General features: G+C 36.4%; 3 long non-coding RNA genes across 3 annotated transcripts in view; all 3 read left to right on the forward strand.

The window, feature by feature from the left end:
- LOC123531207 (uncharacterized) overlaps positions 1 to 8,449 on the forward strand; it is a 23,629-nt gene extending 15,180 nt beyond the window's left edge. The window contains exons 3-4 of the long non-coding RNA XR_008366935.1: positions 3,235 to 3,341; positions 7,680 to 8,449. This is a non-coding gene — a long non-coding RNA (uncharacterized LOC123531207). The remainder of the gene's footprint in view (positions 1 to 3,234; positions 3,342 to 7,679) is intronic.
- Positions 8,450 to 15,010: 6,561 nt separating this feature from the next.
- On the forward strand, positions 15,011 to 35,448 carry LOC123531209 (uncharacterized). Its single transcript, XR_008366936.1, has 6 exons — positions 15,011 to 15,154; positions 19,322 to 19,461; positions 20,366 to 20,459; positions 31,162 to 31,283; positions 34,568 to 34,695; positions 35,145 to 35,448. It is a non-coding gene; the product is annotated as an uncharacterized LOC123531209 (long non-coding RNA).
- Positions 35,449 to 35,855: 407 nt separating this feature from the next.
- On the forward strand, positions 35,856 to 54,547 carry LOC128548314 (uncharacterized). The gene is made up of 7 exons (XR_008366937.1): positions 35,856 to 35,960; positions 36,752 to 37,099; positions 37,626 to 37,808; positions 40,852 to 40,983; positions 42,995 to 43,105; positions 46,673 to 46,809; positions 53,158 to 54,547. It is a non-coding gene; the product is annotated as an uncharacterized LOC128548314 (long non-coding RNA).
- The last annotated feature ends 17,542 nt before the right edge of the window (positions 54,548 to 72,089 follow it).

The raw sequence follows: 72,089 nt of genomic DNA on the forward strand, positions 1-72,089 counted from the left end.
TAACTTTGGTACTGTATAAGATAATGACTTGAAACTCAAAATATATCTTTACCATCATCATCTGCATTTGTTGTAACAATCCTAATAACTCTAATTTGTATTTGATGGAATTATGCCCCTTGGTGTATCTTACTTTTATAGTAGTGGTCTCTTATTCAGACATATATTCATTTTACTGTCAAATCTCCGAATAGAGGAGCGCGCTGTCTTAACGGACAGATCTTGTTGTCATGCCCACTTGCAGTCGGCTCAATATAGTCACCACTTTCGGTGTATGTGCGTGTTTGTCCATGTTTCCGTCCAATTTTGTCTGGACCATAGCGTGGACATGCATGGACAAATCTTGTTTATATTTGGCATGAATGTTTACCTCAATGAGAAGGTGTGTCATGCGCAAACCCCATGTTCCTATCTAAAAGGTCATGGTTACAGTTGGAGGTCAAAAGTCAAATTGAAGTTTGTCTGGAGCTCTTCTTTTTCTTGCATGGGGGAATTTTGATGTAACTTGGCAAGAATGTTAACCATTATGAGATGGAGAGTCATGTGCATGAAACAGGTCCCTAGGTCTAAGGTCAAGGTTACACCTGACAGCCAGCAGGCTCGACATTCTGCCCATGGGCATACTTGTAGAAATTTAGCAGGGTAAATGTTAAGCACAGTATCAAAATGTAAGAGTAGAATCTTGAAGCATTGAGGATAGCTAACACAACCAGAACCTCACACAGTAAAACAGTTCATTTGCAAGTTAGGCAGGGTAACAAGAAACCTCAGACAAATATTCATTTCGTAGTGTTAGATCCTTATTAGAAATGTATGTTTCATAACATTTTTAGCTTGACTATTCTACTCACCATGGCATCGGCGTCGGCGTCACACCTTGGTTAAGTTTTTGCATGCAAGTACATACAGCTATCATTTAAAGGCATATAGCTTTGAAACTTATTTATTCTTTTTCTAGGTCAATTACCAACCTCACTGGGTCAAGTTCCATAACTCTGACATGTATTTTGAGCAAATTATGCCCCCTTTTGGACTTCGAAAATTCTGGTTAAAGTTTTACATGCAAGTTATTATCTCCAAAACTAATGCAGATATTGAATTGAAACTTCACATGTGTCTTTGAGGTTATAAAACTACTTGATAGCACCAAGTCCCATATCTCTGACCTTCATTTTGGCCAAATTATGCCCCCTTTTGGACTTAGAAAATTCTGGTTAAAGTTTTGCGTGCAAGTTCATACAGCTATTAATAAAAGGCATATAGATTTGAAACTTATTTTTACTTTTTCTAGATAAATTATCTACCTCACTGGGTCAAGTCCCATAACTCTGAGATGTATTTTTGGCAAATTATGCCCCCTTTTGGACTTAGAAAATCCTGGTTAAAGTTTTACATGCAAGTTACTATCTCCAAAACTAATGCAGATATTGAATTGAAACTTCACATGTTTCTTCGGGGTTATAAAACTAGTTGATAGCATCAAGTTCCATAACTCTGACATGTATTTTGAGCAAATTATGCCCCCTTTGGACTAGTAGAAAATCCTGGTTAAAGTTTTGCATGCAAGTACATACAGCTATTACTTCAAGGCATATAGATTTCAAACTTATTTTTAGCTCACCAGAGCACAAAGTGCTCAGGGTGAGCTATTGTGATCGCTCACCGTCCGGCGTCCGTCGTCCGTCCGTCCGTCCACACTTTCCTTTAAACAACATCTCCTCCTAAACCAACAGGCCAATTTTGATGAAACTTCACAGGGATGTTCCTTGGATGGTCTTCTCTAAAAATTGTTCAAAGAATTGAATTCCATGAAGAACTCTGGTTGCCATGGCAACCGAAAGGAAAAACTTTAAAAATCTTCTTCTCAAAAACCAGAAGCCCTAGAGCTTAGATATTTGGTGTGAAGCATTGCCTAGTGGACCTCTACCAAGTTTGTTCAAATCATGACCCCTGGGTCAAAATTGACCCCGCCCCAGGGGTCACTTGATTTTACATAGAAAAATCTTAAAAAATCTTCTTCTCGAAAACCAGAAGCCCTAGACCTTAGATATTTGACATGTAGCATTGCCTAATGGACCTCTACTAAAGTTGTTCAAATCATGACCCCGGGGTCAAAATTGACCCCGCCCCAGGGATCACTTGATTTTACATAGGAAAATCTTCAAAAAATTTCTAAAAATAAAGCAGAAGGCCTAGGTCTTAGATATTTCACACGTAGCATTGCCTAGTGGACCTCTACAAAATTTGTTCAAATCAGACCCCGGGGTCAAAATTGACCCCGCCCCAGGGGTCACTTGATTTTACATAGGAAAACCTTAAAAATCTTCTTCTCAAAAAGCAGAAGCCCTAGAGCTTAGATATTTGACATGTAGCATTGCCTAGTGGACCTCTACTAAAGTTGTTCAAATCATGACCCCCGGGGTCAAAATTGACCCCGCCCTAGGGGTCGCTTGATTTTACATATGAAAATCTTCAAAAATTTTCTTAAAATAAACCAGAAGGCCTAGAGCTTAGATATTTCACATGTAGCATTGCCTAGTGGACCTCTACAACATTTATTCAAATCATGACCCCAGGGTCAAAATTGACCCCGCCCCAGGGGTCACTTGATTTTACATAGGAAAATCTTCAAAAAATTTCTAAAAATAAACCAGAAGGCCTAGGTCTTAGATATTTGACATGTAGCATTGCCTAGTAGACCTCTACAAAGTTTCTTCAAATCATGACCCCCGGGGTCAAATTGGCCCCGCCCCATGGGGTTACTTGATTGTACATAGAAAAATCTTCAATATTTTCTAAAAATAAACCAGAAGGCCTAGAGCTTAGATATTCGACATGTAGCATTGCCTAGTGGACCTCTACAACATTTATTCAAATCTTGACCCCCTCAGGGTCAAATTGACCCAGCCCCAGGGGTTACTTTATTGTACATAGGGAAATCTTCATAAATTTGCTTAAAATAAACCAGAAGGCCTAGATCTTAGATATTCGATGTGTAACATTGCCTAGTCGACTTCTACAAACTTTGTTCAAATCATGACCCCCGGGGTAAAATTGGCCCCGCCCCAGGGGTTACTTGATTGTACATCGGAAAATTTTCCAAAAAATTTCTAAAAATCATCAGTTTGACATTTGAAACATATTACTCTGGTGAGCGATCCAGGGTCATCATGACCCTCTTGTTTAACTTTTGACCAAATCCATTACCTGATCAGAATCTGATGAAAATTACAGCTCCTGAAAATCCCCATGGTTGTGGATGGTGCAGACAGAATGTGAGCCAGGAAGTACATCTGTAAATGCCCAGACATTCCATCTTCAGGAGTATCTTCATTCTTCAAGTGAGTATAATTATGTATATGAGGAAATTGTTTCAAGAGCTAAAGCTATTCATGTGGAGTCAGCTTCATGTTTAGACTGTGAACAACTCCAAGCAAGCTCAGGTCTCGTTTATTACTCTTCACAAAGGAATGAAAGCTGAAACCGTTTTGTCCTCCACCTCTAATATATGTGGGGAAGTTGGCAGTTACTTGTGGAGAAAAGGTTTATACTGGTACAGAATCTAGGAACACTGGTTAAATTCATTGCCTGCTACTATATAACTGAAATACTGTTGAAAAATTGCGTTAAACCCAAAACAAATAAATAGAATAAATAAAGTTTGCTAGTTACATCCCCACAAAACAAAGTTTGGGTATATAGGAGTGAGCTTGATGGTTGGTCAGTCCATTGGTTTTTAGCTCACCAGAGCACAAAGTGCTCAGGGTGAGCTATTGTGATCGCTCACCGTCCGGCGTCCGTCCGTCCGTCCGTCCGTCCGTCCGTCGTCCGTCCGTCGTCCGTCCGTCCGTCCGTCCACACTTTCCTTTAAACAACATCTCCTCCTAAACCAACAGGCCAATTTTGATGAAACTTCACAGGGATGTTCCTTGGATGGTCTTCTCTAAAAATTATTCAAAGAATTGAATTCCATGCAGAACTCTGGTTGCCATGGCAACCGAAAGGAAAAACTTTAAAAATCTTCTTCTCAAAAACCAGAAGCCCTAGAGCTTAGATATTTGGTGTGAAGCATTGCCTAGTGGACCTCTACCAAGTTTGTTCAAATCATGACCCCGGGGTCAAAATTGACTCCGCCCCAGGGGTCACTTGATTTTACATAGAAAAATCTTAAAAAATCTTCTTCTCGAAAACCAGAAGCCCTAGACCTTAGATATTTGACATGTAGCATTGCCTAATGGACCTCTACTAAAATTGTTCAAATCATGACCCCGGGGTCAAAATTGACCCCGCCCCATGGGTCACTTGATTTTACATAGGAAAATCTTCAAAAAAATTCTAAAAATAAAGCAGAAGGCCTAGGTCTTAGATATTTCACGTGTAGCATTGCCTAGTGGACCTCTACAAAATTTATTCAAATCAGACCCCCGGGGTCAAAATTGACCCCGTCCCAGGGGTCACTTGATTTTACATAGGAAAACCTTAAAAAATCTTCTTCTCAAAAAGCAGAAGCCCTAGAGCTTAGATATTTGACATGTAGCATTGCCTAGTGGACCTCTACTAAAGTTGTTCAAATCATGACCCCCGGGGTCAAAATTGACCCCGCCCTAGGGGTCGCTTGATTTTACATATGAAAATCTTCAAAAAATTTCTTAAAATAAACCAGAAGGCCTAGAGCTTAGATATTTCATGTGTAGCATTGCATAGTGGACCTCTACAACATTTGTTCAAATCATGACCCCAGGGTCAAAATTGACCCCGCCCCAGGGGTCACTTGATTTTACATAGGAAAATCTTCAAAAAATTTCTAAAAATAAACCAGAAGGCCTAGGTCTTAGATATTTGACATGTAGTATTGCCTAGTAGACCTCTACAAAATTTCTTCAAATCATGACCCGGGGTCAAATTGGCCCTGCCCCATGGGGTTACTTGATTGTACATAGAAAAATCTTCAATATTTTCTAAAAATAAACCAGAAGGCCTAGAGCTTAGATATTCGACATGTAGCATTGCTTAGTGGACCTCTACAAAATTTGTTCAAATCTTGACCCCCTCAGGGTCAAATTGACCCTGCCCCAGGGGTTACTTTATTGTACATAGGGAAATCTTCATAAATTTGCTTAAAATAAACCAGAAGGCCTAGATCTTAGATATTCGATATGTAACATTGCCTAGTCGACTTCTACAAACTTTGTTCAAATCATGACCCCCGGGGTAAAATTGGCCCCGCCCCAGTGGTTACTTGATTGTACATCGGAAAATTTTCCAAAAAATTTCTAAAAATCATCAATTTGACATTTGAAACATATTACTCTGGTGAGCGATCCAGGGTCATCATGACCCTCTTGTCATGGTTTCCGGATGATAACTCTTGAAAGGCTCGACTGATTTAAGAAATATTTTGTACACAGGTCTGGTGTAACATCAGAAAATACAGGTCAAGTTTGAATTTGGGATCAGTAGGTCAAAGGTTAAGGTCACAGTGACCCTGAACAGTTAAACGGTTTCTTGGTGATAACTCATGATAGATTTGACCGATTTAAATAATTTTTGGTACACAGGTGTAACATCATAAAATACAGGTGAAGTTTGACTTTGAGGTCTTTAGGTCAAAGCCAAGGTCACAGAGACTTGGAACATTTAAATGGTTTCTGGATGATAACTTGAGGACGCTTGGGCCTAGGATCATAAATTTTGGTACACAGGTATAACATTATAAAATACAGGTCAGGTTTAACTTTGAGGTCTGTAGGTCAAAGGTCAAGGTCACAGAATCTCGGAACAGTTAAATGGTTTCCGAATGATAACTTGAGAATGCTTGGGCCTAGGATCATAAATTTTGGTACACGGGTGTAACATCATGAAAAACAGGTCATGTCTTACTTTGAGGTCAGTAGGTCAAAGGTCAAGGTCACAGAATCTCGGAACAGTTAAATAGTTTCCGGTTGATAACTTGAGAACGCTTTGGTCTAGGATCATATATTTTTGTACACAGGTGTAACATGCTTGACTACAGGTCAATTTTGACTTTGAGGCTAATAGGTCAAAGGTCAAGGTCACAATAACAGGAAACAGTTAAATGGTTTCCGGATGGTAACTCGAGAACGCTTGAGCCTAGGATCATGAAAATTGATAGGGAGGTTAGTTATGATCAGCAGATGACACCTAATGCTTTTGAGGTCAGTAGGTCAAGGTAAAGGTCAGTGACCAGGAACATTTAAACTGTTTTCAGACAATAACTTCAGAATGCTTGGGACTAGGATCACGAAACTTAATAGTGAGGTTGATCATGACCAGCAGATGACCTGTATTGATTTTGAGTTCCAAAGGTGAAAGGTCAGAGTGAACCGGAACATTTAAACCTTTTTTGGACAATAACTTGAGAACGCTTGGGCCAAGGATCTTGAAACTTTATAGGGAGGTTGATCATGACCAGCAGATGACCTTTAGAGATTTTGAGGTCAGTAGGTCTAAGATCAGTCAAGTTTAGCTTTGACTTTGGCTTAGTTCTGTGACCAGGCCATATTGTGGGGGTATAATTCGTCACTCCTATGACAACTCTAGTTTTTGCTATAAAGCTAAAGGGTTTAATGTACGGAAATGCTGGTATACATATCTGTACCTCAAAAGATAGGCCCGTCCGCTTAGCTTAGTAGGGAAAGTGGAGATCTACGGGTCGCGGGGAATGTCAGTTTGGTCCTCGGGCAAGGCCCTTGTTCTGTGACAAGTTGATAAAAAACATAGTGTCTGAAATCATTTGTCCTCCACCTCTGATTCATGTTGGGAAATTGGTAGTTACTTGTGGAGGTTAGGTTTGTACTGGTAAAGAATCCAGGAACACTGGTTAGGTTAAATGCCCACAGCTACATAACTGAAATAATGTTGAAAAATAGCTTAAACCCAAAACAAACAAATCCTCCAACAATCTGCCACCTGCCCACTTCCAAACCTCCATTCACCCGGAAGCAAATAATTTCCTCCTTTATTCCTTTAGGTCTAGAAACTGTTCTGGGATCCAATCATAGCAATCCCCTCTCCAGATCCATGTCTTCCTAACCACTTAGAAGATTTTCACAAAACTAACATCAGTTTTTTACCTCATTAAGACAAAGTGCAGAGTACATAACCCATTTCACATGTCAAAGATCAAGGTCACAGTTTAAGGTAAAAGGTCAAGTTGGTTAAAACTCATGTCTGCTCCTTATCTTCTGAACTGTTGGCAAGATTTTCATAAAAGTGGTATGAGTTTCTTGCCTCATCAAGATATCTTGCAGAGCACACAACAAAGGTTACTTGTTCCAAGGTCAAGGTCACATAGCTCAAAAGATCATATATCTTAAACTTGTGTCCAGTCGGTTTTTTCAAACCACTAGAATAAGCATCAGTTGTTTACATCATGCAAATGCTTAGCCTTAGGCCATAATCCAGGTTACTAGGTGGAGATCTCATTTGAAGGTCAAAGGTCATGATTTCACCTTCTCTGTATCTGTGTCTGAGTGTTTAAAATTCCTTTAGTGATAGCTCCAGTTTGAAATCTACTTGTCAGTATAGAAACTTTACACTGATTTTGGGTGTATTGCTTATTTCATTGATAGCTCTAGTGTCCTATACGTACGTATTATTCACTCTAGAGCTAAGAGCTGTTGTTTCTCTTACTGATTAATATTGTTGCATTATTTCAGTTGCATCTTAGCTAAGAAGTTAACTTGGATCTGCTTCACAGGGAGTCATTGATGATCAACTAAGTAGTAGGATACAGTTTTCTGATCAGATGAAATCGCTTTATCTTATCTGGCTGGAATTTAAAGAGCTGAGACTACCATCAGAAAATCTACCATGTAATAACACTAACCTGGAACATTGCTACCGAGTCTACCACACAGTAACACTGACCCAGAATGTTGCTACTGTGTCTACCACACAGTAATCTGGACTAGGACATTGCTTTTATGAGTTTCCATGCAGTAACACCGACTTGAGTAGTCCACACAGGAATAACACACAGTAACATTGACTTAGGATGTTGCTACAGTATATTCCACACTGTAATACTGGCCAAAGTGTAGCTTTTGTATGGAAAATTCAGACAGATAACTGAAGTTACCTGTCAATAGGTGCAATAAAATCTTTATTATCCGTTTATGTTTACACTCCTGATACTGAAGGCTGGACTCTGCTGAACACTGGGAAAAAAGCAGAGATAAACATGCAACTCACTGTGTGTGACATAAGTGCAAAAAACTTTTAAATGTGACCGTGATATATAGACATTAAAATTAAGTAAAATTCAAGTAATGGTCAAAGGTGGTAGTGAAAACTCAATGAATGTGATGACTGAAAAAGAAAGACAGTTATACCTACTAGTAAAAATCTATAAGATTAAATATTAAAATAATGTTTAAAAGTGACAGTAGGTACAGTAAAATGTGAATATGTGTTTTGATTGATAATTTCAAATAATAAAGGGTAACTCATTTTTCCAGTGTATTTGTATCATTTCGTTGTAACCATTATCTAAAGAAACAAACTGGACCAACTGTTTTGATCATTTTGGATTGGTTAGTAGTTGCTTAATTTTCCCACAAGAGACCAAAAAATCTCTGCAATCTCCCTGAGTCACATTCACATGTATGCTGGCATTCATACTGTACAATATGCTCCATCTACAGAATGTTTAAGCTTGAATAAGAAGAGTTATCCTACTCACCACAGCGTTGGCGTCACACTTTGATCAAGTTTTTCATACCACATTGAAGATTTGTGTTTTTTAACTATTTTCTACCTCCGAATTTAATGAGTTAACCTCCGAATTTAGTGAGTTAAGGTAAAATCAAACGGTTTTTGAGCTTTTGTGATCACCCTTCGTCCGTCGTCAGTCCGTCCGTGTGTCCGTCCATCAACAATTTCTTGTCTGCAGGATAGAGGTTTCATTTATGATTTTATTTCAACCAAACTTGCACACAACTTGTATCACCATAAGATCTTGGTCCCTTTCTCGAACTGGCCAGATCCCATTATGGGTTCCAGAGTTATGGCCCCTGAAAGGGCCAAAATTAGCTATTTTGACCTTGTCTGCACAATAGCAGCTTTATTTATGATTTTATTTGCTCGACTTTTCGAAGAAAATGTAGAGCTATTGCACTCGCCCCGGCATCGGCATAGTTGTTGGTTAAAGTTTTTGATAAAGTCAAATATTTGTTACTATCAAAGCTATTGACTTGAAACTTAAAATAGTTATTTACTATCAAAGTCTACACCAGGAGAAACAATCCCTATAACACTGAATTGAATTTTGACAGAATTATGCCCCTTTATAACTTAGAAATTTTGTTAAAATTTTTGATTAAGTCAAATATCTCTGTTACAATTAAAGCTTTTGACTTGAAACTCAAAATAGTTATTTACTATCAAAGTTTACACCAGGAGACACAATTCTCATAACTATAATTTGAATTTTAACAGAGTTATGCCCCTTTTAAACTTGGACTTTTTTTTACTGGCAAAGCTCAAATTCAGAGTCAAGCACTGAGAAAAGTCGAGCGCGCTGTCTTACAGACAGCTCTTGTTTTAACCAAACTGGCACACAACTTGTATCACCATAAGATCTTGGGTCCTTTCTTGAACTGGCCAGATTCCATTATGGGTTCCAGAGTGATGGCCTCTGAAAGGGCCAGAATTAGCTAGTTTGACCTTGTCTGCACAATAGCAGTTTCATTTATGATTTGAATTTAATCAGACTTGCACAAAACTTGTGTCACCATAAGATCATGGTTCCTTTCTTGAAACGGCCAGATCCCATAATGGGTTCCAGAGTTATGGCCCCTGAAAGGGCCAAAATTAACTTTTTTGGCACTGTCTGCACAATAGCAGCTTCATTTATGATTTGATTTTAACCAAACTTGTACACAACTTGTGTCACCACAAGATCTTGGTTCCTTACTTGAACTGGCCAGATTCCATAGTGGGTTCCTGAGTTATGGCCCCTGATAGGGCCAGAATTAGCTATTTTGACCGTCTGCACAAAAGCAGCTTCATTTATGATTTGAATTTAATCAAACTTGCACAAAATTTGTGTCACCATACGATCTCAGTTCCTTTCATGAACCAGCCAGATTCCTTAATGGGTTCCAGAGTTATGGCCCCTGAAACCTGTATCACCATAATATCTCGATTCCTTTCAATACGCCCCAAAGGGACGTATTATGTTATCACCTCGGTGTCCGTCTGTCTGTTGGTTAGCAATTTCCCTTCCGCTCTGTAACTCTTGAACCCCTTGAAGGATTTCAAAGAAACCTGACACAAATGTTCACCTCATCGAAACAACATGTAGAGCGCATGTTTTGGATGGCTCACTTCAAGGCCAAGGTCACAGAGGTCAAATATCATATGACTTTGTTTTGTGTTTATATTGCTCTGCATTTGCGTTGCATTGCAGTGCTCTTGTTTTTATTTGGCAGCTCCTTCTTTTATTCACTTACAATATTTTTTTTTAATTACTTCCCTTTTATGTTACTATTAATAGCTTATTTAGTAACTTTTTTATTATTGGCCGTAGGGAAAAACTGAGACCACTTTTCTGTGGTACAACATGAATGGTACCTCCAATGTTTAGGTGTATTTTGACATATCTGTACCTTGTAAAAAAAAAATTCTTTTTGGTTAAATTTCTTCCCTTTGATTTTCCTTTCCTTTGGACTTAGATATTTTTTTCTGAGGATTTATTTTTAATTTCTCCCCTTTTTTGTTTCTGTCCTTTGGGCTTCATCAGTCAAAATTTTGCTTCGTACTCAGGTGAGCTATATAGGGCCATCATGGCCCTCTTGTTTATTTGATGGAACAATGTTTTCAACAGTCAACATTCTGAAGTCACTAGCGGACCAAAACGGGCCCTAAATTTTGTACAAGAATATAAGAAAAAAAACACCCAGAAGGTACTGTGCAAGATACGTTATTTTGAATGATACACATTTCCCCAAGGTCAAAATTTTGTTTTTCGTGTTTTTCAAAAGTAAGTTCTATAAGAAATGGCATGATTAACAATTCTATAAAAAAATGTGATAAAAGTAAAATATTTCATATTTGACAGATCTGTTTGATGGAAAAATTTTAAAACTTCTTACTTCCAATTTCTAAAAGTTTTAATGTTTTTAAGAAATAAAAAAAAAACATCAATGCAATGATTTATATCAAAATCAATTAAGACTGTGAATCCATTTATTGCAATGCATATCTTGAAAGTAAATTTTTTAACTCCCCTTGCAAATCTGATATGACTGTCCCTAGCATAACATATCTTATGCTTTATGCAATATGTTTCTGAAAATGTTTAAAGATAATTATTAATGTCTAATATAAAAAAAAAAACATAGTCCAAAACCATTTATATAAAGTCAAATATTACTGGTTACAGGTTTTCTTGCATTTGTTTAACATATTTAGACATCTATCACCTTCAGTGACACACACAAAAGCAAGAAAAAACGTGAACAATTTATTCAGAATTAGATACTACATGTTCAGCGATTATACTTTTAAAACGATACGTAGGTAATGTTTTCCAACTATTTTAAAAAAATACATCATAACCCAGCAAACAAAAGACGTCGTATAGACGTTGAACCGATGTTGGATCGGCGTTGGATTATAGTTGGATTTGAAGGTTTTTTAGACGTCATAATCCGAAGTCAATACAATGTCGAAAATCTATAATGCAACCTTAATCCAACCAAAATCCAATCATAACACGACATGTTAACGACTGCATACTACCCATAATTTAACTATATTAGGTAATGAATTTCTGCTATTTAAATATGGGAATTTTACTTGTGACCCAGGATCTAATCAACACAATTGTATGTATTTTCAAATCTTTATTTCCTCTTGTGACAACATAAATAAGTCCATAAGATAAGATAAAGTCAAATTATGCATGCCTCTTCAACACAGCTAAAACATCCACCTGAAATGTATAAAATACAGTTTTCATGTCCACTAAATCAAAATAAAAAAGCGAAAATGTTACTTCGTAAGAGCTAGAATAATAATCACTTCATGCAAAACAAATATATCCCTGACCTCGCAAAAAGTGCACAAACTATATGTTTTACATGCTGTTTAATTTTCATGTCAAACAATTCTTTCTATTATTTGGTGTTGTTTGACTTTTGTTACTCAAGGCCTACTTCGAAACCTTAATGTAATCGTATCCAGATTTTAAGTATAAGTCATATAGAGAATATATCCAGATGTATATCACAAAGTTTGATCTTAGTATACTAAGTCAAGTCATTCTTTCTGGTGTTTGTGTCTTTGATATTGCCAAGCTTTTATACAGAAGATGTATCTTGAAAGTAGTCTGGTCATAATAAAAATGTCATAAAATAATATTTCAAATGTCAATCAGACAATTAACTCAATAGCATCCTAATTTGTTTGGTAGACTGTCTGGACATTGGCTTTATTCTTAGGCCCAGACAGTTTTTATGATTTGTCCAGTTTGTTTTACATTGTGACAAGGGGATGACTTTTATTTGACCAGCAGGCTTAATTTGCTTTGGGTATACATGTGAATTTCTCAATGTGGACATTGCACAATATATGATACAATAAATATAATCTATTTACTAATCAGAGAGTTAAATTAAGGTTGTTCAATAATAAACATTAAGGTAAAACTATAGAGTTTAAACAACAATGTCTGAAAAACCAGATGTTCAAAATTTACAGTGTAATATGTTTATTAATGTGTCTTTAAAGAGTACATAAAGACATCTTATTCTCGATGTCAAAAACTGTCCAAGTATGTGCATCTTTCGTGCCCTTTTGTTGATTTCTGTGTAACATCATGGATCTGAAATCTGACGTCATTTCCGTAAAGAGTGGAAGTAGAGAATATTCAACGTTGGTGTACTCATAAAGTACTATCAACATGTAAAATTTGAAGGTCCTGGGTGAAGTGGTTTGCGAGTAAAGTGTCTTCATGCAAAAAGTTAACATTGTGACCTTGATCTTTGACCTGGTGACCCCAAAGTCAGTAGGAGTGGTGTACTCAATAAGTACTATCAGCATGTGAAGTTTGAAGGTCCTGGATGCAGTTGTTCGCGAGTAAAGTGCCTTCATGCAAAAAGTTAACATTGGCCCCTGTGACCTTGACCTTTGACCTGGTGACCCCAAAGTCAGTAGGGGTGGTATACTCAATAAGTACTATCAGCATGTGAAGTTTGAAGGTCCTGGGTGCAGTGGTTCGTGAGTAAAGTGCCTTCATGCAAAAAGTTAACGTTGTGACGAACGAACGAACTAACTAACGAACTAACGGACGGACCTTGCCCTTTGACCTGGTGACCCCAAAGTCAGTAGGGGTGGTGTACTCAATAAGTACTATCAGCATGTGAAGTTTGAAGGTCCTGGGTGCAGTGGTTCGCGAGTAAAGTGCCTTCATGCAAAAAGTTAATGTTGGCTGCTGTGACCTTGACCCTTGACCTAGTGACCCCAAAGTCAGTAGGGGTGGGGTACTCAATAAGTACTATCAGCACGTGAAGTTTGAAGGTCCTGGGTGCAGTGGTTCTTAAGTAAAGTGCCTTCATGCAAAAAGTTAACATTGTGATGAACGAACGAACGAACTAACTAATGAACTAACAGACAGACAGTTGAAAACTAATATGCCTCCCTTTGGGGGCATAATAAACTTGAGAGGTTTATGCTACAGACTAGGTTTGGTGTAAGTCTGATCAGTTCAGTATAACCTATGCAGAGCAACATCTGATGGAGACAGATATTTTGGTTGCTCTGAAGAGGTGTTATTGCCGGGAGGTTGTTGTCCTGAGGCTGTTGGTCAGAGGTACTATGTCAGTTGTTGTAATATATATGCAACAAATAGAAAAAACAATATGTTTGCAGTTAATTCCTCAATTAAGTTAAATTTTTTAAAATTTATTTTACTTTATCAGTTATTTACCCCATAAATCATTAAAGCTTTCCAAGACAGAAATGACAGCAGACAATGTATACAGTTTTTCATGAGTAAACAAACTTCTCTGCACTTGTTTACAAACTTACCTTAAAGGGACTGGCCTCCAGAAAAAAAGAAGAAAAAATCTGGAAATAAATGCTCTTTTTCTTAAGAAAGCTTTAAAACTTTATTACTGACAAACTATAATTTTACAGAAACACATGAGAATTTGCTGTTTTTCCTACTTTTTATGATGAAAGTCTCGATTATAAAAATTAATATCTATATTTCGCTACTTTATTGCCGCCACTGTCTGGGTTTGATTCCTGACGCAGTCATCTTTTTTTCTTGATTTGGAACATTTAAAACATTTTAGAAACAAAAACTCATAATTATATATTCTAATATTGTTCATAATATGACCAGACTTCAAGTTCAAAGAAAGGTAAGACAAAAATGTATTGGCTGAAGGTTGGCAGGGGCGGATTCGGAGGGGGTGGGGGTGCTGATCCCCAAGTGTCTGTGCGTTTTATCAACAATTATAGGACGAAAGCTGGTAAAAAATTATTTATCTGGAAAGATAAAGTATTTCTTGATATGATACAATCGTTTACATACCGCCTTAGCATTGCAACAAGTTGTTTATAATTATTTAGAAATCTTAATTGTTATTTCATTTTTACCAGATTTGAACTGTAACCCTTAATCTCTAGAAAAACGGAGGTCCGTACCTCTAGAAAACCCCAAACAGGTTTGTCTAGATGTACGGGTCCGTACCCTAGACACTTCCAAAACAATTGGTGGTCTCTAACCTAAATCTGTATTAGACCTTCCTGCATAAATTAAGTCATCCAACGTTATTTTCAGCAGAATTTATTTGAGGGACTACGGTAATTTACAATATACATTTGAAGTTCTTTCTGAAAAAAAAAAGGTGATTTGATGTATACTACACTAAAACACAACAAAAACATTTAGTCAATTTGTCACATGATAGGTTCAGAATTAATTCGCTCAAAGTTACTTCCCTTAGATTGAACTTTGCCATTTGTAAGGAAAAAAACAACGTGGATTTTCAATTTTTATCAGTTTTGTATGGTACCAGTTAAAAAGAACAGTGAATGACCAATATGGTTAAATGCTTGATGACAAGTCATTTTACTATCCGACCAGTTCAGTGCAGAGGATGAAATTGTTGACGATATGGTAATAATTTTTCAACCGAGTCGGAGATAAAAAAAAACAAACTACTGGTACTGATGATAAACCCGAACAGAAAATGAGGTTTTTTACCTGTAACTTTTTTATTTCTCAAATTTGTAATCAATGGTTGGTATCAAAATAAAGCTTAACATTTGCTGATAACCTTGCATAATTCAAATTTATATTTAGTTAGCAAACTCACACGAAGTGAGGCCCTGAAAGGGGTTAGTAAAATGGGGACTGTAAGCAGGTTGACTGATGATAAATTCGAACACTTTGTCATCTACAAAATTTTCTTCGTAGTATTTTATTGAAACTTTCCCCAAAAAGCTGCAACAGTCATTTCTGATCAAGTAATGAAAAGTTACCCAATGTCAGGCCTTCAAGTGGCGACAGTGAGCATGCGCAAAAAAACGCCCTCTTCCCCAGTAATTTTGGATAAATATTTTTTATACAGATCAATGTAAGTCATTTATTTATACAGAATATTTACCAATTTTGTTTTTATTTACACCAGTTGGTGTTGTAAATGGAAACTATTAGATGGTGTGTTCAATTTTATAAATAACCGATTGCAATAAAATATTTCCAAGGTGGTCGACTTTATCATCTGTCCGGGTTTATCATCAGTACCAGTACATCTGTTTTGACGCTCATGAGCCTGATGAGGTTGACGCACATTTTTTATTTTGCTGTCAAATAGTTACCAGTGACCTTTTGTGATGCTAAATTACAATAGTTTGCAAAGCAGGCAGTCTTACAAAGGGAAACAACTCGGCTAGAAAGTTAGCTACAGCTTTTTGAATTTTTTGTTGTGCCTAGCTCCAAAAGTATTTGACATAGAGTCACAAAACTTTACATGAATGTTGGTCAGTATGAGTAGTTGTGCACCTGGGGTGTCGCGTCTGGATTCATTTAGTTATGTAGGAGTTATGGCCCCTGACTTAGTAAAAAATTGGTCATTTTAATGTTGTGTCGCACGTAGCTCCAAAAGTATTTGACCTAGTCACCAAAGTTTACAGGAATGTTTGTCAGCATGTGCAGTTGTGCACCTGGGGTTTCATGTCCAGATTCATTCAGTCATGTAGGAGTTATGGCCCCTGATTTATTTTGTTTTTGAAGTTTTTTCATTACACAAGACCAGACTTCTTGGCCAGATTTACTCAAAAAAAAAAAAGTTTGTGAAACATGTTTGTTAAAATGTACTTGACCTAGAATCATAAAACATTTAGAAGATTGTTGTGCTCCCCCACCCCCCTTTTGAGTGGTGGGGCATATAAATTTGCTCTTGTCCGTGCGTCCGTCCGAAGTTCATGACGCGCCTAGCTCAAAAAATATTTGATATAAATTGATGAAACCTTGCAGGAGTCTTTATCATTATATGAACTTGCGCACCTTCTCTTTTTCGTCTGGGTTCGCCTCCTAATTTTAGAGTAATGGCCCCTGAAATAGTCAAAAATGCACATTTTCACCTTGTGACATGCCTAGCTCAGAAAGTATTTGATATAGATTCATGAAACCATGCACGATTCTTAATCATGATATGAACTTGCACATCTTCTATTTTTCATCTGGCTCTGTCCCCTATTTCTAGAGTCATGGCCCCTGAAATAGTAAAAAATGCACATTTTCACCTTGTGACAGACATAGCTCAAAAAGTATTTGATATAAATTGTTGAAACCTTGCATGAGTCTTAATCATGATATGAATTTAAGCACCTTCTATTTTTCGTCTGGCTCCGCCCCCTATTTTTAGCTCACATGTCACAAAGTGACAGTGTGAGCTTTTGTGATCGCGCAGCGTCCGTCGTCCTGCGTCCGTGCGTAAACTTTTGCTTGTGACCTCTCTAGAGGTCACATTTTTCATGGGATCTTTATGAAAGTTGGTCAGAATGTTCATCTTGATGATATCTAGGTCAAGTTCGAAACTGGGTCACGTGCGGTCAAAAACTAGGTCAGTAGGTCTAAAAATAGAAAAACCTTGTGATCTCTCTAGAGGCCACATTTTTCACAAGATCTTCATGAAAATTAGTCAGAATGTTCATCTTGATGATATCTAGGTCAAGTTCGAAACTGGGTCACGTGACATCAAAAACTAGGTCAGTAGGTCAAATAATGAAAAAACCTTGTGACCTCTCTAGAGGCCATATTTTTCATGGGATCTGTATGAAAGTTGGTGTGAATGTTCATCTTGATGATATCTAGGTCAAGTTCGAAACTGGGTCAGCTGCGGTCAAAAACTAGGTCATTAGGTCTAAAAATAGAAAAACCTTGTGACCTCTCTAGAGGTCATACTTTTGAATGGATCTTCATGAAAATTGGTCAGAATGTTCACCTTGATGATATCTAGGTCAAGTTTGAAACTGGGTCACGTGCCATCAATAACTAGGTCAGTAGGTCAAATAATAAAAAAACCTTGTGACCTCTCTAGAAGCCATATTTTTCATGGGAACTGTATGAAGGTTGGTCTGAATGTTCATCTTGATGATATCTAGGCCAAGTTCGAAACTGGGTCAACTGTGATTAAAAACTAGGTCAGTAGGTCTAAAAATAGAAAAACCTTGTGACCTCTCTAGAGGCCATATTTTTCACAAGATCTTCATGAAAATTGGTCAGAATGTTCACCTTGATGATATCTAGGTCAAGTTTGAAACTGGGTCATGTGCCGTCAAAAACTAGGTCAGTAGGTCAAATAATAGAAAAACCTTGTGACCTCTCTAGAGGCCATATTTTTCATGGGATCTGTATGAAAGTTGGTCTGAATGTTCATCTTGATGGTATCTAGATCAATTTCGAATCTGGGTCAGCTGCGGTCAAAAACTAGGTCATTAGGTCTTAAAATAGAAAAACCTTATGACCTCTCTAGAGGCCATACTTTTGAATGGATCTTCATGAAAATTGGTCAGAATGTTCATCTTGATGATATCTAGGTCAAGTTTGAAACTGGGTCACGTGCCATCAATAACTAGGTCAATAGGTCAAATAATGAAAAAACCTTGTGACCTCTCTAGAGGCCATATTTTTCATGGGATCTGTATGAAAGTTGGTCTGAATGTTCATCTTGATGATATCTAGGTCAGGTTCAAAACTGGGTCACATGAGCTCAAAAACTGGGTCACTATGTCAAATAATAGAAAAAAAACGACGTCATACTCAGTTCAAAACTGGGTCATGTTGGGACAGGTGAGCGATTCAGGACCATCATGGTCCTCTTGTTAGAGTTAAGGCCCCTGAAATAGTAAAAAAATGCACATTTTCACCTTGTGACACGCCTAGCTCAAAAAGTATTGGATATAAATTGATGAAACCTTGCATGAGTCTTTATCATGATATGAACTTGCCCTGCTCCTAGTTTTCATCTTGGTCCGCCTCCTATTTCCAGAGTTATGGCCCCTGAAATAGTCAAAAAATGCATATTTTCACCTAATTATGTGCCTCACTCAGAAAGTATTTAATGTAAATTCATGAAACCTTGCTTGAGTCTTTATCATAATGTGACCTTGCACACTTGGCATTCTTCTTGAGAATTTTAGCGTTTATTACAGAGTTATAGCCCTTGAAATAGCCAGAATAATGGATTTTTTGTTTGTGATGCTCATAGCTCAAAAAGGATATGTTATAGAATAATGAATCCTTTTCATAATTTTTTTAGGCTATACCCCATTAAGACTGCAAACATTTAAATTATTTCCCCTTATTTGTGACAAATGTACCAGTCGGGGGCACACCCTGTGTCCTACAGACGCATTCTAGTTTTATAGCCTGTGAAGTGTTCTCTTTAGGATTTTACTCAGCTAGGCCAAAGTTATGGCTAACTAAGTGAAAAATACACATAAGGTTCTTAAAAGTTTGTGTTGCAAACATCTTAGAAATTGTTTAACCTGAGTCATAAAACCATGTTACAGTGGCAGGAGTGGGGGCACCTGTGTCCTATAGACACACATCTAGTTTCTTTTTATTGTGTCCATTTTTTAGTCTTGTTAATAATACGTTATTCCTAATATTGGGACAATTTAAAAGCACATGCATCGGGGAGCATCATTCAGTTTTACCAGTTCCTTGTTAAGAGATGGGGTTATATAATCAGAGTTGAAATTCAATATTTACATTGTAACCTTAATTTCTATCTGTTATAATGTATATCACCTAGTGTAAACTTTGCCTTTGCAGTGTTTTTCCATCGCAAAGAGGTATTCGTGTACCCAGACAATGACAACAAACATGAAGTTGGTGAAGGTCTCGATAAGAAAGCTGAGATCACTTTGAACTGTGTTTGGCCAAGAGATAAATCTGTTTGAACTCTGGTTAAGGTATTGAATTTTTTTGCAGATTAAATTTTCTGTATAGCAGATTGTTATAAGAGCTGAAATTTGAATTATGTGCTCCATTGCTGTTACTTCAAGCCTCTTTGGAAATATGAGAGTGTCACTAGCTAGCTCTACATCTTTGCCTAACACTCGTGGGTGGAGATGTTTTGGTCTTGTCCCCTGCTTGTAAATCTGTAGAGAAATGTTAGTAGGTTTTTAAGAGGCATTGTAAGAAGTGCTGCAATATTTATCTGTGACTGCTCAGTTTTATACAAGTATAGCATATTTGAATCTCCTTTCATTTTTATCTTGTTAATATAGAACACGAAATGTCCCCTTTGATATATTCAATAACTCTGCACATTGAACAGAAATTATTTGGTCACTGTGCATTGGATGTTTGATGTACTGACCGCAAACAATAATTATGGGTCATTTTTGAGCTCTGTATCAAAATCTTAGACCAAAGCAGTCTCTAATTATTTGGCAAGAAAAAGTCATTGTGACCTTGACCTACTGATCTCAAAAAAGGGTTCATCTGCTGGTCATGGTCCACCTCCATATTAAGTTTTGTGATCCTAGGCTTAAGCATTCTCAAGTTGTTATCCAGAAAGGGTTTCATTGTTCTAGGTCACTGTTACCTTCACCTTTCACCTTCTGATCTCAAAGTAAATAGGGGTCAACTGCTGGTCATGATCAACCATCCTATTTAGCATTCGCATGTTATTGGCCAGGAACTCTTTAACTGTTCTAGGTCACTGTGACCTTGACCTTTGACCTACTGATATCAGAATCAATAGGGGTCATCTGCTGGTCATGACCAACCTCCCTTTTTAGCTTTCATGATCCTAGGGTGGAGGGGACATAAAAATACTGTAATGTAAATCTTACTATTGATATTTTACAGAGTCCTGAGAAGTTGAAGGCAATGAGATGACAAGACAAGATAAGAAGAGATTTTTCTTAAAGTCAGTGCCATGTTTATTAACTACAGACCTGAGGTATATTGCTGTACTATTTTGAAGATGTGTTTATTAGTCCCCTCCTAGTTGAAAACCAGTTTCGGGGACTACAGGAATTTGCTTTTCCATCATTCCGTTATTCCTTCCATCCATCGGTCCGTCTATGTGAAATTTCTTGTCCAGTCCATAACTCTTGTCATCCATGAAGGGATTTTAATAGCAATTGGCACAAATGTTCCCCATGATGAGACATGTCATGCACAAAACCCAGACCCCTAGCTCAAAAGTCAAGGTCACAATTGGGAGTTAAAGGTCAACAGAGCTTTTTTCCTGTCTGGTCCATAACTCTGCCGTCCAAGAAGGGGTTTTAATATTACTTAGCACAAATGTACCTCATAATAAGAGGATGTGTCTTGCACCACTTTGAGACCCCTAGCTCAAATGTCACACTTGGCAGTCAGATGTAAACATGGCATGATGCCATGAACTTGTCCGGTCCATAACTCTGTCATTTATAAAGGGATTTTAATATCGCTTGGCACAAATGTTCCCCATGATGAAATGACGTGTCATGCGCAAAACCCGGACCCCTGGCTCAAAAGTCAAGGTCACAATTGGGAGTCAAAGGTCAACAGGGCTTTTTTCTATTCTGGTCCAGGGGTCACTTGATTTTACATAGGAAAATCTTCAAAAATTTTCTATAAAAAAACCAGAAGCCCTAGGACTTAGATATTTTACATGTAGCATTGCCTAGTAGACTTCTACAAAATTTGTTCAAATCATGACCCCTGGGGTCAAATTTACCCCGCCTCATGGGGTTACTTGATTGTACATAGAAAAATCTTCAAAATTTTCTAAGAATAGACCAGAAGGCCTAGAGCTTTATTTGACCTGTAGCATTGCCTAGTGGATCTCTACAAAATTTGTTCAAATCTTGACCCCACCAGGGTCAAGTTGACCCAGCCCCAGGGGTTACTTGATTGTGCATAGGGAAATCTTCATAAATTTGCTGAAAATAAATCAGAAGGCCTAGATCTTAGATATTTAATATGTAACATTGACTGGTAGACTTCTATAAACTTTGTTCAAATCATGATCATGATGGTAAAATTGGCCCCGCCCCAGGGGTTACTTGATTGTACATTGGAAAATCTTCCAAAAAATTTCTAAAAATCATCAGTTTGACATTTGAAACATGTAGCTCATGTTACTCAGGTGAGTGTTCCAGGGTCATCATGACCCTCTTGTTTAAGATACAGCCTTTAAATGTGAATGACATATAGTTTTGCACACAAATCTTAAAACTGACTTTCAGTGACCATGAATGTGACCTATTGACCTACTTTCTTAATATTTTAGCATCAGTTTGTCATTTGAAACATGTAGCTCATGTTACTCAGATGAGTGATCCAGGGTCATAATGACCCTCTTACTAGTATTATAATTAGAGCATATTGTTACTTCTTCATTACTGGCCATAGTGAAAAATCAACACTACTTTTCTGTGATACAACATGCATGTTACATCTAATTTTAGGTGTATTTTGTCCTCTACCTGGAAAGAGTTTTGTGTGGACTTCTAATAGAATTTTTTTAATCCCCCACCACAAATGGTGGGGTTATAGGAATGGTCTCCATCTGTCCGTCCTTCCATAGGTCCTTCTGTCTGTCCGTCTAACACTTTCATGTCCACTCTATATCACTTAAACCCCTTGAAGGATTTTCATGAAACTTTGGTTAAATGATCACTTCATCAAGACGATGTGCAGAACTCATGAGTCAGCCATGCCGACTAAAGGTCAAGGTCACAACTTGGGGTTAAAGGTTTAAGGCTTCCATTGTGTGTCCGCTATGTATCTCCTAAACATCTTGAAGGATTTTCATGAAACTTGGGTTAAATGATGACTTCATCAAAACGATATGCAGAACTCATGAGTCAGCCATGTTGGCTCAAGGTCAAGGTCACAACTCAAGGACAAAGGTTTGAGCCTTCCATTTGGTGTTGCTCTGCATCTCTCAATCCTCTTGAAGGATTCATATGGAACTTGGGTCAAATGATCAGCTCAAAGTAAAGGTCACAACTCAACTTCAAGGTCAAAGGTTTGAGCCTTCCATTTCGTGTCTGCTCTGTATCTCTTAATCCTCTTGAAGGATTCATATACAACCTGGTTTAAATTATCACCTCACCAAGAAGATGTGCAGAACTCATGAGTCAGCTATGCCGGCTTAAGGTCAAGGTCACAGGGGTTTGAGCCTTCCATTTTGTGTCCACTCTGTATCTCCTAAACCCCTTAAAGAAGTTTCATTAAACTTGGGTCAAATGATCACCTCATCAAGAACTCATGATTCAGGTATGTCAACTCAAGGTTAAGGTCACAACTCAAGGTCAAATGTTTGAGCTCTGTATCTCCTAAACCCCTTGAAGGATTTTCATGAAACTTGGGTCAAATGATCGCCTGATCAAGTTGATGTGCAGGATTTATGTGTCAGTCATGTCAGTTCAAGGTCAAGGTCACAGCTCAAGGTCAAAGGTTTACCCTTTCACTATCCATAACAGTGACAGGGGATTTAGCTGTCTTTCAGACTGCCCTGTTTTGTTTTTTATGCCCCCGGCATCTACTGATCTGGAAGGCATATAGTGATTGTCCTGTCTGTCCATTCGTCTGTCCATACAAGGTTAACTAAATGTGACTGTTTCATCTAGCATCAATACACCTAACTAGAATGACTTGTTACTAATGCAGATGTAACCTGTGACCATTCCTCATCTTCAGACTTCACCTAACATCAGTTTGACCTTGACCTTGAACTTGACCTCGTTTCGGACTTAGATTGTTTTGTATCGACAAGGAGATCACAAGGGGCATTAAGCATTTATTTAACGAAGCTTCTTGTTTTTTAGCTCACCAGAGCACGAAGTGCTCAAGGTGAGCTATTGTGACCCGTCTTTGTCCGGCGTCTGGCGTTGACTGGCGGTGTGCGGCGTCCATCAACATTTGCCTTGTGAACACTCAAGAGGCCACATTTGTGACCCAATCTTTATGAAACTTGGTTAGTCTTGATGATCTCTAGGTCAAGTTCGAAACTGGGTCATGTGGGGTCAAAAACTAGGTCAGTAGGTCAGATCAAAGGAAAAGCTGAACACTCTAGAAACCACATTTATGACCCAATCTTTATGAAACTTGGTCAGAATGTAAGTCTTAATGATTTCTAGGTCAAGTTTGAAACTGGGTCATGTAGGGTCAAAACTAGGTCACCTGGTCAAATCAAAGGAAAAGCTTGTGAACACTCTAGAGGCCACATTTTGTGACCCAGTATTTATGAAACTTAGTCAGAAAGTTTGGCTTGATGATTTCTAGGTCAAGTTTGAATCTAGGTCATGTGTGGTCAAAAACTAGGTTAGTAGGTCAAATCAAAGGAAAAGCTTGTGAACACTTTAGAGGTCACATTTGTGACTCAGTCTTTATGAAACTGGGTCAGAATGTTTATCCTAATAATTTCTAGGTAAAGGTTGAATCTGGGTCATGTGGGGTCAAAAACTAGGTCACTTGGCCAGATCAAAGGAAAATTTTTTCAACACTTTAATTTAAGTTTGAAACTCATGAGAATTAGTCAGAATGTTTGATTTGATAATCTTTAGGTAAAGTTCAAATCTGGGTCAGGTAGGGTCAAAAACTAGGTCGCTAGGCCAGATCAAAGGAAAATCTTTTCAACACCACAATTTAAGTTTGAAACTCATGAAAATTAGTCAGAATGTTTGTTTTGATAATCTATAGGTCAAGTTCAAATCTGGTTCAGGTAGGGTCAAAAACTAGGTCACCGGTCAGATCAAAGGAAAAGCTTGTGAACACACTTCAACAGGCCACAGTTGTAACTAAATCTTTATGAAATTTAGTCAGAATGTTTGTCTTGATAATATTTAGGTCAAGTTCAACCCATGGTCATGTGGGGTCAAAAACTAGGTCAGTAGGCCAGATCAACTCTGATGAGCGATACATAGGGCTATCATGGCCCTCTTGTTTAGGATTAATTTCACTTTGTTTTTACTATAAATGACTTTTTAGCTCACGAGAGCACAAAGTGCTCAAGGTGACTTATTGTGACTGGTCACTGTCCAGCGCATGTCAGCGTATGTCATGCGTTGTGTGTAGTCCGTCAACATTTGTCTTGTGAACACTCTAGAGGCCACATTTGTGACCCAATCTTTATGAATCTTGGTCAGAATGTTAGTCTTGATGATCTCTAGGTCAAGTTCGAAACTGGGACATGTGGGGTCAGAAACTAGGTCAGTAGGCCAGATCAAAGGAAAAACTTGTGAACACTTTAGAGGCCACAATTTTGACTCAGTATGAAACTTGGTCAGAATGTTTGTCTTGATAATTTCCAGGTCAAGTTTGAAACTGGGTCATGTGGTGTTAAATACAAGGTCACAATGCCAGATCAGAGGAAAATCTTTACAGCACTCCAGAGACCACAATTCAAGTTTAACCTCATGAGAATTAATCAGAATGTTTGTCTTGGTAACCTATAGGTCATAGTCGAATCTGGGTCATGTGGGGTCACAAACTAGGTCACCCGGTCAGATCAAAGGAAAATCTTGTGAACACTAGAGGTCACAGTTGTGACCCAATCTTTATAAAACTTGGCCAGAATGTTTATCTTGATGATTTCTAGGTCATGTTTGAAACTGGGTCATATGAGGTCAAAACCTAGGTCAGTAGGCCAGATCAAAGGAAAAGCTTGTGAACATTCAAGAGGCCACAGTTGTGACTCAATCTTTATGAAATATGGTCAGAATGATAGTCTTGATGATCTGAGGTCAAGTTCGAAACTGGGTCATATGAGGATCAAAAACTAGGTCAGTAGGCCAAATCAAAGGAAAAGCTTGTGAATACTCTAGAGGCAACAGTTGTGACACAATCTTCATGAAATTTTATCAGAAAGTTTGTCTTGATGAGCTCTGTCAAGTTTGAAACTGGGTCTTGTAGGGTCAAAAAGTAGGTCAGTAGGCCAGATCAAAGGAAAAGCTTGTGAACACTCTAGAGGCCACAGTTGTGACCCAATATTTATGAAACTTTGTCAGAATGTTTGTCTTGATGATTTCTAGGTCAGATTTGAAACTGGGTCATGAGGGGTCAAAACTAGGTCAGCAGGTCAGATCAAAGGAAAAGCTTGCGAACACTCTAAGAGACCACAATTATGACTCAGTCTTTATGAAACTTGGTCAGAATGTTTGTCTTGATGATCTCTAGGTCTAGTTTTTGGGCGCAATGCCCCCAGATTTAACAAACCGTCTTTCAATTTTCTTGTTAAGCTTATGACCAAACTGACAACACACAGAAAACAAGTTCCAAAATATTTACCAAACATAACTTTCATATTGCATTTTGCAATTATATTTTCGATCCAGATATGATGAAATAGATCTACACATTTTATATCAACAACAGTATGTGAAGAAAACTAAACTGCATGATTATAAATATAAATTATAATAGATCTTCTTAAGCGTAAGAATAATAAAGACGCTTGATTTGATCACATGATCGATTCTGAAACCGACACTTGTTTTGATCATGTGACCTATTCTGAAATCCAATAACTAGTTTCAATACGCTCAAAAAAATGTGTTCATGATTCTGCGTGAAAATAGCAACTACTAAGGAATTGCAACGCACTGATAAGCCGATAGATTATTGATTTTTTCATCACCGTGCCTCGACACTGTTGTGGATGTGTATTATGGAGAAACTTTTATCAGTTTGCGGCGATCAGTACCGTCGTTTATCAGTAGGCGAATCTATAAATATGCGGCAACAACCTATAGATCCCGATTCGTAATCTGTTAAAATATCTTTTCTGTGCAGGTGTTTTTTCTAGGAACATATTATTTCAGAAAATACAGTGCTGAAATGAAATACTTTTCGCATGTCTAAGAAAATATTTTCAAGAAATATGTTATTTATAAAATTAATACTATATAAAAGATAATAATAATAAAAATAAAATAAAAAACAGTGTTTTACTTGAAATAGAATAGGTAGAAAAAATTTATTACTTATTCGTCAGTTTGAATTTATGACTTATTTGGTTGTGGGGTGGGGAGGGGGGCGATTAATTTGACAGTTTGATTTTTTGTAATTATTATCTAATCTAATAATCGTCAGTAGATTTTTTCCTTCATTGTTCGAATTCGTAAAATCAACTATGAACAGATAACTTCTGTTTTACACCAACTATTAAGGACATTTTAAAGCTTAAAGACATTTTTATGTACATGGCCGGACCGTCCTTATTCGTGATTGTTTATTATGTATAATTATATATTTTGATCTCGAAATCAGCTGTAAATCGTTAATCAAAATGTCTTGTCCACAGAAGTTGCATAAAAATGAATTGAATTTCAAATACCGTATTTACCCTAAGTCTTGGGACACCCTAAATCTTGGGACACCCTTAAAATCTGGAAAAATAATTATTTTTCTTGTCCCTAATTTTTCGGACATGTATTTTCTCAGCATATTTTTCGTCCCTAAGTGTTGGGACTATGGTTGTTACTGATTCATGATGTAAGTCAAATACCGTTATTATACATTGTATGGTTTTTGTATCGATCAAAATGTCAAATAATTATAAGAACCAAAGATTACTTTTTTAACATTTTCGTGTCGTGTTTTTACTTGATATTCTTTTGACAGTAAAGTGTTTTTTTACCATACCAGTTAAGTGTTGTATATTTTTTTTTACTGCAGCCAGGAAGTCCGTTTTCCGTTAGTTAGTTATTTTTATTTACCACTGACTGGAATTTACCCGCAAATCGTACAGCTATCAAAACGCCATGCCGGTAATTTTCCATTCCACGAGCATGTGCGACCTATCGTAATGTCTAACTTACAACGCCGTTACTTTTGTTTAACACGCGTCACACATTCATTTTTTGATTTTATCGCTTCAGATTTTCAACGTAGATTGAGAAGTAATATAATTTGATTTCTATAACGATTTTAAAAAGGTATCGACAGAAATGTAGGCAAAATTCTATAAAAACGGTCGAATTTTCATAAAATTACTTGCAAAATTTCAAAGAGCGCGATCCTAAATACTTATTTCTTTCTAAAAGTAAATAAATGATGCGAACTATAGGCATAAAATTCAGACTTTTGACCACAAAGTGCAAAAAACAGAATAGAAAAATCTTAAATAATGAAAAAGCGGCAGCAATTTAAAAATATGAAGTAAAACGATTTTTGGCAAACAGATTTCTGTTACGTGACCTCGTGAACGTAAATAGAAAATCGGGACGCGGTTTAAAGAAACAAAAACAATGATGTTGTTGCGTTTTTTTTAATAAGTTTTGAATGAATCTTTGTGCATGTACATGTATTTTTTGACACGACACTTTATAATAAGATATTCTTCTCAAACCGTTTTGAAATTTCCTTGAGGGCAAATAGGTCACAGAGGTAAGATATCCGCTATTATAGTTTGACACGTTTACCTGTCAGTTTATACGGGATATTGCACATTCCTTTAACAAATTAAAAAGAAGGTTTTTTCATTGATTTTCACAACACTAGATCTACTTCTCAGCTCTTTAAAGAACTGAGGCGGTACGATCAAACAGTGATGTACAACTTGGCGCGAAAACATGACGTAATGCCATGAAAATCTCGGGGAAACTATACCGCTTTGATCTCCACTTCTAATGTCATGATACCGACACACTTTTAGCTCTTTGAGGGGGTGTTAATTGATGATGAAAACAAGGCCAATTACTTTGTTTATCAACAGAATAATTACCGATAATCGTTAAACGTTTATTTTTTCGCTTTCAACACGGGTGGGTGGGGGATGTTACCCGATGACCGAGAATTTGTCCATATTTTTGGGACACTTTTCAAAATAATTATTTTTCGGGAAATAAGTCTTGGGACAGTGAAAAAAATAATTATTTTATGCTGTCCCAAGACTTAGGGTAAATACGGTAGTTACTAAAATTTAATACACAATTGCACGGTGCATATCCATATCGGCGGACTCTCTGCGAAATATGCTTTATCGGCGGTTTCTTGCGTCGGCACCGGCGATTCTTTGCTATAAACAGGTTGGCAGTTATAAAAAGTCAGATAAACACACCAGATTAATTAAGCTAGATAGTCATTAGCCTAGAGCCTCTCTGTGCGCAATGCAGAGAGCCTGCCTGTGATTAAAAAAAAACAAAAAAAAAACAAAAAACAAAAAAACTGGTATGCAGAGAGACCGCCGGTGCCACGACAAAACCGAAAGTAAGTGGTTTTGAAAAATTCCATCTACGTTTCGGCCTATTTATCTTTATTATTTGGAAGAATATTGATAAATGAATGCAAATAGTGCGCTTGATATGTATGATATGATATTGATATCAAAGCAAAAACTGGTTAAAGACTGTGGAAAAAGTCGGGCTAGTGTTCCATGTCAGTACACCATCAACAAATTTCATCGAGTTGCGAGCAAAATCGCTGATAATTAAGAAGTAAACGTATAAATATAGAACAGAGAATCTTATGTTATTTTTGAGCAGCATACCTATGATGGCAGCTCGCCTCCCATACCAACATGGGCACTGTTTATAGCAAAGAATAGCCGGTGCCGACGCAAAGAAACCGCCGATATAGCAGATTTCGCAAAGAGTGCATCGATATGGATATGTACTGTGAATTGGAGAGAGCATCCTGAATATACATGTCATCTAGGGAAGGTTTGAATCCATGGAGATGTTGTCAAAATGTATGGCATCAGAATCTTGCGGGCATGCAGTAATTTCAGTTGGAACCACTACGCCACCGCAAATCAGGAGAGATATTTTTTTTTTACTTTTTCCTGAAATCCGACCTCACTATAGGGCCAATAGAAACGCGTTTATTCTGGAAAAGTACAGCATTTCCCAAACTGAACATGTGCCCGATTCTTTAGTCTAAAGATCAGAACATTATGTATATGACGTGTTTAACATAATTATAATGTTCGGGAAATCCTTGAAAAAGGACCGAAGAAAACATTCATTCCCAGACTTTTATTTTAAAAAAAAAGCCATATACGCTGATCAAACTGGTATTTATCTGCAGGACAATTATCGTTTAACGTAATAAGTGCGCTAAATACTGTTATAATTGCGCGTACATAAACGTATTTCATAATTTTTCAGACCGAGTAATTTTTGCTATGGGAGGTAATCCACCACTCCGCGATGATAACTTGCCGCAGGTGTCCGTTATATTTTGGCCTCATTTTCTTGGTAATTAGACCTGCAGATATACATTTATGTTACCAGTTTAATGTATTTCATCTATCTGAGGGTGCAAATGGTTTCTGATGGTGATATTCGAAGGCAGAACCACCAGAAACCATGTTCTTTTTCCACGGGCGTTTCGTATCCTTATTTACTCGAACCTAACTGTATACGCCAGTTCGGTAGGTTCATTGATATGACGAATCACGGTTTTTAATGTATTTCTTATATCATGATATTGATAGTTTGGAATACAGGTGTACATTAAATAACCTAAAATTGAAACAGACAATGTTATTTTGATCAACAAACATAACAAACAATATGAATAATAATAACATCATATATCATGTATGTTTTTAAGAAAACAGTTACTGAAGTTTAGCAATAGTTGGAATGGAAAAAAGGTAGATCTATAAAAATATTTTTTTTACATGTGTGTGTTAGTTAACTAATGACGACTCCTTATTAAAATGATGCTTATTTGTAACAAAAACATTCCTGACTTTTTTAATTGATAAGTATTTTACACATTAGAAAACATAGCCTAGATTTTTTCAATGTCAGTTCAAGGAAATCCTGTTCCTTTAAACTTTCACATATTGGAATATTTTGACTTTCTTTCCAAACTTTCATAAAGTGTTACAAAGTTTGCCTGTTTCTGTTAGACTGTCAAGAACACATGATGTCAGGACATAGAATGCAGACAGAAGTATTGAAGAAATTGAAATACATTGTATAGCTTTATCTTTTTCATTTTATCAAATCCGGCAATGAAAGGTTTTTGTTTGTCAATGAACAACTGCTATTGAACAAGACTAGATTTTTTATCTTTACCTTTTGAACAAAATGTAGAAGTGTATTGAACACAAAGTTAATAAATTTTATTGTTGTGCACTGTTAAAGTTGTGACCACTCCATTTCTTGCCACATACAAATGCATTACATAATGCCTGCATGTACTTCCCTGACATGAATGGGTTACATCAAGTGTTGAAACTGCAAAGCATTGCCCCCATCAGTCCTCTCAGTACTTTGATTATCTTGGTCATTTTGGGTCTAAAACTAGATCACATGGTCAAATCAAAGAAAAAGTTTGTGAACATTTTAATGGCAACAGTTGTGACTCAATCTATATGAAACTTGATCAGAATGTTTGTCTTGATGATCTTTAGGTTAAATTCAAAACTGGGTCATTTGGGGTCAAAATCTAGGTCAGTAGGCCAGATAAACTCTGGTGAGCGATATGGGGCCATCATGGTCCTCTTGTTTATAATTGACCACCAAAAAATCCATATGAAAACAACTGTAGGTTTTTAAATACGCAAATTTTGATCCAAGTGTTTTGTTTGTAAGTACTGCATAAATATTGAACTGGTAGATGTACATATGAATTAGTAATAAACAGGTTTCTAGAGTGTTTAAGAATCTCTTTATATTACAATATTAAGAACTGATATTTGCTCTTTACAGGTGAAACATTTCTCAAAGTGTGGTCTAGTTGATGACTCGGATGAGGAAGATATACTGGACACCAGAACAGGACAAGACAAGAAACGTTTGCATCTGGCACAGCAGCAACAGATGGCGGACAGGTTAGTAGCTAGTGACTGTTGATAGAGGAAAATACTTTTGGAAACTGGGAAGAATTTTCTTGTGAATCTAAGGGAAATACTGGTGGACTCATCCATTGGACTGAATTTCTTCTCATGGGGGTAAATGTCATGGTATAGGACTTGAATATTAAAATGGGGAGTAAGTGTGTAGGCGGCCGGGTAGCTCAGTTGGTAGAGCATCGGAACAGTATTCTGAGGCCCCGGTTTGGCTGCACATTTTTCTCACCCAGTGACATTTGACGCTTAACATGAGACCATGATGGCATTAAACTGGTTAGTCTCCGATTCCTGTAATTGCTTATGTATAAAGTACCCACTGAAATTCGAGGACAAAATTAAAAAAAATGGTGGGGAAATATGTCACAGTATAGGACTTGGAAATTATAACGGGGAGAGTGTGTGTAGGCGGAAGTGTAGCTCAGCTGGTAGAGCATTGGTATTCTGAGGCCCCGGGCTCTAGTCCTGGTCCAGCTGCACATTTTTCTTACCCTGGACTAGTTACTATTTGTCAAGATAAAGATAGGGCTTCTTAACTACATGAATTGGGCAAATTTCAGCAAATCAGTCATACAAAATTGTGCAGATTAATATGAAGGCAATGCATGTATTTTATAGAAACTTTTGCTGCAGTGAGGGAGAATGTAAAAAATGGTGTATTAAAGGATAAACACTCACATTTTAGAATAGGTAAATCTTATTGTACCCCCCGACAACAAAGTTGTAAGGGGGGGTATACTGGTTTCAGGTTGTCTGTCTGTCTGTCTGTCTGTCTGTCCGTAGATGCAATCTTGTGCGCACCATCTCTCCTTATCCCCTTGACAGAATTTAATGAAACTTCACACAAGTGATCAGTACCAACAGTAGTTGTGCATGGGGCATGTTAGGTTCTTTTAGAAAAAAATTTGCAGAGTTATGGGACTTTGTTTTTTTGTTACTATACTATATACATAGACACAATCTTGTGCGCACCATCTCTCCTCATCCCCTTAACACAATTTAATGAAACTTCACACAAGTGATCAGTAACAACAGTAGTTGTGCATGGGGCATGTTAGGTTCTTTCAGCGACAAAAATTGCAGAGTTATGGGACTTCGTTTCTTGTTAACATACTATGTACATACAGTCTGCATATGCAATCTTGTGCGTGCCTAATCTACCAAACCCTTGCACACAATTTAATGAAACTTCACACAAGTGATCAGTACCAACCCTAGTTGTGCATGGTGCATGTTACATTCTTTTAGCATAGTTATGGGACTTTGTTTTTTGTTACTATACTGTATACATACAGTCTATATACATACAGTCCACATAATTATGCAATCTTGTGTGCATCAAATTGCAATGTACTGTGTCAGTGCATGCGGGGGGTACATTCATCACCTTTAGTGATAGCTCTAGTTTTGAGCAGATTTAGTGCTTTTCTTTGAAGACATAATAATACATAACAATATACAGTGAAAGAATTCTTCATCATAAATAATCAAATCTAAAGGTCTCTCAATGGGGAACCACTGAATTGGTAGTTAAATAAGTGGTACTGTAAGAACAAAAAGGAAAAATTTTAAAAATCTTCTTGTCCAAAACCACAAGGTGTAAAGCCTTGATATTAAGCTTGTGGCATCATCTCATGGTCCTCTATGAAGATTGTTCAAATTGTGCCCCTGGGGTGAAAAGAGGCTACGCCCTGGGAGTCACAAGTTTTACATAGACATATAGGAAAAACGTTTAAAAATCTTCTTATCTAAAATCACACAACCTAGGCCTTTGATATTTGGTATGTAGCATTGCCTTTTGGTCCTTTACCAAAATTTTTCAAATTTTGACCCTGGGGTAAAAAGAGGCCCTGTCCCGGGGGTCACAAGTTTTACATAGACTTATATAAGAAAAAACTTTAAAAATCTTCCTGTCTCAAACCACAGGACCTAGGCCTTTGATACTTGGTACGTAGCATTGCCTTTTGGTCCCCTACTAAAATTTTTCAAATTATGACCCTGGGGTAAAAAGAGGCCCTGCTCCGGGAGTCTCAAGTTTAACATCGACTTACATATAGGAAAAAACTTTAAAAATTTTCTTGCCTGAAACTGCAAGGCCTATGCTTTTGATATTTGGTTTATTGCATTGCCTTGTGGTCCTCTACCAAATATGTTCAAATTATGCCCCTGGGGTGAAAAGAGGCCCTGCCCTGGGGGTCCCAAATTTAACATAGACATATAGGGGAAAAAAACTTTTTTGTCTAAAGTTCAAAGCCTAGGCCTTTGATATTTGGTGTGTAGCATTGCCTAGTGGATCTGTAACAAGATTGTTCAAGTTATGCCCCTGGGGTGAAAAGAAGCCCCACCCTGGGGTCACTTGTTATATGAGTTATATAGGAATAAATACTTAAAAAGTTATCAGATCGTATTTCCTAGACTGTTTAATTATAAATACCTGATGACCCAAAGAGATAAGGGGTCACTTGACTGTGACCTAGACCTATTGACCTACTTTCTTGTTTTTAAGATACAGCCTTGAAATTTTGATGACATGTACAGTTTTGCACACTGGTCTTAAAACTGACTATTAGTGACCACGAATGTGACCTACTGACCTACTTCCTAATATTTTAGCATCAGTTTGCCATTTTAAACATGTGGCTCATATTACTCAGTTGAGCGATTCAGGGTCATCATGACCCTCTTGTTGTCTTTTTAATATAAATTTTGGTAGGGCAACTACTGTAAATGAGTTTTGAAAATAAACAATAGCATATAAGAGAGTTACAAATTGTGTTTATAGTGTTAAGTACCAAAGAAAGACATTCAGCTTGTAGACTGCATTACTATCTTTTATAATTTTCAAAAAAGTCAGCTTTTTTTAATTAGGTAGGCAGTTAGTACTGCTGTTGCTGCTGCTCCTGAAATATCTGATAAACATTTTTTTAATAAGAAACAGCCAATTGTATTTATATCAATTAGATTTAAAAATGTTGATGTTGAAGATAAAAGCACTATTAAGATGGTCTGTGTAAGCTGTATATGGATTTATTTATCCATATCTAGGCCTATTCTCACCTTGCTAAATATGCACAAGTGTTTTGAATTGCCGCTGACTTTGTTTGAAATTAGCAAAAATAAAACATTGTTGATAAAACATTCTTTACAGTATTGTGGGGAAAGCTCTAATTGAAAACCCAGCAAACAGAGTTGTCCAGTATTGTATGTTGTGAAAACTTGTACCAGTCAGAAATCAGGCTAAAGATTTCATTGTTCTCTATCCACAGAGGGGGAGAAGCCTACAAACACTGGAGGTCAGAAACACAGTACAAAACACGCAGAAACCAGCTGGAATGTGCACCTACAGAAAATCAACATTTCCGACCATATACAGTCTGCAGATAAAACTATCATAGTAAGTTGCCACTTGTTATTTCAACTCTCTAGTTTATTTTTGAAAAGGAACTCTAATTTTGGTGTCTGTTTATACATAAAAAATGTTTTTGTCATTTTGTCTGTCTGAACAAACTATGTAGTACATAGTACTTTTCTGAAACTGGTAGTTTGACTTATGTACAATGATTTTCTGTGGCATTTTACCAGTATGAAAGGTTGATATGTTCCATAGTTATGATTGAAAGAGCATCAGTTGTATTGATGTAGATATGGCTGTTATATATATTCTTGTATTTGATATAAAACTTTCTTTGTTGTTGATAGTTCTTTATGGCATCCAGATAGCATGCAATGCAAGATAAACTCTTTTGGTAATCTCTTATGGTAAGAAATGAATAATAGATGCCGATTTTGGCACTTGTTCTATAAGTAGCCATTATTCTGTCATAACTGAATTAATTTATGCAGCAAAATCATCGTGAGATGTTAGAGATCCAGTTGGTGCATTCGAGAAGCACAAGGGAAGGTAACTGCCCTGTATTTACACCATCAGTGGGTGTGGAGGCACTGCATCAATACAGATGAACTCGAAATATTAGGTAAGATAATTGTCGGAATCATTAATTTAGTTCTATATACAATAAAATCTGTTAGAAGATCCTTTCGAAGCACAGAACACAACCAAGCAAAACAACAGCAGTCTTGGTTTGACTGACTCTGTTCATAAGAGGTAATGAAATGTGCAACAGCTCATACATGTCTCTGAAACCCATCTACATGTATATGGTCATTGACAATAAGTGATTTCTGAAAACAAATGAATTGGAAAGACAGGAAGAGAATGTATTGACTATTAAAACAGGTTTTATAGTTATTAACTCGAGTCAGAGGGAATATTCAGAAGAAAAACACAGTGGTCAGAGACGTAAGTTAGATTTTCTGCCAGAGTAAATGTTAACCTTGATGTTTTGAATAAAATACTTCATGTTTGAAGTCACATGTTGGTTGCTTCTTTCCAGTCAGAATGAGGATGTTTATCTTTCTAGAATTGTTGTTATGAAATTTAGTTTGTGTTTATTTTATGACTGAAAACTTATTTAAGCTTCATATTATAAACTGTTCTATAACCTTATTGCAAATATGAAGAATTGTGAAGGATTGTGTCATACCCTGAGTCATTGAAAGGGTTAGAAGAAAGAAAAATGAAGCAAGTGTCAAACATGGGTATGGTATGGGATTTGTGTGTTGCTCTGTGGGGAAATATGCCAGAGTTTAAAGATATGGGTATGTTATTTTAAAGATGTATGCAGTCATATGACTTGGTCAGATTGCTCTGGAGTTTGTTAGTCCTCTACCAGCGGAACATCAAAGGGGAAATTCCCTCTGCATGTCTGCAAACCTGGATCCTGCGATAACTCAAAATATTAAAGCTAAGTTCATAAAACTTGGTGTGTAAATAAAAGGCAATATGTAGATTATGCATGAACATGACTTATGCTTGTAGGTCAAAGGTTAAGTTCACTATTGAAGGTCAAGTAAAAATTGTTTCTGTTCCAGAACATTTATATGCATTGATATTCCTAGTGCTACACACAAGTGTGTCCCATGATGAGACAGTGTGTCAACACATGATCTATGCTTGTTGGTTAAAGGTCAAGGTTACTGTTCAAGGTCAAGTAAAAATTTGGTTTTGCTCCGTCTGTCAAAGGTCTATGTCACTATTGAAGGTCATGTAAAATTGTTTTTTCAACGGTAGGGGACTTCTGTATTGCTATTGCAATACTCTGTCACTTGCTTACTACACTCACAATTTTGTCACTTGCTTACTACACTCACAATTTTGTCACTTGCTTACTACACTCACAATTTTGTCTTCTTTTTGAGACAGATTAGCAAAAGCAACATTATTAAGGACAGTTAGAATCTACTCAAACAGATACCTACGCAACCTGTTCGAATATCTTCAAAAAATCTTGCTTTTGTATCTGGTGAAAAAATGTTTCTAGAAATTACGATAAGTCATTTTAATGAGATTTAAAGTGGCCATCACTCTTTCAAGAGTATTTGCATTTCAGCTTGATGAATTGATGGCTCCACAAGGGTTCATGACTGCACCAGTTGGTTGTTGGGGGAGATGGACTAAAGAGTGATTCAACTACTCTTAAATCTTTTATCACAATGAGCTACAGTAAGCTAGATTAAACTTGACAAAGTAGTTGTTAAACCAGCTTCCATGTATTTTTTTTTATATTCAGATTTGAAGTTTTAGTTAACTGATTTAAAAGGATTGCAATTTAATGAATACAGAAATAGAAAAAGACACTTACCTGTACCACAATGCAAGGAGAGAGGCATTTTCAAGATGGCTGTCATCTGTATCAGGGGAGGTAATCAGAAAAGAAGTTCATAAAAGTAAATACAAGGTAAGAACTTACTTGCATACATGTTAGACCATTCAAAATTCAAATGCTAGAGTCAGGTTTTACCTCAAAGGCTAAAATGAAAGACAAGGGCTGTTATAGTTTTCATACACATTTGTATCTGGTATTTTGTGCCTCAGCAATAACTGCTTTTAAACTATTGAAAGGATGCCTGTGAAACATTAAACAGATTTTCGAAAGTTGTGTCAGGCACAAAAATCAGGTCATAATCTCCAAGGTCAAGGATGTATGACAGTTTTCATACACTGTTGATTTATTATATTTGATACTGTGATATTCTGACATCGTTATGAAGGTGAGTCTTTAAAGATGTAGAAGTCAAAGTGATAAGTGGCAAAAAACATATTATTATGTTGCTATTACACAATCCCAATAGTATATATTCCCTGTGTCAGGTGTGTCATTTTGGGAACATTTATGTTTATCAAAGTTGAAACACAGTTTTGTTGATGAGGTATTAATAATATATAAAGACACTTTCATGTCATAACTTCTTGACATTCTGTAGGTTCTGTTGTCAAGCTGAAGTACCTATACAGGAAGCTGTTGAGTTATATGAGAGAGCATTTAAAGGGACCAATGTTAGCATACCACAGAACAAGTCTCCACATGAACTTTGCTGCACATCTAGAGTATCTCAATCTCTGGGAATGGGTTGTCTTTGTTGCATTGCATATCGAGAATCGATCAGGTAATACATGTATTTTTATAGGGCCTTATAACAGAGGTCTTACTGTGATTGAAAATCTAGATTTAGTGTTCAAGTTCTGAAAATGTACTTAAACAAGGGTTGGAATAGTTCTTGTGAACATTCTGTGACTTTGGTTAGTCATGTAGTAAAGTAGCAAAAATTATTTTGGTGAGATGTATTAGGAAATTTCTAACCTTTTCTCTGCTAAGCTTATAAGCTCATGTAATATATTATGTTGTCTGTTGAGTCAAATGTGTCTTTTAACTCTTATCTTGCTAAATTTCTGTATTGAACTTGTCCATCTCTCAAATTGGACGGTACCATTAACTGTTAAAAGGAATGCGTACCAAAAAGATACTGACTGAATGGCAAACAGTGCAGATCTTGATCAGACTGGGTAAATGTGATCATGATCTACACTGGATGCATAGGCAGAATCAATTGTGTCCAGCATAGTAAGGTTTAGAATTTGATGACGCAATCTCCTATGCTATTTCAGCATTCTTTGTATAGAAAGCGCTCCACAAGAATATGTTGAGGTTTGAATGGCGTAAAACCTAACTCACTCACTCACTTGAATGGAAATCTGTCAGTATAGCGGGTTAATTCAGCAGGCAAAAAATTCTGCAGTTTTGTCCTAAAATGGGACTAGTTTAGTTCTGTGTTTTTTATTTCTGCAACTTTCAAGAAAAGCAGGAATTACTTTTTGTGGTTTGCATAATCCGGAATTAAATTCTGTGCATGGGAAATAGCTACCATATTTACTAAATCATAATCAGCCACTCAAATGCATATTGTTCTCGTTATGTCTCCCACCACACAGTGGTGTGGGAGACATTGATTTACACCAGTCTGTCTGTGTGTCTGTGTGTCACAAAGCTTGTACGCACTCTAAATCGAACATTTCTCATCCGATTTTCACCAAACTTAAACAAAATGTGTTTGACCATAAGACCTCGGCAAGTTCGATAACTAGCCAAATCGGTCCAGGCGTCTTAGAGTTATGGCCCTTGAATTACCAAAAATCGGTCTTTTTACTCTTGTCCGCACTCTAATTCGAATATTTCTCATCCAATTTTCACCAAACTTAAACAAAATGTGTTTGACCATGAGACCTCGGCCAAGTTCGATAACTAGCCAAATCGGTCCAGGCATTTTGGAGTTACGGCCCTTGAATTATCGGAAAATCGGCCTTTTTACTCATGTCCGCACTCTTAGTCAAACATTTCTCATCCGATCTTCACCAAACTTGATCAAAATGTGTTTGACAATGAGACCTCGGCCAAGTTCGATAACTAGCCAAATCGGTCCAGGCATTTTTGAGTTACGGCCCTTGAATTATCGAAAAATCGGCCTTTTTACTCTTGTCTGCACTCTAAGTCAATCATTTCTTATCCGATCTTCACCAAACTTGAACAAAATGTGTTTGACCATGAGACCTCGGCCAAGTTTGATAACTAGCCAAATCGGTCCAGGCATTTTGGAGTTACGGCCCTTGAATTATCGAAAAATCGGCCTTTTTACTCTTGTCCGCTCTCTAAGTCGGACATTTCTCATCCGATGTTCACCAAACTTGAACAAAATGTGTTTGGCCATAAGACCTTACCCAGGTTCGATAACTAGCCAAATCCGCCCAGGCACTTTTGATTTATGGCCCTTGAATTACTGATTGGATCCACTCATCCAGACCATCTAATTGGATCCACTCGTCTAAAACATCTAGGGAAACTAACATTTTTCATAGGGGCAGTTGTGGGAGACATGCGCTTTTCTCAAAAGCATCTCTAGTTAGTTTTGTGTTAGTGGTATTATCTAGGTCGGAATCTAAAACAGTGAAGTTGGTATACCTGATTTATGTTTAAATCTAATTTCTTTTCATTACTGTGCATGATCAAAAGTCAGAGTTAAAAATAAAATGTCTAGTAATGGTAATTCATTTTGAAAGACATTTTCATAAAATGTAACACTGCTGGTAGAAAACTATGATTTATTTACAAATATATACAAATGCAAAATCTAGTACGTAGTCCATTCGTAGTCCATTCAGTTACAACAGTAACCACACACATTAATTAGTTTGTTTAACTTCTCATAAACCGAGAGTATTTTGTGAAATACTCTTGTAAAGATTACACGCCCGAAACGGTAACCATTCATTCATGGACAATAGATTGATACAATAACAAAATCCGCAATTGATACGATATGAATAACTGGATAGCAGACGAAAAACTCGTGAGATAAAGGTAACGGGTCATTATTATGTCTCCCACCATACATTGGTGTGGGAGACATATTGATTTACTCCAGTCTGTGTGTCTGTCTGCGTGTGTGTCTGTCTGTCTGTCACAAAGCTTGTCCGCACTCTAAGTCAAACATTTCTCATCTGATCTTCACTAAACTTGAACAAAATGTGTCTGACCATGAGACCTTGGCCAAGTTTAATAACTAGCCAAATCGGTCCAGGCATTTTTGAGTTACGGCCCTTGAATTACCAAAAATCCGCCTTTTTACTCTTGTCCGCACTCTAAGTCGAACATTTCTCATCCGATCTTCACCAAACTTGAACAGAATGTGTTTCACCATGAGACCTCGGCCAAGTTTGATAACTAGCCAAATCAGTCCAGGCATTTTGGAGTTACGGCCCTTGAATCATAGGGGCAGTTGTGGGAGACATGCGCTTTTCTCAAAAGCATCTCTAGTATTAAGTGAAATATCAAAGGTTATTTCTGGGTCAAAAATTTCTGCTGATAGTTTAAATGTGTGGAATTTATTTCTGCGTGACAGCCTCGACCCGCAAATTTAGCAGAAATAAAAACCCGCAGAATTAACTTGCTCAATTAAATAAAGGATGGAGTTACAAGTTTTTTGTTCACCTCTCAATATGGCTTTCTGTAACTACCAAAGAATGTCAAAATAAGATTAGAAGACATAATACTCAAAGAGAAGCCACCAGTTGTTATTATAGCATTCTCCTGTCTTGTAATTTTATACAGGATGCTAGAAGTCCTGCGTCACAAGCTTTGAATTTTTTTTATTTCAGCCCAGAGTCAGCTGTACAAAGTATACTCAACTGGCACATTCAGCTTTCATCATCAGAGTCTAACCCAAAGAAAGAAGAGTTACTGAATGAAAGGATGTTGGTACCTGTTGAATGGATACATAGTGCTTAGAGGTGTAGAAATACATTCAATATCAAAAATGTCAAGGAGGGAATAATTTTTGCTGATTTAATAGGTTTTTAAATTAATTAGCAAAAATTAACCCTTGCAAATTTTTTTATTTCCTTCAAAGTTAATTAAAATGAAATTAATTTTGTTTTTAGAGAAACACTTTTATTTAATGTAACTGCAGTCTTAGGTGCTTTGAATGATCCCAGTAAAATACGCATGTCATACATGACTTTCTATGGTAGTTATAGCAAAAAGAGGTGTCCATGGCCAGGTGGTTACAGTCGTGACTTTAATCACTTGTATCACACCAATGTGGGTTTGGAATGTAAAATTATTCCTGTGAAGAAGCCATCCAGCTGACAAGCTGAAGGTTTGTATCATGGTTCTATATAGGTGTTCACACTCTCTCTCTGTGAGGAAGCTGTCCAGCTGACAAGCTGAAGGTTTGTATCATGGTTCTATATAGGTGTTCACACTCTCTCTCTGTGAGGAAGCTGTCCAGCTGACAAGCTGAAGGTTTGTATCATGGTTCTATATAGGTGCTCACACTCTCTACCTGTGAGGAAGCTGACAAGCTGAAGGTTTGTATCGTGGTTCTATATAGGTGCTCACACTCTCTGTGAGGAAGCTGTCCAGCTGACAAGCTGAAGGTTTGTATCGTGGTTCTATATAGGTGCTCACACTCTCTACCTGTGAGGAAGCCGTCCAGCTGACAAGCTGAAGGTTTGTATCGTGGTTCTATATAGGTGCTCACACTCTCCATCTGTGAGAAAGGCTTCCAGCTGACAAGTTGAAGGTTTGTATCGTGGTTCTATATAGGTGCTCACACTCTCTACCTGTAAGGAAGCCATCCAGCTGACAAGTTGAAGGTTTGTATCGTGGTTCTATATAGGTGCTCACACTCTCTACCTGTAAAGAAGCCGTCAAGCTGACAAGCTGAAGGTTTGTATCATGGTTCTATATAGGTGCTCACACTCTCTATCTGTGAGGAAGCCGTCCAGCTGACAAGCTGAAGGTTTGTATCGTGGTTCTATATAGGTGCTCACACTCTCCATCTGTGAGGAAGCCGTCCAGCTGACAAGCTGAAGGTTTGTATTGTGGTTCTATATAGGTGCTCACACTATCTGTGAGGAAGCCGTCCAGATGACAAGCTGAAGGTTTGTATTGTGGTTCTATATAGGTGCTCACACTCTCCATCTGTGAGGAAGCCGTCCAGCTGACAAGCTGAAGGTTTGTATTGTGGTTCTATATAGGTGCTCACACTCTCTATCTGTGAGGAAGGCTTCCAGCTGACAAGCTGAAGGTTTGTATTGTGGTTCTATATAGGTGCTCACACTGTCTATCTGTGAGGAAGCCGTCCAGCTGACAAGCTGAAGGTTTGTATTGTGGTTCTATATAGGTGCTCACACTGTCTATCTGTGAGGAAGCCGTCCAGCTGACAAGCTGAAGGTTTGTATTGTGGTTCTATATAGGTGCTCACACTGTCTATCTGTGAGGAAGCTGTCCAGCTGACAAGCTGAAGGTTTGTATTGTGGTTCTATATAGGTGCTCACACTGTCTATCTGTGAGGAAGCTGTCCAGCTGACAAGCTGAAGGATTGTATTGTGGTTCTATATAGGTGCTCACACTGTCTATCTGTGAGGAAGCTGTCCAGCTGACAAGCTGAAGGTTTGTATTGTGGTTCTATATAGGTGCTCACACTCTCCATCTGTGAGGAAGCTGTCCAGCTGACAAGCTGAAGGTTTGTATCGTGGTTCTATATAGGTGCTCACACTCTCCATCTGTGAGGAAGCTGTCCAGCTGACAAGCTGAAGGTTTGTATCGTGGTTCTATATAGGTGCTCACACTCTCTGTGAGGAAGCTGTCCAGCTGACAAGCTGAAGGTTTGTATTGTGGTTCTATATAGGTGCTCACACTGTCTGCCTGAAATAATGCCTGCATAAATAAGTTCGAACTATAAAATATGTGGATAGATTATAAAGATTAGAGCTATTGTTTTTTATATGTGAACAGGTATTGGCAATATATGCAAAGAAAAGAAAGAAAGAGTACATTGTGACCATTTATACATTAGGACAGACTGTTCAAGAAACAAGCGTATAAATCTGGTTCAGAATCCACAAGGTATTGTACTTCCATTTAACTAGTGCAGTTATAAAGCATTGTGTAAAGACATATCAGTTCAATGATATGCTACAAATGTATTTTAGCAGAGTTGTGAGAAACATCTTTGGGCCTCTGTGGCCTTTTACATCTAAAAGTAAATTAGATTCCTAACTTTGTAGCACTGAATGAAAATTAGAAACTTAAATTGGTTGTTTATTACTATTCTTATACCCTGATGAAGGCATGTAACTGAAACGTTGGAACTATAGTAAATTTTGAAATTGACAGCGTGTTTGGTCTTTATCAACTTCATTAAACTTAAATTGTGAAATTCAGCCTATTTGGGTACTAAGAGTAGGCAGTGTAGAGAACAATCTTGAAGTCTTACAATGTTATTATAGTATATCAGAAAGAAATTTATCAAGAACATCTAATAAGACAAGTATTATTGTTATTTAAGGACTTGAATTATAAATAATAAACCCATATTCTGTGAAACATATGTTTAATTATTTAAAACTGATCAACACATTCAGCACATGTATAATACTTTGTGATTAATTAACAAGAATTTCTGTGAAGTCCCTTAAACAAAAAGTTTGGATAATTTATGGCCACATCTTTCTGACTGAATGTCTTGCCTGAATTATGTCACCCAGACCAAGACAATGTATTGAAAATTCTAACAACCAAGAACCTAAATTGCAGGCACCCGTAAGCAAACTTAAAATGCAAAATTAGCTATATTTCTGCCATGCACTATACCAGTACAATAATTTAGAAAGACAATAACAATATTTCTGCCATGCCAAAATAGACCCATTCAATGACAAATAATATTTCCGCCATACCATATGGACTAGCAAAATTCTGCTGTGTGCAATACACCTGCATTTATTAAGCAGTATTTCTGCTCTACAATATAACAGACAAGAGCAATAGAATTTTCCCTGAACTATACCCTGACTTTATATAATTTAGTACGCAATTTCTGCCATACAATATGTCACGGACAATAGCAAAACACAATGTATCTGCCATGCAAAATACCCGGACCATAACTTAGCAATATTTCTGCCATAGAATATGACCCAATTATAACCATTTCCCTGCCAACACTATATAAATATTCGGCAGTGGCAGGCACCCAGGAATTGATCAGGCACTAGCAATTGGTGCACAATAGCAAAAGCGTTAATGGCAATAGCTATATTTAGCAGTGTAATGACCTATCCATGTAAAAATTGTAATGCCAAAGAGACACCTAGGAGATACCAAGTGTAGCAGTAGGAGATACCAGTGCTCACAGAAAAAACTAAATTTTGAAATGTAATCCAGCATGTTCACCAGATTAAAGAATATTCCGCAAAAGCAAGACCAATAACCCAGTAAATCAATTGCTTGATTATTTACCTGACAAATTAAAGTATATGCAACAATCTACTTCCATGAATATCCCACAAAGTGTTTATAGACCACAGGAGAACATGTTGATCAGTTGCACAAGCAAGATTGACCCTCGGCAGTCAGAATCCCCAATAAAGATGCGACAAGTACCTAACTTCAAATAACAGAAGAAATATGTGTTACAATACATGTATTTACAAAAACACCCTATTCATTAAACTGTTCTTTTCAGGAATCAACTTCATTAATAGAAAGTACAGTTAATACCTTTTCATTTAATTAATGCTAAAACAGATGAATGTATCAGCATTATAAACAGGAGTTTCAATAAAAACAGACCTCAACAGAAATAATAAAACACACAGATGATAAAACACAAAATAATGAACCACATGTTAAATGACTAGGCTTCAAAATAAATGTTCTTGATAGTATGTAGTGTGACTATCAAATATAATAAAACAAAATATGTATTGTTCATCACTCATTGTCTGTCCATAATATGCCCTGATACGCCTTGTGTTATCTGCCGGTAACCACACTCTGACCAGTTACAAAAGGCTGTTTCAAATCCACTGAAATGTTCACTCCATAATGTTATGAAAACTGTTCTGCTGCTACCTCCACAAAAGGTAATGCTTATTGATACTACCAAAAGAAAAGTTTATCTATGCTGCCATCTAATAAAGCCGGCCTGATATAGATCTAATATTCCATGTCAGAATTAGCGGTATAACGTATATGAAGTCTGTATTAGATCGATGCCCTCATTATGACTATATTTCAAAGATTACAAATTGTATATGTTCTCGTCCATACTAATATAATAACTGTACTGTTAGTATCCCTGTGGAAGAAGTTTTTATTTATGCAAAAATCGAATATTATATTCCAGCTCAAAGTAAGGGCTATAACGTATATATGAGCCGCGCCATGAGAAAACCAACGTAGTGGGTTTGCAACCAGCATGGATTCAGACCAGCCTGCGCATCCGCGCAGTCTGGTCAGGATCCATGCTGTTCACTTTTAAAGCCTATTGGAATCAGAGAAACTGTTAGTGAACAGCATGGATCCTGACCAGACTGAGCAGATACGCAGGCTGGTCTGGATCCATGCTGGTCGCAAACCCACTGTGTTGGTTTTCTCATGGCACAGCTCATATGAAGTCTGTATGATAACAATGCCCTGCGGAACTATATCACTGGGATTCCATTATATGTTCGCGTCCACACTGTTATGTATACTGCCGTTTGATATAGTAAAAACTGTTTTGCTGCTACCTCCTCGAAAGAAAAGTTAAGTAGTGTCTTATAGTAAGTCTGATAAAGTTCGAATATTCTAGCTCAGAATTATTGATATAAAGCGTATGTGTAGTCTGTATTAGATTTATACCCTCCGGAACTATATTTCTAGGATTTCGACTTGTAGTGATTCCTGATGACCACAATTAGCTGACTGTATGTATTTGAAATCCAAGTCATTGAAATAGCCAAGTCCCAACCAGTAGGACTGAATATGTTCCATCAAGGCAGGGTTCATCACCAGACTACATATGACTTCGCAATTTGGCAGCCTGAAAATATACAACTGACAGCAGTATCTTTGTAAAAGTAACAAAATCAGTATATCATGTTGAATTTTATAGTTGTGGTTTATAAAGGTATATATACATATATATGTACGTAAAGGGTGTGGCGGGTGGATTGTGTCTATTACACCAGCTGATCAATCAGTCAATGTGAAGTGCCGAAAGGACACCGAATGATGTTATGACGTCATTGATAAAATATACAGTTGTAACCGAAAAATTCCAGATAAACAATTCAGACTGTGTTACTTCCCTTTTGTTACAGCTAATTTATTAAAGACTCATACATGAGTCTGTTAAAATGACATCTACATGAATACCAAAATAATTCTTGCCTAAATAAACACGATTTTATTTCTGTTACAGAAATAATCGGTAATACTTTAATAGGATGTACTAGGATCTTAGAATATACTAGTTAGCTCTAGAATTTTAGAACTAGTAATGTTTAGCTTTAAAAGTTTAGAATAATAAAAGTTTAGCTCTTAGAATTTTCTCTTTCTGCAAAAATATGTCATTTAGAGTGTTGACTTCTAGAAATCTCTAGCACTGTTTCTATTAATATGTACATTAATATTGCTTTTGTACAGTTTCCAGCCAAAAAATGCCAAGAGAATGACCTGTGTTCATACTGTAACTCAGTTCTTCTAGACTACAGCGAAGGCTTCAGTTCTTGCCTTTCCCAGTCTGAGATGAAGGTGATCAACATTACAGAGACTTTAATGAGGTATATTTTGTAAATAACTTTTTGGCATAACTGCAAAGGCAGTTTTCCTGCATTCTTTACAGTTATGAGCCTGCTGTGCATGGTAAGTGGCAACTTACCCACATGAATCAGAGTAGAGGTAAAAAATAAGTATTTTCAGTTATCGGTCAACTGCCAGAACATAGGGCTGTTCAGGATTTAAACCTACAACTGCCAAATTAATACATTGGTGCTCAACCTATTGAGCAAATTAGAACAGAGTGACATATTGTTTTTGCCCTGTCTGACCATCCAGCTCATTTCATTTTTGAGTAATAACTGGAGAACTATTTGATCTAGAACCTTCAGATTTCATAGGTTGGTAGAGCCTTTAGAATAGACCACCCCTGTTGTTTTTGGGTTTACTCCATCTAAGGTCAAAACACTGGGGCCTGAACATGGAAAACCATTTCTAATCAGTAACTTGAGAACCACTTGATCCAGAATGTTGAAATTTCATCTGTCACACTTCATTTCTGATCAATAACAGGAACTATTTAACATAGAACCTTAAAACTTCATAGAATGGTAGACATCCATATTGTTTTTTGGGTCATTCCACTAAAGGTCAAGGTCATAGGGGCCTGAACATGGAAAAACATTTCTGATCAATAACTTTAGAACAACTTTACCCAGAATATTGAAACTTCATAGGGTGACTGGACATGCAGAGTAGATGACCTCTGTTGATTTGGGGTCACTGGATTAAAAGTCAAGGCAATTTGTTTTTGGTCTAGTTGGTCATTTGTCAGTCTGTCACAAAGTTGTGTCTGTTCCAAACCATCTTTTATACCTTTGAAGATTTTTAATAACTTAAGGAGGTAGGTTACCTTGTTACCAGGGTAAATTCAAATTAGTTGAACCGCAGCAAATATTTGTATTCCATGTAATATGATGTTTTAACTGCTACAATCTTAATTTAGTTTATCTGTGTCCCTTCAAGTTCAGTTTTCATCCAGGTTTGAAGAACATGACCCTCCAAAGGTATTTTGTATCGAAAGAAGAAGGGAAATACGGATATTTAACACTTCTCAGTGTATTTTAGTTTCACTGATATCTGTAGAAGTCTGCATAATTGATAATTTTACTTGTATGCGTGTTAGCTTTCTATTATAAGCTTAAATTGTGTGTCGCGGGGCTCGTGTTTCCATGGTAACGCATTTTCTCTCATTTTTAAACAACTATGTATAAAAAACAGGGTTTTCGACGGCTTCAGTGCAATTCTATTAATGACCAACATGGAATATTTGGGTAATATTGTTAGCAAAATACCAGGCACTTTACATGGTACCCTATTTTCTTAAAGTTTAAAGTAACCATGGCAACAGAGATGTTTAAAATAGCTTATATATTGCTCTTCGTCATAATTTCTTCTAAAAAATATTGAATAAAATTATTTTTCTTGTTAATGTAGCTTTAAAACATATTATTTCTAACGTAAGTTATATTTTCACGTTATTTGCATTTACTAAAACGATTTTCACAGCTTAAAATACTAACAGCTGTACCCTTCATCTGGAATTTTTCATGGAAAAATCGTTCAGCATGCTGCTATTATTCTCATATATATTGTTGAAATGAAAATAAAAAGCCGAAGCTGTGCTTCTTAAATAGACCAGTGTCAACGCTTTTGAATTTTACATTTAGACATATCACGGGCTTCGTTTCCATGGTAACATCAATTCAATTCAAGAAACCACATTTTTCTGCTGAAATTTGAACAATTTTAGAGCTAATAGTTTTAGTATATATGTAGCAAACTATCAAGGAAACTGAAAAATAGGTATTTAAAATCAAATTGAAATTTTTTTATTTGAAAATGGCTGTAATGATCCAGAAACTACAGCAAATACTTTCAACAACTTCTTTCTTAATGTATTTCAGTCTGTTGAACAGAATTTAAATCAAAATGTAAACTGTAGTCAACAAACTAACACTTCTAGCAATGAATATGACATACCACCAATTACACAAAAATTTGTTGAAACTCAATTACTCAGTTTAGATTCAAAAAAGTCCACTGGCTTAGATGGATTAAATGCTAAATTTTTAAAAATGTCAGCAAAGATAATAGCAAGGCCTCTTACCAAAGTACTAAATCTAAGTATTGCAAACAAAATATTTCCTGACCAATTTAAGATTGCAAAGATAACACCAATTTACAAGAAAGGCTCAAAAGGTGATAAAAATAAGTATAGACCAATATCAGTACTGCCTGTGTTATCAAAAATTATTGAAAGACATGTCTCAAACAGTTTAAAATTCTACCTAGAAGAAAATGGGCTGTTATACAACTATCAGTCAGGATTTAGGGCCAATCATTCATGTGAAACAGCCTTGACTGCTATTACTGACTGATGGATTAATGCAATTAACTCAAAACAAACAGTAGGGACAGTTTTTCTTGATCTCTCTAAAGCCTTTGACCTGGTAAATCATGCAACACTCCTTGAAAAGCTTAAATCATTTAATGTTAGTGATGCAGCTTTACTATGGTTTAGATCTTACCTGTCAAACAGGTATTAGAGGGTCAGTGTTTCAGGGAAACTATCAAAACTGGGTCATATTCAATCTGGGGTGCCTCAGGGATCAGTCCTGGGACCCCTACTCTTTGTGATGTATATCAATGACCTACCAAATGAATTAAAAGATATATTCACAGACATGTTTGCGGACGACACCACAATAACTGCAGCAGGTAAAACAAACATTGAAGTACAAAATACTCTTCAAAATTCTCTTACCACATTTAGATTACTGCTGCTCTATTTGGGGTAACTGCAATGCAACAGAAATTGAAACAATTATAAAATTTCAGGAACGAGCAGCAAGAACAATTCTTCATACTAATGTTGACACTCCATCAGAGGAACTATTTACTACACTAAATTGGATGAAATTTCCTGACAGGGTTAAATATAAAAAAGCAATCATTGTGTACAAATCACTTAATGACATATGCCCAGACTACTTCAGAACAAAATTCACATACTTGCACAAAGTCAAAAAAGTTAACTTAAGGTCATTAGATTCAAAACAAAATCTGTACTTGCCAAAGCCAAACATAGAAATATTTCGGAAATATCTCGATTATCCAGGTCCCAGTCTATGGAATGAGTTGACTGTTGAAGTCCATACTGCAGAAAACTTAAGTTGTTTTAAACGAAAATACCTGGCATACTGGAAAGGGTCACAGGTCTAAAAATGGTTTTCAAGGGCAAATTCCACATTTATTAATTATAGAAATATCTGTGTCATTTTCTACTGTTATAATTGTGTATTTTGTACATGTTTGTGCGCATGTGTGAGTGTATGTGTGTGAGGGCCTGTGTGCATATATTTCAAATAATTTATTGCATTATATAACTTTTTGTCATGACTATAATCATGTATTTCATTGCTATGTTAATTTGAAAGTCTACACTGTTGTAAATATTGTATACATGAGGAGGCTCACAGGGAATATCGGGTTACCTGACTGTGTTGCCTCTTTAAATAAGACTGTGACTCAATGCAGACTTGGAGCGCCGGTATAAATTACAGACTCCGGTACATACCGGATTAACTAAATTTGAACAAAAATATCATAAATGTATATATTTTGTAACCATGGTGATACTAACCCTAACCTTTAGTCAGTATTTTATGCATATTGTACACTAAATGCATGCGGACATGCAAAAAATATGCATATTTTTGCCGTGTGCTACAATTGATAATCACTTTCAGGCATGCGCAGAAGACCGCTCCAAGTCTGCAATGAGTTACATCGTTTAAATAAAGTCTTATTATTATTATTATTAACAAGTAACTTTTCACCCAGCTATATTCCAAATTACATTGGTTACCATCATCCATTTTCTTACATTCCGCATAACGCAAACTCATAAAATATTTCAGCAAATAATGGCTGTTTGTAAATAGTTCAAATTAAGAAAATGCACAGCATTACGTACTTTCAAAATAAAAGCTATTGATTTTGCGCGGTAACTGACACGTAACGTCATGACGTCAGTGACGTCATTTTAAGGCAACATTGTTTTGAAGCATTTCTGCGGCAGTTTATTCATTATTTCTGCATTATTAAACCATAAAGCATCAGATCAGAGACAGGTTCATGAATTGTTTTCAGTAAAATGGATATACAAACACATTTAGTTTGTTGTAAACGTCGTCGTAAATCGTCACGTTAGCTTCCGGTTGGACATGCGCACATACAAATATTAAGGTAACCTACCTCCTTAACACAAATGAAGCCATAATGACATGACTTGCAAAATGCAATGTTCGGCCATGTCAGCCCAGTGTCATGTTCATCTCTGCTTTATTTGATGTTGTGAAAAACTGTACAAGTTACTGCATTTTTGCTTTTGTTTTTAGCTCACCTGTCACATAGTGACAAGGTGAGCTTTTGTGAACACCCGTCGTCTGTGCGTCCGTGCGTCCGTCCGTGCGTCAACAATTTCTTGTCTGCACGATAGTGGTTTCATTTATGATTTTATTTTAACCAAACTTGCACACAACTTGTATCACCATAAGATCTCGGTTCCTTTCTTAAACTGGCCAGATCCCATTATGGGTTTCAGAGTTATGGCCCCTGAAAGGGCCAAAATTAGCTATTTTGACCTTGTCTGCACAATAGCAGCTTTATTTATGATTTGATTTTTACAAACTCGCACACAACTTGTATCACCATAAGATCTTGGTTCCTTTCTTGAACTGGCCAGATTCCATTATGGGTTCCAGAGTTATGGCCCCTGAAAGGGCCAGAATTAGATATTTTGACCTTGTCTGCACAATAGCAGCTTCATTTATGATTTTATTTTAACCAAACTTGCACACAGCTTGTATCACCATAAGATCTTGGTTCCTTCCTTCAACTGGCCAGATTCCTTTATGGGTTCTAGAGTTATGGCCCCTGAAAGGGCCAAAATTAGCTATTTTGACCTTGTCTGCACAATAGCAGCTTCATTTATGATTTGAATTTAATCAAACTTGCACAAAACTTGTGTCACCATAAGATCTCAATTCCTTTCTTAAACCGGCTAGATCCCATAATGGGTTCCAGAGTTATGGCCCCTGAAAGGGCCAAAATTAGCTATTTTGACCTTGTCTACACAATAGCAGCTTCATTTATAACTTGATTTTAACCAAACTTGCACACAACTTGTATCACCACAAGGTCTTGGTTCCTTTCTTGAACTGACCAAATTCCCTAATGGGTTCCAGAGTTATGGCCCCTTAAAGGTCCAAAATTGGCTATTTTGGCTTTTGCAGCCATATAGAGACTTCATTTATGGTTTTATTTGATACAAACTTCCAAAATATCTTCAACAACAATAAATCTTAGATTCCATGGCAAATCAGATCCAATCGTAGGTTCCAGAGTTATCTGATTACCTCCCTTGATTGTAATCAAAATGGATTTATATCAGTAAGTACTTATAGGACTTATTTGAAATTTCATAATTGTCATTAGTTGGACTGAGACAATCAGGGTAGGTAACTATGGACTGATTTTATTTCAAATTACCTCCCTTTATTTCAAATTAAAATGGGTATATCTCCGTAACTAATGAAGATACTGATCTGAAATTTCATTTATGTCAACAGATTTATTTGGCAGAGCCTTCTTTTGGTCACTTACAATATTTTTTTTTTTAATTACTTCCCTTTTACGTTGCTATAAATAGCTTATTTTTAGTAACTTTTTTATTATTGGCCGTAGGAGAAAACCGAGACCACTTTTCTGTGGTACAACATGGATGGTACCTCCAATTTTTAGGTGCATTTTGACATATCTGTACCTTGTAAGAATTGTTTTTTCTTTTTGGTTAAATTTCTTCCCTTTGTTGTTCCTGTCCTTTGGACTTAAATATTTTTACTGAGGACCTTCTTGTCCTCAAGTGCAATGATAACAGGTGAGCGATATAGGGCCATCATGGCCCTCTTGTTTCTTTGTTATCATATGTCAGTAACACACTACTATATTTATGATTAGTATGCAGTATCTAAGAGAGGAGAACAATTATACATATGGTAACAGTGGTGAAGATTTGGGGTTTATAGCAAAACAGAGTTTGCCTTATGCCTCAGAAATTGAACTTACATATTATGGACAAGCGGTCAGATCTTGCCTGCCACCTTGCTGTATTTACTTCGGAGACTAAATCACAAAACTTTATGAAAAAGTTTTGAGTGTATGTGAATGTTGTGTAAAAACATGCTCTAGCGGGCTTGTTCAACAGTCGTTTAGCAATCCAGCTTCTGCATGGCTCAGTTTTATTGTTTTTATTATATTTTTGGATAAAAATCACATTTTAACTACAGGATGAGTACTACAGCAAGTTCCACTTGCCTGCAGTTGATTTCTACTGGTATTTATGAGCAGACGATTGGATAAGTCAAGCCCTGGTATACAACTATTATACTTTTAAAAGGAATTCCAGTCTTGAAAATTCAGTAGCAGTAGCTGTAAAGTGAAATAAGAAAAACTTTTAGTGAAATATCTAGTCAAAAAAGTATTGTTACTGGTTTACAACTGATTGTGATTGTTTTTCCTTGTGCATTTTGTCAGTTAAAAACTCAGTGGAAATTTAATAACAATGAAGAAAGGGGGGCATTTTAATATTTTATAGTGTGGATTTGACCAATGGGATAGCTAGAGGTACATACTTTTCTCTGGTTGATAACTTCATATGGACTGAACTTAGAAAGTAACAGCTGTTTTATTATTGAATTAAACAGGTCTCAGCATTTTTGTGAAAATAGTGCACTTGCAGAGGCTGATAGATTTGACTGAACACAATGGTTGTAACTTGTTTATGACATCACATTGTTATGACATCACTGCTGAATAAACTATATTTTGTATAATTGTTTGATCTTACTATTTTGTATAAGTGTTTAACCTTGTACTTGATCTTAAGTGCTTCCTTGATCTTGCTATATTTTTTATAAGGATATCATTTTGATCAGATCTTTGAGACTGTTTTTGGCCTTTACTGAGAATGATTTATCTCTAGTCAAAATTATTTATTAGCATTGAAAAATAGTAACATAGTTTAGATATGGCATTTTGGCCAAAGGAGAAAATCTATGTCCTCTTTAAAGCCTTTTTATACCATCTGTCATTTTGTTGTTGTTAATGTCATATCACAGATTTAATTAAACTTTTGATATGCTGTCATGGATATTTGTTGGGATTTTTTTTTTGCCCTTTTTGTTTACTATATTTCACATTGATTACTAAAAGGAGATATTCAAGTTTATAGCTTTTAAAATAAAGAAATGTGAGTATGGTTTCATACCTTTTAACCTATGGACACCATTTATGATATTGAGAGAGTCAGTTTACACCAACATTTAGTAATGTTGCTCTATTATTGATCCAACATTTCTGAAATAAGATTTTTCATTCTTTAGTTATAAATGATAACATTTATATTGTGCCTCATTCTGAAATCACAAGGATGGTAATAGGAACCTTTGAAATTTTTAACCTTACCCTGCTAAATTTATATAATGAACTTGTCCATCTTTTAATTTCAACAGTACCATTAACTGTAATAAAAGGTATGTTTACCAAAAATATATTGACTGAATGGCTACAGTGCAGATCTTGACTGCATGCATGTGCATGCTGATCTTGATCTACACTGGTCGCAAAAGCAGAATGAATTATGTTCAGCATGATAAGGGTTAAATTATCTACAGTTGCTTTGAGTTTACCACCAAAAAGATTTTGAATTTCTGTTGTAAATTTAAGCAATTTTGAAAAGCAGAAATTTTAAATTTCAATTTCAACTTTATGTTCTGATGTATTGGTATAAAACTATAAAGATTTAGATATCTTAGTTAGGCACACCAAACTGAAAAGTTGTTTATCTGACTTTTGTATAGAAAAATTGATGCAGTGATCAAAGAAAAAAAGATTTTTTGGTTTTGGCAAAAATGAAAGTAGGTGAAAAGATTTTTATGCGCCCGTCTCTGAAAAAATGTGGGGCGTATTATGTGAACACACATGGCGGGCAGTCGGCGTCCAAAAGCATGTCTGCTCTCTTAAGTCAGTTTTCATCCAATCTTTACCAAACTTGGTGACAATGTTTGTGGGCATAATATCTTGACCAAGGTTGATAACCAGCAAAATCCCACAAGGCACTCTTGAGTTTTGGCCCTTGAATTACTCAAAATCTGCAAACTAAGCCTTTTCTGCACTCTTAAGTCAAACAGTTTTCATCCAATATTCACAAAACTTGGTGACAATGTTTGTGGGCACAATATCTCGGCCAAGTTCGATAACCAGAACAATCCCTCCAGGCACTCTTGCGTAATTGAATTAATTAAAATCTGCAAATGTAGCCTTGTCCGCCCTCTAAGTCAAACAGTTTTCATCCAATCTTCACCAAACTGGAGACAGTGTTTGTGGGCATATTATGTCGGCCAAGTTCAATAACCAGCAAAATCCCCCAGGCACTCTTGAGTTATGGCCCTTGAATTACTTGAAAATCTGCAAATTTATCCGATATTCCATAAACTTGCTGATAATGTATGTCGGCATAGTATCTCAGCCAAGTCTGATAACCAGCCAAATCCCCCCAGGCACTCTTGGATTATTGCCCTTGAAATCTGCGAATTTAGCTTTGTCTGCTCTCTAAGTTGAACAGTTTTCTTCCGATCTTCAGCAAACTTGCTGACAATGTTTTCTGGGCAAAATATCTTGGCCGAGTTTGATATCAGCAAAATCTGCCACAGGCACACTTGGAATATGGTCCTTGAATTAGACCAAATTTGATGACAGGTGTATTTTGTGACAGTCTGATACTCGTTTTTTTCAAAAATGCCAAAAAAAAAAATTTTTTTAGATGTCCATAACGAAATTGTCTGCTCCATATAGCTTAAACCACTCGAAAGATTTTTCACTCAAGGTCAAGGGCACAACTTCAGGTCGAAGGTTTGAGCTTCCATTTTGTGTTCGCTCTATACCTCCTAAACCCCTTGAAGGATTTTCATGAAACTCAGAAAGTCAAATGATCACCTCAACAGGACAATGTGCAATACTTATGAGTCAGCCATGTTGATTCAAAGCCGGTGTCACAACTCTAGTCAATAGTTTTAGCCTTCCATTTTGTGTCCACTCTATCTTAATCCTTGAAGGATTGTAATGTAACTTTGGTCATATGATCACCTTATCAAGACAATGTGCAGAACTCCAATCAGCCATATTGGCTCAAGGTCAAGGTCACAAGTGAAGGTCAAAGGTTTGAGCCTTCCATTTTGTTTCTGCTCTGTACCTCCTAAACAACTTAAAGGGTTTTAATATGACTCAGCTGTAATATTCCCCTTCTCAACCCGTTGCGCAGCACTGCAGCACTGAAAATTCAACTATGACAGCTCGAGGTCAAGGTCACAAATGTTTTAGCCTTCAGTTTCCTGTCCCATCCTTTCTTGCTAAACCACTGGAAGGATTTTATTGAAACTTTTATCAAGTGTTCGTCTTATTGCGATTGTTTGCATGAACAACATCGGTGCTTCCATCCAATACCATCAACCCTTTTACTTTCCATAAAAGGCTTAAGGGACTGGGGATATAGCTGTATTTCAGACTGCCTTGTTTCCATTTACATGCTGTTAAAATACAGTGATAATGCTGTTAGGTGTACAGTACATGCATATTTTTGATTTTCTGTTTTAACAGAAATGTACCAGAATATGCCTTTCTATTTTAGTGATACAAAGGCAATATGCATAGCTGCATGTATGACTTGAGATATCATACTCTTTATTGTTATTAACTGTAGAAAACAGTTGACCAGAACAAGTTGTCTACCTGAAAAGGAGCATGCTTCAAGTTTCATATATATTTTCCCCAAAATTATTAAACACAGTTTTAGAATTAAGATTTTATGATCATTTTGAGATACACCACAGGTAAATAAGAAATATTTTTCACTTTAGTTCACATGGATTTAGATATCATTTAAGGCAGTCATTTTTAATGCAAGTATGAAGCTTAACATACATTTTAGTTTGAACTGAAGCAATTCCATTATTCAGAGGAAAGAGAATGTTTCCCCACACTTGCATTCAGTGTTATTATATTTTCTAGAGGAACCAGGAGTACAATGAAGTTTACTATAACAGAATTCTGCTTAAGCTGGTGTTTGCAGCATGTTCACGTTTTATTACCTCTCATCAACAAAATCAGTCTGACCAGTCTTCTGTTATTTTGCAACTGTCACAATAACAGTTAAGTGCCGTGTGGGGTTTCTGGTCCTTTGTGATTGTGGAGACTATGTTTGAGTTTACTTTAACAGAACTAAGCTGAGGCAAGTGTTAAGAGGCATGTGAGGAGTGTTACACATTTCATTACCACTCGTGAATAGACTCTGTCAAATCAAATCTGCTCGCATAATGGCGGACAGTTAATTGAGGACTATTTTTAGCTCATCTGATTTTTTGTAAAAAAAAATGATGAGTTATTGTCATCACTTGATCGGCATCGGCATTTCCTGGTTAAGTTTTATGTTTAGGTCAGCTTTTCTCCTAAACTATCAAAGCTATTGCTTTGAAACTTGGAACACTTGTTCACCACCATAAGCTGACCCTGTTCAGCAAGAAACACAACTCCGTCCTGCTTTTTGCAAGATTTATGGCCCCTTTTGTACTTAGAAAATATCAGATTTCTTGGTTGTTTTATGTTTAGGTCAACTTTTCTCCTAAACTATCAAAGCTGTTGCTTTGAAACTTGCAACACTTTTCACCATCATAAGCTGACCCTGTACATCAAGAAATATAACTCCATCCTGCTTTTTGCAAGAATTATTGCCCCTTTTGGACTTAGAAAATCAGTTATCTTGGTTAAGTTTTGTGTTTAGGTCAGCTTTTCTTCTAAACTATCAAAGCTTTTGCTTTAAAACTTGCAACACTTGTTCACCATTATAAGCTGACCGTGCACAGCAAGAAACATAACTCCATCCTGCTTTTTGCAAGATTTGTGGCCCCTGTTGGACTTAGAAAATATCAGATTTCTTGTTTAAGTTTTATGTTTAGGTAAACGTTTTCTCTTAAACTATCAAAGCTATTGCTTTGAAACTTGCAACACTTGTTCACCACCATAAGCTGACCCTGTACATCAAGTAACATAACTCCATCGTGCTTTTTTCAAGAATTATTGCCCCTTTTGGACTTAGAAAATCAGTTTTCTTGGTTGAGTATGTTTAAGTCAGCTTTTCTCATAAACTATTAATATTACTTGACACAAATGTTCCCCATGATGAGACTACATATTTTGCGCAAAACTCACACTCCTAGCTTAAAGGTCAAGGTCACAGTTGGAGGTCAAAGGTCAGCAGGGCTTTTTTCCTATCCGGTCCATAACTCTTCTCATCCATGAAGGGATTTTAATATCAATTGGCACATTTTTACTTCATAATAAGACGATGTGTCATGCACAACTTTCAGACCCCTTGCTCAAAGGTCAAGGTCACACTTAGCAGTCAAATGTTAACATGGCATGATCAGGGTCTGTTTCCTATCCGGTCCATAACTCTAGTCATTCATGAAGGGATTTAAATATTACTTGGCACAGATGTTCTTCATGATGAGATGTGTCGTGCGCAAATCCCGAAGCCCTTGCTCAAAGGTTAAGGTCACAATGGGGGTCAAATGTCAATAGGGCTTTTTTCCTGTTAGGTCCATAACACTGCCATCTATGAAGGGATTTTGATATTACTTGGCACAAATGTTCACCATGATAAGACAAAATGTCATGCGAAAAACCTGGACCCTTAGCTCAAAGGGAATAGACTAACATAGCTAAGGTAACTTTCGTCACACTTCTATCAATCTGTTTTTGGTTAAAATTCAATTGAGAAAGTACTATGTTGCGACGGCATATATAAATTGACCCTATTACATAAGTTTCAAGCCCGATAAATGTAACTTTCATCTAGTTTATTTTATATTAACAAAACTGCATTTATGGAAGTAAGTTCTTCAACATTTCCTTAGTCGCCCTATGTTTGCCGGGCCTGCCTAATTAAAGCCACCCGCGGTATGTGTGCCTGCGTTCCTCTCTCATCTAGTCTCATTTCCTACTTATTTAACCCTTGCCCTGCTAAATTTCTATAATGAACCTGTCCATCTTTCATTTTGGACAGTACCATTGACAATTAAAAGGGGTGCTTACTAAAAATAATACTGAGTGAATGGCAAACATTGCAGATCTTGATCAGACTGCATGAATGTGCAGCTTGATCAGGATCTGCGCTGGACACAAGGGCAAAATCAACCGTGTCTAGCATGATATGGGTTAAAAGGATTTGTCAAAATGCATTACATGCGCAATAAATAACTACATCGGAAAATAACTGACTGATTTCTAAAATAATGAACTGGTCAACTGACAGTATTGCTAATATTCTATTAATGTCGCCTCAAATCTCTACACACAAGACTATCCATTCATATTTTAATGTAATCTCCGCAGTTTGTGAAATAAGATCTTGTCTGATCAAATTTTACACATAACCCTATTTAATATTTTAAAAGAAAAAGTCCATACTGTCTATGTTTCATATGAGTATTAAATATACATTTATCCAATGTTGAGTAAGATACATTATTGAATGTTGGTCATATTAGATTTCTTGTAAGCTTTGACATGTTGAAAGTTGAAATTATATTAAACTGCATTGCAGTTAATATTGGACTTTTAATAGCATCTGGAATATTATTTTGCAGTATTAAACAGTAGTTTGTATTTTGTTCTTAATATTAAAATGTTAGCATGTAAACTAGATGGTAAAGTGTACTTTTATTGTGGATGTCTTATTATTATTAAAGTCAAAGAAAATTAAATGTGAGTAAAAAACTATCATGATTGTCTGTAACTTTTGTCTGCCAACTTGTTTCCCAGATGGGGTTTGTTGAGCATTGGGATTTGAACCTTGTTCCACAGTTGATGGTATCACTGTGTAAGGATATAATATTAGTATAAACCTAAATCACTTTGCGTATAAAGCTAATAGACTTTAGCCGGATTTGAACCAGTATCTTCTTGGCACCAATTGCTGAGTAATTACAAGCCTTCTTGACTTAAAATACAAGAAAAATATCAAAAGGCCAATAAAAATGTATAGTTCGAAGATGTTGGGAACAATTGAGCATAGAGCTCATCAGGTTAGCTTTTGTGATCAACCATTGTCTGCTGAGTGTATATCAAAATCCCCTCCACTGAAAAATGACTGGGTGTTACAAAATCCCCTTCACACATTTGCAGGGGGTATCATAATCCCCTCTGTGATTAACATTATAGATATATAGATATCAGTGCTCCAAATTATATTATGTTTGCTTAAGGCATTGTATTTAGGTGCTTTATGCAATAGACTTTTAAGTTGTATATAGCTGTATTTGAACTTGATTTGTTTGTTTTGGGTTTAACGCCGTTTTTTAACAGTATTTCAGTCATGTAACGGCGGGCAGTTAACCTAACCAGTGTTCCTGGATTCTGTACCAGTACAAACCTGTTCTCCGCAAGTAACTACCAACTTCCCCACATGAATTATCAGAGGTGGAGGACTAATGATTTCAGACACAATGTCGTTTATCAAATAGTCACGGAGAACATGCGCCCCGCCCAAGGATCGAACTCGCGACCCAGCGGTCTGTAGACCAACGCTCTTACCTACTGAGCTAAGCGGGCGGGCTGTATTTGAACTTGATAAGTAAAAATCACAGAGGGGATTATGATACCCCCTGCAAAAGTATGAAGGGGATTTTGTAACACCCTGTTATTTTTCAGTGTAGGGGATTTTGATTGTCTCCCTTGTCTGCTCTGCCAGTCAGTATTTGCCTTGTGAACAGGAATGTGGCTATAGTTTGATTCAATATAAATCATCAGTTCATTTTGTAAGTGTTGTCTTGTTGGTAGTTTCAGTTCAGGTTGAACAGAGCTTCGTTTGAGATTTTGCAAAAAAAAAAAAACTTTACAATCGAGGACACTTTTTTTCCCCCTTCCTCCTACCCTACCTTTTTAAAAAACAAGAGGGCCAAGATGGCCCTAGGTCGCTCACCTAAGAAACACACCATAAAAGTGTAAAACATGTTTGACCTAGTGATTTCATGGATACAAATATTCTGACCAATTTTCATTAAGATTGGACCAAAAAATTGGTCTCTTGAGATTAAACAAGCATTTTCTTAGATATGACCAAGTGACCTAGTTTTTGACCTCAGTTGACCCATATTCAAACTCGACCTAGATTTCATTAAGGCAATCATTCTGACCAAATTTCATAAAAATCAATTGAAAAATAGTCTCTATCGCATACACTAGATTTTTCTTTAATTTGACCTAGTGACCTAGTTTTTGACCCTAGATGACCCTTGTTCAAACTCGACCTAGATTTTATCAAGGATATCATTCTAACCAAATTTAGTAAAAATCAATTGAAAAATACAGTCTCTATGGCATACACAAGTTTTTTCTTTAATTTGACCTAGTGACATAGTTTCTGACCTCAGATAACCCATATTCAAACTCAACATAGATTTCATCAAGGCAATTACTCTGACCAAATTTCATGGAGATCAATGGAAAAATACAGCCTCTATTGCATACACAATGTTTTTCTTTGATTTGACCTATTGACCTAGTTTTTGACCCTAGATAACCCATTTTTGAACTCAGCCTAGATTTTATCAAGATAATCATTCTGGCTAAATTTCATGAAGATCAGTTGAAAAATACAGCCTCTGTTGCATACACAATGTTTTTCTTTGATTTGACCTGTTGACCTAGTTTTTGACCCCAGATAACATATTTTTGAACTCGGCCTAGACTTTATCAGGATAATCATTCTGGCTAAATTTCATGAAGATCAGTTGAAAAATACAGCCTCTACTGCATACACAATGTTTTTCCTTGATTTGACTTAGTGACCTAGTTTTTGACCCCAGATGACCCATTTTCAAATCTGGCCTAGATTTCATCAAGGTTATCATTTTGACCAAAATTCATGAAGATTAATTGAAAAATACAGTCCCTATCGCATACACAAGGTTTTTCCTTGATTTGACCTAGTGACCCAGTTTTTGACTCCAGATGACCCATTTTCGAACTCGGCCTAGATTTCATCAAGGTTATCATTCTGATCAAATTTCATGAAGATCAGTTGAAAAATACAGCCCATATCGCATACACAAGGTTTTTCCTTGATTTGATCTGGTGACCTAGTTTTTGACCCCAGATGACCCATTTTCGAACTCAGCCTAGACTTCATCAAGGTAATCATTCTGAATGTAATTTATGAAGATCAATTGAAAAATACAGCCACTATCGCATCCAAAATGTTTTTCTTGTTTGAAGTGACCAAGTTTTGACCCCAGATGCCCCATTTTCAAACTCGGCCCTAGTTTCATAAAGGTTATTATTCTGCCCAAAATTTCATGAAGATCATTTAAAAAAATACAGCCTCTACGCATAAAAGCTAAATGTTGGGGACACGCGCGGCGCTGGACGCCGGACTCGACATCAAGCAAAAAAAATGGTAAAATAATAATAATCAAAGTCAAAAGTACAAAAAAGGTGGCCCACAAAACTAAGGGAAACTGTGCAGGAAGATGTTTGCAAAATCTTAGATTTTAGGGGTTTTTCCCATATTAATCAAGGCAGCATGGGGATTTTGTGATTTTTGTTTAATTGGCATCCGTTAAACAATCGAGAAACCTAGTTTACGGCGAAAACATGGGCCCCAAAAAGGAAACATTTTAAGCCCGTTATACTGTGTGTCCCCCCTAAAATTTTCTTTAGTATTCGATAATCATAGTTTTTCGACAAAGAATTTAATTTTGGAAAATTTTGATTGCCGAGAACCATTGTGTACGGACGTAAACCCTATTTTCGCCCCTGAATTGGGGTTTCGAGGTAACCCATAGTTTATAAAGGAAATGGGGTTTAAGTTAAAAAAAACCTGGTTTCTCGAACAAAAGATGTTTTGGTCATATCCATGTTCACCAACTTTAACCTATGTTTACGTTGAAACCCCCATGTTCACGGCCCAAAAACCCTAAGTTCAGTTCGTAAGCTAGGGTTTACACCTAAACCCCTTTTATCCCTAAACTGGGTTTCACGCTCGTGAACTTAAAATAAGGGCCGAAATTCAAGTTCAGTTAAAAAACCCAGTTAAAACCCGGGGTTTTTTACGGGCGTGTTTTTCGCCGGTAAATTGGGTAAGTTTATTAAAAAAAAAGGGTTTTAGTTGAAAGCCCTTTTTTTTCTGAATTTGTTGATTCTATTTGTTTTACCGAAAACCTGGGTTAACGTATTTGGACAATTGGGACCATAACTTTATATATTTCTTTAAGATAAAAACATTGAGGGCATAATATCAGAAAAATAAAGGAACAAACACAACATCTATATTCGTAACAATCCCCCCCCAACCACCATTATTGTAATGTTTAAAATTTTGATCAAAGGGGGCATTTCTTTGGTTAAAGGGGAAATTTTTGGGGCTAAACCCCTGCTATAAAGGACTGTTAATGGTTATTTTTAAAACATGTTGCTTTTTTAAATCGAGGGTTAAAAAATTGCGTACCCGAAAATAATTTTTTTTTTAAGAGTAATAAATTTCCTAACTGGGATTATTTAACTAATTTTTAGGGGGCTAGGTTCAAACCTATGGACCGAACTTTGTCATTTTTTTTCTTTTTTCGAAAGTTTACTGTCGTCAAAAGCGGAAATGTTTTTTTTGATTACCTTTTCTTAGTCAATTTTTCCCCCTTTCAAATGAATTTGACCTAAAGGGGAAAATGTTTAGACTTTTTGAAAAACTTAATTAATTTGTAAAATTTCTTATTTTGCATTTATTTTAAAAAGTTTTGAATAAATGATTAGTAGTTTTACTTCTCCCCCTATGGTTCTTATATGCAAGGCAAGGTCTTTTTTTCAAAGGTTGGAGCTTAATTTCCCTTTTCCCTTTTTTTAAACCCTTTTTACTCGAGGCTCCAGAAAAATTGTTTTCGCCAATTTTTTTTTGTTTTTTATAATTGTTACGCAATTTTTTGATGTTTCATTTAAAAAAAATTTTTTGGAAAAATGAATTCTCTGGATCATTTAGCACAAGGGCATCACTTTAAATTTTGTCCTGTTTCAGCTGGAGGAAAAAAGACATAACTTATAAAAATTAACAAATAAAAAAACGAACAACCAAACAACACGCCCGGGTTAAAAAGTCATAGGGGCGAAATATGTTAACTTCAGAACGAAAAATTTAGTGAAATTATTAAACATTACCAATAGGGTCCCATACTTAATAAAACCGAAAAATTGAAAACGGGGTTTTTAAAAAACAAAACCGCTCTTCCCCCCCCCCAAAAAAAATTGGGTGACAAAGGTTTTTTACATTATAATTTTCCCTATTCTCAAAATTTTTAAAAACGAATTTAGTTTAAAAAACCAAAAAAGGAATAATGTGGTCATTTGTTTTTTCCGTTACGTGGAAATCAGCAGCCATTATGTCCTTGTACTAAGCAAAGTTGGGAAAAAATAGTTTTTTAAAAAATTTAAACCCAAAAATTTAAGACCTGACATAATCATTCACTAAAGTTCATTTAATTGATTTTTTCTTATTTTCCACGTTATTCAGGTCGTCGAATAATGCGCAGAATTCCCTATCGACGACTTTTTTCTCGGAACACTTTTTGTTTACTTAGCCCCATAGCCGAGGTATAATCTTTTCAAAGCGGTCAAGTTGAGTTATTCCCATTCTACGGAATTTCTTTCTTGGAGGCGAATTAATTTTACCATCATTATGAATATTTTCTAATTTTTATCTTTCAATTTTTACCGTTAGAAAAAAAAAAAACATTATTATAACATTTTGCGAAGTAGATCGTTGAAAAAAAAAAAGGAAAAGTTTAACAATCTTTATCAATTTTATGCAAAATGTTTAAAAGTGGGGGACTATCTGAATTGCGCATAAAATTTTTAATTGTGTTGTCAGCCAGCACCTTTTAAAACTTACGAACCCCGTATATGGTTTAATGTCGGGCATACGCCACTAAAAAGGGCCTTAAAGCCCCGGGTCTGGTAGCAAGGTAGGTGGTTGGGTTTCTGCCATTAGCAGTAAAGCCAATTACAAGACTGGACAATGATAGACTTGCTTCTGTTTATCAATTAAAGCAAATGTATAGCTTTGTGCATACATAGATTGCTGTGTATTTTTCCCCTTTTGGCAGCAAACCAGTTTCCTTTTAAACGAGTTTAAAACCCCAATTTAAATTTGGGGAATAAAACAAAAGGGGATAAAAACAACACAAATTTATTTTCATTAATATTTTAAAAAAAAATTAATCTCTTTTGTTAATTTAAGAAAAAAATTAAAAAAAAAAAAATGCATTCGGGCACCTTTTTAAAATAATGAAAAATTTTTTAAAAAATTAAATCGTGTATTTTGAAAAATGATTTTTTTTTGCGGGATTTTATTATGAAGGCCCTTTTTTTTTCCATTTTTTTATTTAAAATGCATCTGAGCCTTTTTAATTTCTAAAAAAACCCAGCAATACTTTTTTCTTTTTAAATTTTGTTACTTTTAAAAAAAAAAAAATTTAATTAATAATTGAAAAAAAAAAAAGCTTGATTTCTGTTAAAAACCCGGGGTTTTTAAATAATTATTCATTTTTTCATTAGATTAAGGTGGGGGTTTTTTCTAAAAAAAAATTTTGAGAATTGTCTTGTGTAAGAATTTAAGTAATTGGTTTTCAGGGACATAATCAACAAGTAGTATATTTTTTCAATTAAAATAATTTTTGGTATAAAAATCTAAAAAAAGCTATTTCAGTCAGGGGGTTTTGTTAAGATGGGGAAAATACCCCCCTTATCTTTACATATCAAAAAAAAAAATTTATGTCCCTGGAATGACTACATGTTTAATTACAGGGGGGAAATTTAAACAGAGGAATTTGGGGAAATAGGTCTGTGAACTAAAAATGGGTTTAGTTTTTAAAGGGCTTTTCTTTAAAAGGGGTAAACTATTTAAAAAGCACACTTGATGAGTTTGTAAAAAACCTCTAAAGTACATCATAAAGAATTATTTTAAAACCTTTAATGGAGAAAAATTGAATATATTGAAATTTCCCCTTTCCCAAACTTACATAGCTGTTTTTAGGATGTAGCCCAAATTTTTGTTAAAAGATTTAAAAATGTAACAACAACATTTCTTGCTTCCTTTTAAATGATATCGCACATATCATTACTTTTTTTTTCCCTAAATTATATATGAATAACCATAACTTTTTTTTTAAAAATTATTTAACATTTAAATTTTTAAATGCCTTTTTCACTATTTATTCTGTTTGCGTTGTTTATCATGAAATAGTAGAATCACACTGCCCTGGGTGGGGTTGGGATGAGTTTGGATTGCGATCCCCGGATTCTCCGGATGTGTAAGAAAAAATCAGTTTGGCGAATTTTTTACATTATACATCTCTAAATCAATGTAACGAACTTAAATTATGTATTAGAACCGAAATTTAAAATGTAAAACTCGTTATTCCCCAGTGATTGTCTTCCCCACGTTTTCGATCTTTTTAGAAAGTAACAGTTTAAAATTTGGATCCTTACAGATATATTTTCTGTGGCAAAATTTTAGCGGAACCCCCGATTTTTGAACGGATACCCCCGGGTGACTTTTAAGGTTATTGTTACGGGGCGTTAAGGGTGCTATCCGAATATCTGCAAGCCATCCACGGGTGTGACAGTACTATAACAAAAAGAGGGGCCATGATGGTCCTAATCGCTCACCTCTTCCCCCAGACCCAGTTTTTGAGTATGACGTTTTTTTTAGCTCACCTGTCACAAAGTGACAAGGTGACTTTTTTGATCGGGTTGTCGGCGGCGTGCGTGCGTCCCGTCCCTAAACTTTTTCTTGTGACCACCTAGAGGGCACATTTTTCATGGGGTCTTTAGAAAGTTTGGGCAGAATGTTCATCATAAAGATATCTAGGCAAGTTCGAAACTGGGTCCGTGCCTTCAAAAACAGGTCAGTAGGGCTAAAAATAGAAAAACCTTTGACCTCTCTAAAGGCCCTAATTTCAAAAAATTTCATGAAAAATTTGGGCAATGTTCACCTGATGTATTTGGTCAATTCGTAATGGGTCACGTGCCCTTTAAAAATAGGTCAGTAGGTAAATAAAAAAAAAACCTTGTGACCCTCAAGGGCCAATATTTTACAAGATCTTTATGAAATTTGGGGAAATTTTACCTTTTGATATCTAGGTCAAGTTGAAAAATGGGGCACGTGCTTCAAAAACTAGGTCGTAGGCAGTAAAAGAAAAACCTTGTGACCCTCCAAAAGGCCCTATTTTCATGGGGGCTGTATGAAAGTTGGGTTTAATGCATCTTGATGATATTAGGAAAAGTTCGAAAATGGATCACGGGCGGTCAAAAACTAGTCAGTAGGTCTAAAATAGAAAAAAATTGTGACCTCTTAGAGGGCCCTATTTTTTATGGGGTTTATGAAAGTTTGGGCTGAAAGTTCATCTGATGATATCTAGGTCAAATTTGAATATACGTGCCCTTTAAAAACTAGGGCAGTAGGTCAAATAATAGAAAAACCTTGTGACCTCTCTAAAGGCCCCATTTTTATGGATCTGTTGAAAATTGGTCTGAATGTTCATCTTGATGTTTCTAGGTCAAGTTCGAAACAGGGTCATGTGCGGGCAAAAATAGGTCAGTGGTCTAAAAAGAAAAACCTTGTGACCCCTCTAAGGGCCCTACTTGTGAAGGATCTTATTAAATGGTCAGAATGTTTACCTTTATGATATCTAGGGCAAGTTTGAAACTGGGGCACTCCCCTTTAAAAAAATAGGTAGTAGGTCAAATAAAAAAAAAACGTTGGACTCTCTAGAGGCCAAATTTTTTTGGGATCGTATGAAAATTGGTCTGAATATTATCTTGATGTATCTAGGTCAAAATTCGAAACTGGGCAACGCGATCAAAAACTAGGGCAGTAGGTTAAATATATAAAAAAACCCTTTTTCCTCTCTAGAGGCCTATTTTTCAATGGTTTCATGAAAATTGACTGAATGTTTACCTTTTATGATATCAGGTCAGTTTTCCAAATGGGTCACGTGCGGTCAAAAACTAGGCCATAGGTATAAAAAAAAGAAAAACTTGTGACCTCTCAGAGGCCCTATTTTTTTTGAGATCTTCTGAAAAATTTGTGAGAATTTCACCTTTATGATATCTAGGGAAAGTTCAAAACAGGGTCAATACCCCGAAAAACTAGGCAATAGGTCAAATAAAAGAAAAACCTTTTTACCTCTGTAGAGACCATTATTTTCAATGGATCTTCATGAAAATTGGTCAGAATTTTTATCTTGATAATATCTAGGTCAAGTTCAAAACTGGGTCACATGAGCTCAAAAACTAGGTCACTATATCAAATAATGACGTCATACTCAAAACTGGGTCATGTGGGAAGAGGTGAGCGATTCAGGACCATCATGGTCCTCTTGTTCTATTATTTGACATAGTGACCTAGTTTTTGAGCTCTTGTGACCCAGTTTTGAACTTGACCTAGATATTATCAAGATAAAAATTCTGACCAATTTTCATGAAGATCCATTGAAAAATATGGTCTCTAGAGAGGTCACAATGTTTTTCTATTATTTGACCTATTGACCTAGTTTTCGAAGGTACGTGACCCTGTTTTGAACTTTATCTAGATATCATCAAGGTGAACATTCTCACTAATTTTCATGAAGATCTCATGAAAAATATGGCCTCTAGAGAGGTCACAAGGTTTTTCTATTTTTATACCTACTGGCCTAGTTTTTGACCGCACGTGACCCAGTTTCGAAAATGACCTAGATATCATCAAGGTGAACATTCAGATCAATTTTCATGAAGATCCATTGAAAAATATGGCCTCTAGAGAGGTCAAAAGATTTTAATAATTTTAGACCTACTGACCTAGTTTTTGACCGCAGTTGACCCAGTTTCAAATTTTACCTAGATATCATCAAGATGAACATTCAGACACATTTTCATACAGATCCCATGAAAAGTATGGCCTCTAGAGAGGTCACAAGGTTTTTTTATTATTTGACCTACTGACCTAGTTTTTTATGGCACGTGACCCAGTTTCAAACTTGACCTAGATATCATCAAGATGAACATTCAGACCAATTTTTATGGAGATCCATTCACAAGTATGGCCTCTAGAGAGGTCACAAGGTTTTTCTATTTTTATACCTACTGGCCTAGTTTTTGACCGCACGTGACCCAGTTTCGAAAATGACCTAGATATCATCAAGGTGAACATTCAGATCAATTTTCATGAAGATCCATTGAAAAATATGGCCTCTAGAGAGGTCAAAAGATTTTAATAATTTTAGACCTACTGACCTAGTTTTTGACCGCAGTTGACCCAGTTTCAAACTTGACCTAGATATCACCAAGATGAACATTCAGACACATTTTCATACAGATCCCATGAAAAGTATGGCCTCTAGAGAGGTCACAAGGTTTTTTTATTATTTGACCTACTGACCTAGTTTTTTTAAGGCACGTGACCCAGTTTCAAACTTGACCTAGATATCATCAAGGTGAACATTCTGACCAATTTTTATGGAGATCCATTCACAAGTATGGCCTCTAGAGAGGTCACAAGGTTTTTCTATTTCAAGACTACTGACCTAGTTTTTGAAACCCCACATGACCCTGTTTCGAATTTTACCTAGATATCATCAAGATGAACATTCAGACCAATTTTCATACAGATCCCATGAAAAATATGGCCTATAGAGAGGTCACAAGGTTTTTCTATTATTTGACCTACTGACCTAGTTTTTGAGCTCATGTGACCCACTTTAAAATTTGATCTAGATATCATCAAGATGAACATTCAGACCAAATTTCATACAGATCCCATGAAAAATATGGCCTCTAGAGAGGTTACAAGATTTTCTATTATTTGACCTACTGACCTAGTTTTTGATGGCACGTGACCCACTTTCGAACTTGACCTAGATATCATCAAGATGAACATTCTGACCAATTTTCACGAAGATCTCATGAAATATATGGCCTCTAGACAGGTCACAAGGTTTTTCTATTTTTAGACCTACTGACCTAGTTTTTGAAGGCACGTGACCTAGTTTCGAACTCGACCTAGATATCATCAAGATAAACATTCAGAGCACTTTCATACAGATCCCATGAAAAAAAATGGCCTTTAGAGAGGTCACAAGGTTTTTTTATATTGACCTACTGACCTAGTTTTTGATGGCACGTGACCCAGTTTCGAACTTGACCTAGATATCATCAAGTTAAACGTTCTGACCAATTTTCATGAAGATCTCTGAAATATATGGCCTCTAGAGAGGTCACAAGGTTTTTCTATTTTTAGACCTACTGACCTAGTTTTTGACCGCACGTGACCCAGTTTCGAACTTGACCTAGATATCATCAAGATGAACATTCAGACCAACTTTCATACAGATCCCATGAAAAATATGGCCTTTAGAGAGGTCAAAGGTTTTTGTATTATTTGACCTACTGACCAGTTTTTGATGGCACGTGACCCAGTTTCAAACTTGACCTAGAAAATCATCAAGATGAACGTTTGACCAATTTTCAATGAAACTCATAAAAGATATGGCCTCTAGAGGTCACAACGTTTTTCTATTTTTGACCTACTGACCTAGTTTTTGACCACAGTTGACCCAGTTTCAAACTTGACCTAGATATCAAGATGAACATTCAGACCAACTTTCATACAGATCCCATGAAATATATGGCCTTTAGAGAGGTCAAAAGGTTTTTCTATTATTTGACCTACTGACCTAGTTTTTGATGGCACGTGACCCAGTTTCGAACTTGACCTAGATATCATCAAGGTGAACATTCTGACTAATTTTTATGGAGATCCATTCACAAGTAGGGCCTCTAGAGAGGTCAAAAGGGTTTTTTCTATTTTTAGACCTACTGACCTAGTTTTTGAGGGCATTTGACCCAGTTTCAAACTTGACCTAGATATCATAAAGGAGAAAAATTCTGACCAATTTTCATGAAGATCATGTGAAAAATAGGCCCTTTAGAAGGTCACAAGGTTTTTCTATTTTTAGACCTACTGACCTAGTTTTGATGGCACGTGACCCAGTTTCAAACTTGACCTAGATATCATCAAGATGAACATTCTGACCAACTTTCATAAAGATCCCATTAAAATATGACCTCTAGAGTGGTCACAAGCAAAAGTTTACGGACGGACGGACGCACGCACGGACGACGGACACCGCACGATCACAAAAGCTCACCTTGTCACTTTGTGACAGGTGAGCTAAAAATAGAAGCGGTGGTCTAGTGGATAAGGTGTCGACTGCTCAATGCAGGAGTTGTGGGTTCAAGCCCCACTGGGATCACGACCATGACTTCTCATATGACACCAGTACTTGATTTTTTCAGGAAGCGGACTTGAGAGTGGTTCCAGTAAGCTTGAAGCTTTCATCACATTCGAGCTAAAACAAATTAGTATAAACTAAATAATGTTAAATATTTATGAAAGGTGACATATAGGTCCGGGTTATTAAAATTTTAATATTTTATATGTATATGTCGATACCATACACATGTCTCATATCTACTTTTAGCAATTGAAATGAAATTCTTATCAGAAATTCTAATCATTTTCATTTTAAAAAATGTGTCTCCATATATTAACTATACATGCATTTCATGCTTAAGAATAAGTCTTTTCTTTATCCATGCATTAACCAATTCTTTTACTGCTTTCAGACCAGTTTCCGATAAACAAGAGGACCATGATGGTCCTGAATCGCTCACCTCTTCACACATGACCCAGTTTTGAGTATGACGTCGTTTTTTCTATTATTTGACATAGTGACCTTGTTTTTGACTCATGTGACCCAGTTTTAAAATTTGACCTAGATATTATCAAGATAAAAATTTCTGACCAATTTTCATGAAGACCATTGAAAAATATGGTCTCTAGAGGGGTCACAAGGTTTTTCTATTATTTGACCTATTGACCTAGTTTTCAAAGGTATGTGACCCGTTTTGAATTTTACCTAGATATCAACAAGTAAACATTCTCACTAATTTTCATGAAGATCTCATGAAAAATATGGCCTCTAGAGAGGTCACAAGGTTTTTTCTTTTTTTATACCTACTGGCCTAGTTTTTGACCGCATGTGACCCAGTTTCGAAAATGACCTAGATATCATCAAGG

This window comes from Mercenaria mercenaria, chromosome 14 (assembly GCF_021730395.1).
Source record: "Mercenaria mercenaria strain notata chromosome 14, MADL_Memer_1, whole genome shotgun sequence".
Taxonomy (NCBI): Eukaryota; Metazoa; Mollusca; class Bivalvia; order Venerida; family Veneridae; genus Mercenaria; species Mercenaria mercenaria.